Source organism: Amaranthus tricolor, chromosome 15, assembly GCF_026212465.1.
Source record: "Amaranthus tricolor cultivar Red isolate AtriRed21 chromosome 15, ASM2621246v1, whole genome shotgun sequence".
In the NCBI taxonomy this organism is placed as follows: domain Eukaryota; kingdom Viridiplantae; phylum Streptophyta; class Magnoliopsida; order Caryophyllales; family Amaranthaceae; genus Amaranthus; species Amaranthus tricolor.
In genome coordinates, this window is record NC_080061.1 from 6,415,649 (window position 1) to 6,471,257 (window position 55,609).

At 31.1% G+C, this 55,609-nt stretch overlaps 4 protein-coding genes across 4 annotated transcripts; 1 reads left to right on the forward strand and 3 right to left on the reverse strand.

The window, feature by feature from the left end:
* Positions 1-8,538: 8,538 nt before the first annotated feature.
* Positions 8,539-14,883, reverse strand: LOC130801481 (G-type lectin S-receptor-like serine/threonine-protein kinase SD1-13). Its single transcript, XM_057665342.1, has 9 exons — positions 14,742-14,883; positions 14,551-14,652; positions 12,493-13,846; positions 11,843-11,953; positions 11,095-11,270; positions 10,568-10,778; positions 10,242-10,479; positions 9,908-10,058; positions 8,539-9,661 (listed from the first exon to the last, which is right to left on the reverse strand). Exons 3-9 carry the CDS (start codon positions 13,283-13,285, stop codon positions 9,353-9,355), a joined length of 1,989 nt encoding a protein of 662 aa, XP_057521325.1. The 5' UTR covers positions 13,286-13,846; positions 14,551-14,652; positions 14,742-14,883; the 3' UTR covers positions 8,539-9,352.
* Positions 14,884-19,485: 4,602 nt separating this feature from the next.
* On the forward strand, positions 19,486-21,281 carry LOC130801330 (protein RGF1 INDUCIBLE TRANSCRIPTION FACTOR 1-like). Its single transcript, XM_057665159.1, has 5 exons — positions 19,486-19,666; positions 19,766-19,957; positions 20,028-20,102; positions 20,259-20,399; positions 20,529-21,281. Exons 1-5 carry the CDS (start codon positions 19,664-19,666, stop codon positions 20,874-20,876), a joined length of 759 nt encoding a protein of 252 aa, XP_057521142.1. The 5' UTR covers positions 19,486-19,663; the 3' UTR covers positions 20,877-21,281.
* Positions 21,282-29,008: 7,727 nt separating this feature from the next.
* On the reverse strand, positions 29,009-34,091 carry LOC130801447 (ABC transporter F family member 4-like). The gene is made up of 2 exons (XM_057665307.1): positions 33,719-34,091; positions 29,009-31,415 (listed from the first exon to the last, which is right to left on the reverse strand). The coding sequence occupies exon 2, from the start codon at positions 31,401-31,403 to the stop codon at positions 29,259-29,261; it is 2,145 nt and encodes a 714-aa protein (XP_057521290.1). The 5' UTR covers positions 31,404-31,415; positions 33,719-34,091; the 3' UTR covers positions 29,009-29,258.
* An 865-nt stretch (positions 34,092-34,956) lies between these two features.
* On the reverse strand, positions 34,957-39,273 carry LOC130801531 (flavin-containing monooxygenase FMO GS-OX-like 5). The gene is made up of 8 exons (XM_057665404.1): positions 38,874-39,273; positions 37,618-37,881; positions 37,459-37,529; positions 37,069-37,221; positions 36,884-36,966; positions 36,652-36,787; positions 36,364-36,537; positions 34,957-35,458 (listed from the first exon to the last, which is right to left on the reverse strand). The coding sequence occupies exons 1-8, from the start codon at positions 39,220-39,222 to the stop codon at positions 35,240-35,242; spliced, it is 1,449 nt and encodes a 482-aa protein (XP_057521387.1). The 5' UTR covers positions 39,223-39,273; the 3' UTR covers positions 34,957-35,239.
* Between the last annotated feature and the right edge of the window lie 16,336 nt (positions 39,274-55,609).

Genomic DNA, 55,609 nt, shown 5'->3' on the forward strand with positions numbered 1-55,609 from the left:
TCAAATTTTTTTTTTGTCATCGTGTCAGTGGCTCCACAATCGAAAATCCAGCTGTCCGAATTAGAAGGATGAGAATGAGAAGAGTAGGTGGACAAGGCACTTAAAATAATTTGGTTTTGGGATTTGTGGGGTCATGGATGGTGGGCTTTCCAAAACAATTTTATTGAAATAAACCCCCTTTTTGGTTAGTAGTGTCCTTACCCTTTCGTTACAAGCCCTTGTCCAATTCTTGAAGATTCGATCTCCGATGAAGGGTTTTATGATGATTGCATTATGTCTCGACGTGCAATCTGTTCACACAAATTTATCTCAATGAGTGAGTTATCGCAAGTGCACGATGTTGTAGCACATACGGGTCGAACACAAGGAGCAAAGGTATGCAATTTTTTTTGCGCATTAGTCGGATAAAAAGAGGTTGTTGAATACAATAACAAAAAGATATGCAAAATAAATAAGGGTTGACAATCAATGAAAAGAGGGGGTAGGGTTAACTCATTCATGATGACTTTTTGATGGCGATACACTAGCTTCTTAAGGGTCATTAAAGGGTAGCGAATCGCACTAAGAAGAGCAATTTGATACTTGATTGGGCTTGGGATTGCCTCCAAGCTCTTCACTGTCCTCACTCTCGTGAGTGAAGATGAAGGGCTTAGGCTATAAATCGTCCTCTACTTGCTCATTTTTCCTACTCTCGTAGGTGAAGGATAAAGCCCTTAGATGAGAGGGTGGATGCAAGGTTCAATCCTCATTGATCCCTTGCACCCGATTCCATCCATTGATCAAACATTAGATTATTCAAAATCCAACTCTCGTTGGTATATTGAAAGCAATCATGACAATCCTTAGCCATTGGGTAGAATAACCCCTCATCTAAGCCTTTAATCAACCCAAAATCAACTAAAGTTTCATCATCATCAAGTCATCACAAGGGTTGAGTTAACCCTAACCCTAGAAAATTACTCACTACTCATTCTATTGCTTAAGAACATCATAATGAATAATATAATAAGATATTGAATAATCACCAAACACAAAAATCCAAATAATAAAGCTATCGAGCAACAATGGTGAAAACCACAAATAAGCATAGACTATCAATAATAACAAAGAAGAAGTATTAGAAGATACCTACAAAAGAAGAGAACAATTGGAGAACAAAGACAAACAAAAACCCACAAAAATATTGAAGCTTAAACCTTCAACAATGGAGGTTGATGAAGAAGAGAAGCCTCAACTTGCAATAAACCAATAGATTGAACAACTATATAACTAAATTAAACTTTGATTGAAATATTTTTGTGATTTTCAATGTTAATTGTAGAAGATAAAACTTAGGGTTTAAGAACAAAGATGAAGAAAGAAACTAAAAAGCATAAGATGATTCTTGAAACTAGGCTAGAACAAGTAATGTAAGGTAGTGTAAAAGATAATGTGTTCTCATGTTACAAAACCTCTCCCTTATGTAGTAGTGCTCAAAGATGAAGTGACCTAGGTCTTCCAAACAGAGAATAATCCTTCAAAATGATGTATAAGGGTTGTTAAGAGAGCAACTAAGCCAAAAATCCCATCTTCGAAGAGGGAACGATCGGTCGTTCCCATGGGAACGATCATGGTCGTTCAACTTTCTGATCTCTTCTCTTCAAGTTGTTGGTTAAAGTTTAGGGAACGAGTGGTCGTTCTCTTGGGAAAGACCATGGTCGTTCAACTTTTTGATCTCCACTCTTCAAGTTGTTGTTCAAGGTTGAGGGAATGGGTGGTCGTTTCACTTTCTGATCTTGCACAATAGAGAACATGTGGTCGTTCTACTGAGAATGGGTGGTCGTTCTCTTGCTGAAATCTTTTTTTCTTGCTTGTCTTGGCTTAGATTCTATCTTTTTATACTCGGCTCAATCTCATTCCTCCATCTAGACCTTCGGGGTTTAGGAATCACCATCCATAGCATGCTTTTGGCTTGGAAACACCAAACCTGCAAAGACATGGGCAAATAGATGCTACTCTCAAAGAGGGTGTAAATCCAACAAAAAGACATATATATGAATGAAAATGGAGTGCAAACAAGCCATAATAAGCTACAAGGCAGGGGTAAATTAAGGGTTTATCACAATCTCTCGTCGAATTGCTGCATACGCCATTTCAACAGTGGGAAGGGGATCTTGATTGAGTAAGTCTCTACGATCTTTGTCCAACGTCTCGTGAAGACCGGCAAGAAATTGATATAATCGATTTTGTTGTATAATTTGATTATATATGGTTATATATGGATATATAATTTGATTATATATCGAAATTGGGCATATGTCTATCAATCTCCTTCCAGATTGATAGTAACTTGCTGTAATAGTGCTCAATTGGCTCTTGACATTGCTGGATTTTATTAGCTTTGACCGTTAGGTCAAAGATTTGCAGCCTATCTCTTCCACTACTATACATTGACTCGATGCCCTTCCATAAATCCCTAGCTTTCGGATAATCCAAGTATTGATTTACCAATTCAGCATCAATATTTTCGACAATTCAAGATATTTACTATGGAGTCGTTTTGGGCCCATTTTCTAAAGGACGAATCCTTAGTGGCTGGTGGATCTGTAGTAATGTGTTTGAGCTTTCCCCTTCCACTAATGGCCAAATGCATAAGCCTTGACCACTTTGTACAATTCTTGTGGTTTAATTTTTCAGTGATGGTCACTGTGGAAGAAGTGTTTGAGTTTTCTATGGGTCGGATATTTAATTGTTAAAACAACTCCAGTAATTAGCCCATGGTAACTGATTGTTTGGTGGTGGTTGAGATTTGTTGGTCTAAGTCTGCCATTGTAGGTAAGTATTGGGTAAATGATGATACCCCTTTTTGTCTTTTCCTGTCATCGAAATCTTTAACAGGGCTCTGATACCAAGATAAAAATAACAGTTACAACTTAACAAATATTGTATTATATTAAAAACAGTTACAGCTTAACAAATATTTATACTAAATAACACAGTTGGAATTTCCTTAATCATAGGACTACACTAACCCACTAACAGCCACTATTATACTAAAAATATTTCAATTCTATGTTGAGTTCCCAAATTTACTTTATTTAGCAATGATGGGTAGTTCTTCTACAACTTCGAAGTTTCTCAGTTATAAAATTGCTGGAATGGAAGATGTTTATTTGATTTGGTGAGTAATATTGTGATTTTGATTATATTATGAAGTATATTAATTTGTTGGTAAAAATTTCTAGCTTTCCCCTTTTTCTTACTAGTTGGAGATTAATTTAGATCAAAATGATTAATCTTAATTGATTTGAACATGTATAAATTAAGACTTAAATTGCGTACGTCGTATAGTATATCCAAGTATAGCTAATAATAATCAATCCAATATCCTTAGGGTGACTTGGTATGGATATTTTAACTTCAGATAACGGCATGGGCAAGCTACCTTATGGCCGGGGGAGGTCGGCCCTCTTACCGAAAATGCGATTTTTTGTATTTTTAGCTTTAGTCCCCTTACCAATATATGATGTAAAATATAAAGAGTGCAAAATATGACAAAAATTACTATAGCTCAATGGTTGGAATTACACATTTGTTTATAAACTAATAACATGTCATTACATTTTATCGTTTATAATTTTACATTTATTCTTTTTAGTGTGTATTTATATTTTTTCTATCTTAATTTTATAGTATTTTATATTTTTTTGGAGATTTACTAGAGTAATAGAGTGTAAAATACTAGATTTTTTTTGCAAATGGGATAATTATAGGAAGCTTTATTTTTATTTGTTGAATATAATTTTTGTTATGATTCAAGTTTTTTTTCAATCTATATGATTTAAAAAAATTTATAATCGAACTGGTTTTTTATATAGTAAACAATTTACTAGTATATCGACTATTTGACCCCTCTAATTTAAAATCCTGGCTATACGCCTAGATAACGGATACAATTAAGTCAAACCATTACTTTTTGTTTGGTATATGTTTGGATTAATAGAATCTGTTTGTGAGGGAAACAAATGTTGTTAGTTTGTTTTCACCCATGTCTAACCAGAAACAAATTCCCTTGGGTTGTGTTTGGAAATATAGAATTTATTTGACAATGGGAAATTTAAATTTGGTATTCAAAATTTAAGAATTGTAACTGACACTTATATATATGGAATTTGTAAATTTTGATATTGGACCCATTTTACATTATTGTTGGAATTCTATAAAAGTAACTCAATTTTACATTTCTATATTTTCAAATTTGCCAAACATAGTATTTGAGTCAATTTAACAATTAAAAATAAATTTTAAGTTGTCAAACATACCATTATTGTTTTTTTTAGTTCATTTTCTCCTTAGTAAAGTTATAAACTTCATCTTCCTATGAATTCAACATTATCATTACACTTATTAACAAGGTTTGCAACCTTCTTGTCATCTTGATGTCCTCAAAGTCCATCAATTGTTTTGAGTTAATAAAAGAAAACAATATTTTGGATTCAATACATAATATTAATCGTTTCCCTATGTTCCAAAAGAGAGTCAACTAACATGCCAAGTGTTATGGGGTCAAATAAATAAACCCGTATTTATTTAGTCAAACCCTAACCACCCAACTCGGTTCAATAACTTCTTAAAATAACTACCCACTACTCATCATAACCTACCACTCACCCATCATACCCATGATTCCCACATTAATTCACCATCCAACCTCCATTCTACCATTATACATGTCGCGTACATCATTTGCACCGAACTAAGCTTTGATATATTCCTACCATTACTCCACAAAAATATTCGCCCTCCTACATACAATATATACTGAACCAAATATTCCTTCAATAGATCTTAACTCATCCTACAATCCGTTAATCTTGTATTCATTCATTATCATATATTCATTACTTTATGTCTCCCGATCTGACTTGAGCGTCGAAGGGGTTTTTCGGAAGATCACCCCCCGGACAAGGCTAACGTTGTATTGCAGGATTTGAGGTCTCATCAGCGGAAGGATCATAAATACTTTCAGGATATTGATAGTTGTACCCAATTACACCTATCTCCAGGTATTTTAAGTGTCAGGGGAAGAATCCAACGCAAAAAAATAATTATTCAAAAAAAATCTACTCTTATCCCCAAAGCCATTTGCCTAATTATTATTTCCTAACTATAATAAAATCCTGCTACTTGCTGACAACTGCTCACTGTTTATTCCTTCGAATCCGATCCGCATGTGAACAAAAACTGATGTTCAGTTTCTAAAATAGGAGGATTAAGTTAGGCGTAAATCATTGAAGTTAGTGGGCGGTTATCTATTAGCCATTTTCTATTACTTTCCATTAGATGATTTAGTGGAGGTTAATAGATTTTATCTATTACTAATTTGACAAATCCTAGTGATTCATTATTTCTCTGTCGTGGTTGACTAAGTTGTACTTGCTCACGTCCGGTTGAATCCTAATACATTCCTTCACCATCAATGAACATGAATCATCAAATGTTGAAGTTCGGGCTGATGCACCTTCTAAAGGCTTATTAGATCCGTAGAATGTTTCCGAACCAACTTCAACTGACTAAAAAGTTCAGTGCCAATGTTGAAGTTCGGTTCGATGCACATTCTAAAGGATTAGATGACCCGTATAACGTCTCTAAACTAGCTTCAACTAAGTGGTTTCGGTCTAAAAAAAAAAAATCATACCCGGATCCAGGTCTTCCGTTAGATGGTAGTTTCAGATACCCTTCTTTACTGTGCCGTATGTGAATACTTCCTGAATTTTTCTCGGCACCCATTATTTTTGAGGATTCGGAAATTATTTGTTAATAATGAAGATTTGATTTGAAGATCATTTTGCTATGAGGAAAAGAAGGTTCCCACTCGTGTGTGACCATCCAGCTCTTCAATTTCACCATTTTTATCAACTTCAGCTATGTGACCGTCTAATTAATAAGCTATATATCATCAGCTTTATCAAAATGCCACTTTTTTCCTGCTTGAAAATTTGTAGTTCTCAATTACTACAAAATGAGAATAGAGATTGTATTGCTGGGAAATGAGACACAGTATAAAAATTAGAATAAAGTGATGAATTATTATCTTATATATTGGGATAAATTGAAAGCTGAATTATTCTTGGGCCAACACACTTAACGAGAATTATTATATTGAGAATTTTTGGGTCAAATTATTCCAAATGTTTTTTTCTATTCGTGAATGTAAAAGTCCGATCTTATTGCTTTTATTCATCTAATATTAAAGGTCGGCTTGATGCAACTTTAAAAGGGTTTAATGACTCGTAGAATATTTTCAAACCAGCTTCAACAAGGAAAATGGCCAAGTATTAAAAAGTTGGACCCTCAAATTGTACTAGCCAAATTAAACCCGAAAAATGGTCGAGTTATCTTTTGGTTAACTGTGACATCGAGGATTCCGATGCGATGAGTCGTTTCGTACCATTGTATAGCCTGATTCTCTTGTCTAAGGTTATTATACAAGTTTTGTCTTTTGTCGTATCATCAATTTGTCCGAAATATCAAAAAACGGACCCCCCCAAGGGCCTCCAGTAATTTCGCAAAATTGTATAAGTATTGAGAGTAGCTGAGTTATGCTATGACCGAATCATCGAAGACCCAGTTGAGTAATTGTCATGATGTATTATTATAAAGTCGGACCCAAGTTCGGTTTGATTCAACTTCTAATGGGTTATTAGATCCGTAGAACAAATCAAAACCAACTTCAAATGACTAAAAAATTTAGTCCTAATGTTGAAGTTCGGTTTGATGCACTATCTAGAGGATTAAATGATCCGTAGAACATTTCCAAACTAGCTGCAACCAAGTGCTTTCTGTCGAAAAAATTACTCCAAATATTGCCCAATTCAATGTATTGGTTGGATTCAGGTACGATCTGACAGTGGTTCAAACTATCTATATCGGATCCCCGGAAAACTACCTACATTAACTGTATTGGTTGGATACGAGTACGATCTGACAATAGTTCAAACTATGATCTATAAATCAGATCCCCGGAAAACTACCTATATTGATTGTAATGGATGGATCCGGGTATGATCTGACATTGGTTCGAATCATCCACCCGTGAGAGAACAATCTCAGGTAACTTGATACATAAAGCAAAATCATCACCATGGCCTTCTAATGAAATGCTACATAAAGGATGCAAATCTTTGACTAGTATTGCCAAGTGAAGAATATATTGTATTAATCTAATGATGATCATATGGTTATTCTTACTTTTATTCATCAACGTATATTGGGTGTTTCGTATTTGTTCTATTCATGGGTCGATGTGGAAAGTGATCAAGTATGATATTGACACATATTAAAAGAATTATTTATTATTTATGCGTGGAAATTCAATACTTCACCATTATTATTCTTAATATATTGGGTCTTACTTATATGTGGTTTTCAATGATGAATGTATAAAGTCATCTGAGCTTTCACCTAGTTTGAAAGTCATATTATTATTGAAGTTCCAACACGTGGGCGTTATTTGTCACATTATGGAATCATCTGAGCTTTCAACTAGTTTGAAGTCATATTATTATTAAAGTCCCAACATGTGGGCGTTATTAGTCATATTATAAAATCATTTAAACTTTCAACTAGTTTGAAAGTATATTATTATTAAAGTCCCAAAATTATTGATTTTAGGCGATATTTGTCTAAGCCTTTATCTTAGTTTTCTAACTTTTCACCTAGTTTGAAAGTGGGATCCATGCAAGTATCACCTAGCTTGATAACTCGAACTCTTATTAAGCCCCAAAACGAGTGATTTTGGGCGTTATTTGTCAATATATTCATAGCGAGTATCACCTAGCTTGATAACTCGATCACTTATTAAGTGGACCTATGTCCGATCAGTATACTCATCAATGTTTTCGAAGAATTCATCTAGTTTGATTCCTTATCTAAGTCCCGGATGATTGACGGTTGAGCAAAGTGGACCTATGTCCGATCAGAATATTCATCAATTCTTTCGAAGGATTCACCTATTATGATTCCTTATCTAAGTCCCGGGTGATTGACGGCTGGGCAATGCGGACCTATGCCCGATCCAAATATTCCTTAAATGCAGAGTTATGTCTGATCCGAATATTCATCAATGCTTTCAAAGGATTCATCTAGTATGATTCCTTATCTAAGTCACAGGTGTTTGACTGCCAGGCCATATCGTCATATCAAGCTCAAATGTCGAATCATCATATCAGGCTCAAATGCCGAATCATCATATCAGACTCTAAAGTCGAATCATCAAAAGTGGCCCAAAGGCCAAATATTTATAATTCATGGGGCTTCCACCATCATGGGCCCATCGAAGCAAGAATTCGAAGTTTACCTTATTCGGACCTTATTGCATGGTTTCTTCCGAATATTTATTTGATCTGCATCACAGGTATGATTTTTTCCGCATAAAGACTGATACCCTCGCTACATTAAATTCTCTCATCTATCGCTCTTCATGCGTGGGGCTAATGTTATGGGGTCAAATAAATAAACCCGTAATTTATTTAGTCAAACCCTAACCACCCAACTCGGTTCAATAACTTCTTAAAATAACTACCCACTACTCATCATAACCTACCACTCACCCATCATACCCATGATTCCCACATTAACTCACCATCCAACCTCCATTCTACCATTATAAATACATGTCGCGTACATCATTTGCACCGAACTAAGCTTTGATATATTCCTACCATTACTCCACAAAAATATTCGCCCTCCTACATACAATATATACTGAACCAAATATTCCTTCAATTGATCTGAACTCATCCTACAATCCGTTAATCTTGTATTCATTCATTATCATATATTCATTATTTTCTGTCTCCCGATCTGACTTGAGCGTCGGAGGGGTTTTTCGGGAGATCACCCCCGGACAAGGCTAACGTTGTAGTGCAGGATTTGAGGTGTCATCAGCAGAAGGATCATAAACACTTTCAGCATATTGATAGTTGTACCCGATTACACCTATCTCCAGATATTTTAAGTGTCTTTTGCACTTCCTCGTTCCTTCACCGAAACACCAAGTAAGCTTCCTTTGTTCCAAGCAATTATGGGCTAAAATAGAATACGTCCTATATGGTCTTAATGCACAATATTATTATTTTACGGTCTACACCACTCTTACATTGGCTCTTTATGGACTTAAACTCTTCACTCACCACTCTTTAAGCAAAAAATTGCTTCATGCTGTTAAAAATTCTAACTCTTTGACTTCCAAAAACTACCAGGGAGATATTTATCTCCGTTTAATCCTTAAAAATAAAAATCTCATAAATAAGAAATGCACAAATTGAAAGAGCATAAAAACAACATTCGAGAAACTTATGCTCGTTCTTAATTATCGAGCAATTACACCAGTAAATGACATTTGATTCATTGAAGATGAGCTCTGTAGCATTTGGATAGAATCAGAATCAGAAGCTGTCAACCGCTGTGTGAAACCAGGCTTTTTAGGGATAGGAAGATCTGCATTGTCACTTCCAAGCATTGTAACAACAGTCGACATGGTCGGCCTGTCTCGAACAAATTCTTGAACACACAATAAACCAATTTGGATGCACTTTTCAATCTCAGTTCTGAAAATCGGATGAGAAATTACAGGATCAAGCACCGGACCTACATTGCCATCTACCCAGAAATTCCACACCTAACAAAAACATCAGTTAAAAGGATTAGCCATCGTATAATCTGTTAAGTTTAGCTGGACTTATAGTCAATACCAGTATATTACGAGATGCACACACTTTATAAGTCAGGTAGATTGCATCTCAAAACAAGGAAGAGTTCCAATGACTTATAAAGTGTATCCCAACATATTCAAAGGGCATAACATTACACCTTTTTATCAGGGAAAAACTGGTATGTGTGACTTATTCATAGTATCAGGACTTACGTATCCAAGGAGGGTTAACGATTGATCTTCACACCAAAAGGCGTTGTTCCTTTTTCCTGTTACGATCTCTAACATTAGGACACCGAAACTGTAGACATCAGACTTTTCGGAGAAGTTACCTTCTAATGTATACTCGGGCGCCATATAACCGCTGCATCATCATCAATAAAACAAAATAATTCTTTAGGTCTTGATGAACTTTACGCAAAAATACAAAATACCAATTTCTATCAAATGACCCGGGTCATAGCCTAGGCAGACATGAGCCTAGATTCCGTCCTTCCCGTTCCCCTTACTTCACAAGCAAAACAATGAATTTGTTGAAAGAACTTACAATGTGCCAACTATCCTCCTAGTTTCCTCTTGATCTTGGTAACGCCCAAAGATCCTAGCCATGCCAAAGTCAGAGATCTTTGCATTGAGGTCTTTGTCGAGCAAAATGTTGCTTGCTTTCAAATCCCTATGAATAATTCGTACCCTGGAATCTCTATGGAGGTAAACTAGGCCTCGACATATCCCTTCAATGATGTTGAAGCGTTTATCCCAATTGAGAACTTCTTGCTTGGTAGGATCTGAATAGTTGAAAGAACCAAGTTACTATAATCTAAGATAAGACTAGAGTACAATTTTTTTGGATGAAATAAAGAGCAAGTTACATACCAAAAAGAAATGCATCCAAGCTTCTATTAGCCATGTACTCATACACCAAAATTTTTTCTTCTCCTTGAGTACAAAAACCAAGAAGTCGGACTAGATTCATGTGCTGAAGTCCGGATATAACAACCACCTCATTTACGAACTCTTCTGAGCCTTGACCATGAGCTGTTGAAAGTCTTTTTACAGCGATTTCTTGGCCATCTTCCATTTTTCCCTAAGAAAAACAAAAGTATTTCATGTATGCTTACAACTAGCTAGCTTCCTACAAATCAAGGATGGATCTATGTTCAGTCAATGTTGTCAACTGACAATATTCAACTTATGTATAGAACCATATACATAGAGATACTAATATATGTGATGGTTAAATTGGTATGAGCTTTGATATGTGACAATATTAATCCAGGTTCAACCCTTATTAAGCACTTCTTTTATATTATCGACATTATTTGACTTTGTTCAAGATTCGCCACTGCTGCAAATGCCGATAATTCATTGATAAGATTAGATTTGGACAATGGTATATTTACCTTATACACTTGCCCAAAACCACCATGTCCGAGCTTATTCTTTTCATGGAAGTTGTTTGTAGCAACCAACAGGTCTTGAAATTCATAATATGGTAGCTCTTTTAGCTCAAGCTCAACAGGTCCACTCCTATTTTCTCTCATTCTTTGCTTCTCCAACATCTTCTTGTTGGCTTTATCTGTTCCAAAAGAAATGTTTATCAAAATCTGAAATTACATGAATATTACTTATTAATCAGTCTATGACTGTAGAAACATGTTGATCTTTGGTGACTTGAACTATGTCGCGTTTAAGTCTGAAACATAGGATGGATCAAGTTAAGTGGTTGAGATAAGTTTGTGTCAAGTGGTTGCTAAGTCACGACCGAGACTGCACTTAATTTTGATCCAAACTTAAAGCATTGGACGACATGAATCTTTGGGTCTTGGAGTCTTGTGCGGGACTAAGTTAATCTTGGTCGAGATTATATAGTCTCAGAGCGCGAAACTATCTTAGTCGAAACTAATTTTTGGGGGAAGCAGTAGCTTTTGTGGTATTGAGTCTCGAGCAAGACTCATATCAATCTCGGGCAAATTTCTTGAGTCTTGGTCGAGACTGTGAGCGGCTGCACGATTCTGCACGGTTTATCTCGACAATTCAAGAATAGACAGGGAATGATTATACAATTCTTAGAAGCTTATTTAAGAAATACAATAAATATACAGAGTATTACTCAAAGATTTCAAGAATGGAAAGGGAATTAGAGGCTACCTTTACGACATTTCAGATACTTTCTAAGGAAGAATATGAATAAGGCAATGAAGGCTGCATTAGAAATTATAGCTGCAGCAATAATTCCTTTGATTTTAGTCCTGTTACCAACTATTAAGAGAAAAGAAAATCATCAGTTGTTTCTTATGCTACAATAAGCAAGGGCAAATCTAACACTTCAATAAAGGATGGATCGAACACTCATGTTTAATTAACACGACTATCATATTTCTTTGTTATAAATTACACAATTCAATATTAACAGGATTTTTAGTCAAATGACCTAGGTGATGGTCTAGTCAGCCCTGGGCCTAGATACCCCTTTGTTAGCAAATAAATGCCATGGAATCATCTAACCAAAAACTGATTCTTATGGATGTAGGTGTAACCCTGAAATATGTCATATACTCTATCATGCCCCTTCGCACGAGAGCTCTATGAGATAGAAGTTTGAATTGAACGCATTTTCACCTGATACATGGGTGCTTAATAATCCACATGAAATGAGGTTGGATGAAATTCCAAACCATGACGCTTAGATCATGTTGCTTTTGATAGTATGTTTAGAAATCAACTCAACTAAAAATTTAAACTGACTCTATCAGTAAAATCGAAAAAAACAGAGAATAGAAGTTTTATGCATGATTTACCTAGATCGAAATGTGATAGACGTAGGTAAAGACTAACTCCACTCATTTTCAATTCTTGAATATCAATCAGATCAGTATTCCAGTACAAACAACCTGCACCATTATCATAAGTATACCCTAAACAAGAACAATTCTCCAAGCATTGTTTTCTACAATCAGATGGATTTACTCCCTTCAACCATATAGCAAAATCAGGCAACTTAACAGTACTTAGCATTAAAAATCCATCTTTACCTGCCTCATCTCCACATAATAAAGGGTTATTTCTAACACACCCTCTAGACCAATTTCCATTACTCCATTCCTCCGAATTCAAAGGAGAAAATCCCTTCAAACATCGACAAATCGGAGACTTTTTCGGGTTGCAACTTCCAAACACACCACATGTACCATAAACATCACATTCAACATCAGGTGCTCGATATACCGTCTTCCATCCCTTCCCAAACTTATCCCAATAATTCTCATTTATCTTTCCGTTATAATCAAACACATAGTGTGAAAATTCAAGGGTTTTTATCCCAGTATATACAAAATGAGCTTCTTCTGGACTTAAATTCTGAATTGATGCATCAGCATAATTATTAGATGGATCAGCATAAACCAACCCTAAGAAAAGATTACCATTCCATGGCCCACTTCTCCAGTATTTTTTATCCCCATCCCAAATAATTACTTGGGGATGAATTAAAGAATCTGTACCTATTGAAAATCTCCCAATAGAAGGATCTGAAGGGCTTTTCCAAGATTGTAAAGCATTTTTCATGTTAGAATTGGTAAATATTAAGGTCATATTTGGCAATATGTTGGGTGATCAAAACTCTGCCATATAATAGTCCCATCAGGGTCTTGAAGAACAAGATTTCCGGAATCTTCTAACTTGACATCTCTAGAAGTTTTATTATCGGATTGTGGTGATGAAATGTTTGATGACCAAAGGATATTTACTTCCCCACTTAAGACTTGAAGATTCCCATCTTTTGATATTCTTAGTACACCAGAGCTATCTACAATGGGGTGATTTCTGTTGGCTACCCATATATAGTTTGTAACTGAAAGATTATTGTACCATATACCAAGATATCGATTTTTCGTGTTCGAAGGGTTAAAGAATCCAAGCATAAAATTACCATTTTTAGAAAGGATGGTTGCAGGATCTTGAAGTACTGTTTGAGTAGTTGTGAGATTGTTTACAGCTATTACAATATATAGATTGAAGTATAAGTAAACTAGTAGGATATGAACATATACAAACAGTTTGTTTACTCCAATTAGTCCAATAGAAAGAACCATAATTAATTGATCAAGTTTGTGCTGCCATGTAAAGTTCTTATGCCATACCCCAGAAAAATTCCTGCAATGAAGAACAGAAATGAGTGGTAATACCCACCTTTATGGCATACAATTCAAGAACGGGATTAAAGGATTTAAATGGACTTATTTGCTGAATAACCACTAATTAGAGATTGATATTAGTTTATCATTGCTTAATAAATATTGATAAATTGGTTTATTTATCCATGTACTATCTCTTGCTCAATGTGTGTGTCTAAATGATGAATTGCAGTTATAAAAATAAGGCTCCTATTTTCAGGGTGTGTACGGTCAGAAGGAGTAGCCCATGAAGCTTATGTTCATTAAAAATTATCGGCTCTGAAACCATGAAAAGCCTCCTATTTTCAGGGTGTGTGCGATAGGAGGAGTAGCAGCCCATGAAGCTTATGTTGATGGGAAAATGTCGGCTCTAATACCATAAAAGGCCTTCTATTTTCAAGGTGTATGCGGTCGGAGGAGGAGTAGCCATGAAGCTTATGTTGATTAGAAACTGTCGGCTCTAATACTATGAAAGATCCGTATGAAAGGTAATTAACCCCACACAAACCCGATAAGGTACTATCCTAAAACCAATCGGTAACAGGAGTAATCAAGCCTTAATATTAGTCAATCATTTTTTTATTTTTTTCAATGTGGGATCGTGGATTATTCATCGAGTAAGTTATATAGCAAAATAAGAACAAAATCAGAAAATGAAAGGGAATAAATTTTTAAAATTCATACCTAATAAAGGGTAAACTCTATTATCCACACTGATAATTGCAAAAGCTGGTGCATTCAAAGTATATTCCAGTTTTTCTTCTGTATTGTGAAGTTATAAAATTCCTGCAATGAAGAACAGAAATGCTAATGCTATTAAAAACAAGAAAGAATTCAAGCAGGAGAGTAAGGAAATAAATTACTGTAATTCAAACCTGATAAAGTTTAGTGGACAAAGGAAAATGCTTAAAACTTTACTATCAATTATTGGATTTGAGCAGCCTACGTTGACTTCTAACAACCAATGAAAGACTTTTCATATATGGAGGTAGTACTATTTTAAGCCGTAGGAATCATGGTTTCACTAGAAGAAAGACTTTTCATATATGGAGGTAGTACTATTTAAGCCGTAGGAATCATGGTTTCACTAGAAATAATTGCAAGAAAAATTAGAGGAATCCTGAATAATTTTTTTTGTCTGACAACATCCTTTTTATATTTTAACCGGCTATTATAACTAACTACATTACACTCACTTATTCTTTTTTTTATACTTCTTCGTTGATCCAAACCTACACCTTTTTTGTGGTTCTTACTTATAATAGCAAGTTAAAATGTGGCAAAAGGCACTATCAGCAAAAAATATAAAAAGGTAAGATTATGTTGAAATAATTAATAGTTGAAATTATTCACAATAAATAAATAATAGGTAAAATTATTGTAGATAATTTTTTCATTGTTTTAAACTAGTTTTTTGATTTTATTACAGAATAGCTACATATAGCTTAAGAAGCTAGGTGTACAAAAAATGGGCCCACTAAATATTAGTATAATATTATTCGGGAAAAAAATTCTCGTTTAATTCTTTCATATGACCTATGGGATTTAGGATGACATGTACTAATATACTTCATAATGGAAAAGTTTGCATAAGCTGATGTGAATCGTGCTTGTCATAGGATGAAGGTGCTGACGTCACTCATGTGCTTCTTAATTTGTAGTTTTAAATATAAATAAAGATATGAGTAGTAACTAGCTCAAAACATAAAATGAGGCGTTTGTATGTTAGTTGTTGATAGTTAATTATTGATTATTTGTTGTTTGTGAATTGTGTTGGTTTATTAGATCAATCAGTAACATTGAACAAATGATATAAATTAAAATTAAATTAGATGTCAAATGTTTTCTCTCATTGAACAAATGCTATAAATCAAATAGAAAATCATAATATGTAATTTTTATTTTGAGGTTGAATTATTAAGAAACGATCTTTCCTAAGAGTAACTGAAGTTTTTAAGGTTTAGGGTCACCATAAGTTGATTGCTATTATTTATTTTGGTATTTTTCTAATGAGTGTCATTTTATTATTTGATATGCTATTTTTTTTTCTTTTCATTGCTAGCATGTTACATTAAGAACAAGGTTGTAAGGATCTGAATTCTACCTATGGATCGTTGAGGACGTAGAATCGAGTAGAATCAGATTGCAGGATCGTGTGATCTTACAAATATGTATTAGTGTCTATGGATAACTAATTATCAATTATATTTTTTCTTTTTGAGTTTTAAGATGTAAATAAAAACTTATTTGACTTCATCTATTAAGTTTTTAAATAGAATATTTGTAACAATTATATTTAAACTGTAAATTAGGAAAAAAGTGAATTTTATTGTGATATTAATACAGTTATTATATATATATATATATATATATATATATAAATATATATATATATATATATAAAAGTGAAATCTGAATTTTATGAAATTTTTTAACAATTAAAGCTACCTTTATAGTCCCTCGTAGGATTGAATTGTTAGATCGTAGAATCATGTTATGATCTTACCATCTAAATTCATGAGCTAAGTAGGATCGTACGATTCTACCAACATTAAGATCCTACCTAGCTACGATCTGGATCAATGATATATTTTGGATCGTACGATCATAAAATCATAGATCAGAATCAAAAATCTAATAAATATGATAAGACCGCTTTATACAATAGTTTGTTTTTTTTTTTAATTACTTCCATTTTTATGTTCCACCCCACCCTAGAAGTGATCATAATCATGTTCACATAAAATTAAAATATGAAAATCAACCAAGAAAGTCCATGGGCCAGCCCAAAGCATGGCCTAAACATATTTTAACAAAAAAAAAAAACAGCCAAAAACATTTGGGTATGATAATTTTGTAGTCAAGCGTTCAATCAAAATGTTCTAAAATATCTTATGTTTGCATCAATGCATGAATGTAGATGATAAGAAACGCACTACAAAAGAAAAGTAGAAATGCTCACTATATTAGAGTTATTTTATATATTGCGGCTAATGTGTAAGAAAAAATATTATTAAGTGGGACTTGTTCAAATCGTCTAATCACATACTTTTATAATATTAAATTTTTATAAATTTTTAGTTAAACATAAATTAAGATGTAGATTATCAAATTACGCATTAGATTACGTAAAAATTGAAATGTAGCAAGTATAATAGAACGGAAGAAGTATGAATAGAACAAATGAGTGAGATTCAAAATTATTGAAGGATCTCTCTTACAACTCGCAGGATTATGAGTTTTGCGGTGACTCTCATGCTTGTCAAAATGGTCAATCGAATTTGTTTTAAATGAGTTTGATTCAACAATTAAATATTTATATTATTTTGTTTTATACTGAAAAAATGTAAATTGTTTATTGTTAAAATTTTAAAATTAGTTTTTTTTTAATAGTGGACTTAAATGAGTTTTTTGAGTGTTAATTGTAAAATAATAGAGTTATATCCATGCTAGTTAATAGTCATCAGACAAATATTCTTGCACAAAGTCAGATTTCAGAGGAAAAGATAGTGAAAAAATCATACTCTGATCCCTTCATAGAGAGGATAAAGAAGAATGCACACAGTCAATTAAAACCCCAAATAAAAAGACCCTACGAAGGGAGAAATAAGTAACAGCGAGACTGCATGAGAAAAACTTCCTGCAAATCACAATACAAGTTGAACTAGGATTGTGCTATTAAAATAGAAATTAAATAAATAAGTAAGAGAAATAAAGTAAATAATTTAAAACCATAACTAGAAATGAAAGAGGTATGTGAAAGGAAATAATTAAAAGCCTAAGATATGGATTCAGGGCCTCCAACTAATCATATCCCTCGACTGGTCCTTAGAGAGGTGCAACTCACACGAGTCGAATTTTATTTGCTCCTCTCACATTCTCTTGGTCTATCTTCACTTATAAATCATACCCTCAACTATGAAGCGTTGCACCATCTTTCTTTTCACGTGTTCAAATTATAAGGTCGTGACAATTCGTCACATAAATCAATTAAATCCGAATTTAGATCTGTCAATCTTTGGTGGATTCAAACCCGGACCCTTAGGGTCCTAAATTTTTGGACTAAACCCAGATCTGTTTAGTTTGATGAATCTAGATCTTAAATAGGTTCATAATAAATCCTTAACGAGTCTTAGTTTGATTGTTTTTTCTTTACAGTTTTATATTTTGAATGTTTTAAGTAATAGTAAAATGGGTCTATAATTGTATATAAGTTTAAATTAAATCTAAATAAATACTACTATAATATATGATTAGATAGAGTTTGAAATAGCTTGTAAAATGTAGGGTATATAATGAAACTGGATCTTAAACATTTTTAGGGAGCGAGTTTGGACGACTCTAGACCTAAATTCATCTTCCTTTTTTTTGAATCGAACTCAAATCTAGACTAGTCGGTCTCAAACAATTAAACTTAGATTTTAAATTTTGTAAACCTTAAATTTTTAAAACTTTTGAGACTTGGTTAATTTATAAATTAAAGACGGCCTATTATTGTGTTTAAAACTTAAATTCTTAAAAATAAATAGTCAAATTAGAGCACTTAATAGTAGTATAAATTGAATTTGAAGGTTGTTATTTTTAAAATCTAATACAAAAGAACATCTTATAATAGAGTTAGGATCCTCTCAATTACTTAAAATGTAATGAAAGGTCTATTACTCAAATCTAATGGTTAAAATTGATTGATAAAGAAACATAGAAGAATTTTGAGATTTTATTTTTTATTCTAAAATAAATGTCAAAATCTTAAAATAAATAATTAAAAAAAGTAATGAAGAAGAACCTAATACCTTACAATATCTTTATATCTCGCATACTCGAAATCATAATGGATAGCTATATACCCAAACCCACACTGCAATAAAAGTTGATAGCTAAACTATTTAAAAGATGAAAACTTGAAAAATGAAATTATTGAAATTATGAACTTAATTAATTCTATATTTAAAGAAGTATAAAAAAAAACAGCAGAAAAGTACTCAATAAATTATGAGTCATAATTCAAAAAAAGGATGGAACTTGGAAGGGTAGCCAATATGGCAAAAGAAGAGTAGGCAAAAAATGTGTCTGCGCCCTGCGCTCTGGCCTGTCCTACTCATCCCCGTCTGCAACACTTCCACACACTACACTACAACCCCAAACATACACATACCAAATTAACCATTTTTAAACAATTCATCTTAATCCAAACAATTACCTTTTGTACCATTTTATTTTATAAAATAAATTTTATTTACAGTTAAAATTATCATGACTAAAAATTATAAAAAGTTAATATTAATAAAATTACTTTCGCAATAAGTTAAATCAAACAAGATTATAATGTAAAAAACAAATCATCATCACATCGTATCCCACTCATAAGAATTATGATCAGAGTCTAAAGAAGAAAGGAAGACGATAGCTCATACGTATAAAGAAGAGAAATATATATTTTGGATTATCAGGTAGATTAACGTAAGAAATTCGCTAGACGAGATTCGATTTCAAGATCACTATGAGAAAGATAATACTTATTCTAACCAAAATAAGATTAAATTGGGAGAGTCATGGAAAAAAAAAATCAGAAAATCCCCATAATACGACAATTACTTTTCCCTACTGTGTTCTGTTCATTCACAACACTCCACTCCCATACACTCCCTTCACTATTTTCTCTCTTCACCGCCTCCTGGCTCCTTCCCCCCATAAATGACACCCAATCACCCTCTTTTTTTTCTCTCTCTGTCTCTTTTCTTACTCCAAAAATCTCTCCTTTTTACTACATTGTAAATAATTCTTCAACAAAATACAAATGGTGGGTCTTAATTACTATTCAATTCAATTCTTTTTCTTTAATTTCCTTCTATATTGATTGAATTTCTACTTTTAATTTGAATTTCATGGGAAATTTCAGGTGGGTCTTCATTCAATTCCGCCATGGTTAAATGCTCTGTTAAATGAGAATTTCTTTGAGCCTTGTTTGGTTCACTCTGATTCTTCCGATCCTTCTGAAAAGAAACCCGAGAAAAATCATTTCTGTTTTGACTGTTGTTCTAGTGTTTGTTCTAAGTGCATCTTACGACATTCCAATCACGTTCGTCTTCAGGTAATTTATTAATTCTTCAAAAAATTAATTTTTCATTTTTTTCTTCCAAAATTCAAAATTCTTTTGACAGGCTAGAAGATATATGTACAATGACGTTCTTAAACTCACCGATGCTGAATCAATTCTCGATTGCTCAGGTGTTCAGGTAAATTATATTCCAAAAAAAAATCTCAATTTAAGTCATGGGTAAAAACTAAAAATACATAATTTTTCAATTTACCCAGAAAAATTTAATTCAATTATAATTGTGGGTATAATTTAATTTTATTTTTCTTGCTGATTATAATTGGGGAAAAAAAAGGCATACATCACAAACAGTGCGCAAGTTGTATTTTTAAGACAGAGACCAAAAACACGTCAATTCAGAGGTTCTGGAAATGGCTGCTTCACTTGCAATCGCAATTTACAAGAACCTTTTCTTTATTGCTGTCTTTCTTGCAAGGTTTCTACTCCTAATTTTCTTTTAATTTAATTTTTATTAATAAATTAATTCTCAAATTTACTAATTATTATTTTCTAAATTCTTAAGTTTTCAATTTTTTTTTTATTTTTATTTATTGATGGGTTTAAGGTGGAGCATAAAATTACAACAAATGAAGGATTAAAACTCAACGTTTCAGACTACAAACTACTGGGTTTCTCAGAATTAGACGAGTTTCATGTTGTTACACCTGACTCAGTGATTGACTCAGCCGGTTCAATTCCTACCTCGTCCGGTTCAACTTCAAGTAATGATCTCCGAACCGCTCTGATTTCCACTGCAACTACAGAGATTGTAAGGAAGAAGCGTAGTAATCTTAATATTTCTGTTAAACCGGATTCGAACCGCTCTTTTGTGTGTCCAGAAATTCAAGCAGCTGATCAAAATTATCTGAACCGGAGGAAAAAAGGTGTCCCCAACCGGTCTCCTCTCTGCTAAGAAAGTGACCTTTCTGAACTTTCTCCCCACCCAAAAAGAAAAAGAAAAAGAAAAAAAAAGTAGGAATGATATTAAATGGTTGGTTTTTAGTGAAGGGTTTTGCTATTTTTAGGTGGAAGGGAAGTAATTTTTTTTTGTTACTTTCCAAATTTTGTAGATGGTGGATTTTGTTAAATCTTTTTTTTGGAAGAAAATTTCTAATATTTTCCATCTTGATTAACGACTAATTTTGATTAGGTTTTTTTGGGCTGGTAAATCTATTTTTAGATATTGTGAAAAATGAAAATTCATAGAAAAATAGATTTGCAATTTGAATTATCACTCATGTTCTCTATCTTTGGATAATTCTTGGAGAATATTAGTAGAAATAGTTATGATAGTTCCAATTAAAAATATAAATTAAATTATGGAAAATGATAAGAAATTGTATTTTCAAAAATGTAATTCAACATTGTATTGTCTTAGAAATATAAATTTTTTATTTTTTTTATTTTTTTATAATAAGCTAAAAGAATTAGAGATTCTCATTCTCTTGAAGAGTTATAATAATTGATAATTAAGAGAGTTTCTTAATTTTTATAGTTGGAAATATCATTATCCTAAAATTAGTGTATGATATGATAATGAATTTCCATCTAAATATTATTTTGAAGATGATATAATCACAGGGAACTTATGTCAAGAATGTTCATTTTTTAAATTATTACCATCATATTCCGAATTCTTCAATTCATATTATTTTAGTGGATCATATCATTTTTTGAAGATGATATAAATATTATACTATCCTTTTTTTTATTTTAGTGGATCATATGCTATCACTCGATATTATTTGATATTGCTGTATTAAACCTAACAATTAAGAGTATCATCATCATATTTAGTGTATTCCGCTTAAAGAAAATTATAATTCGGGTTTGTGAAGGAAAAAAGACGGCAGCTCATACCAATAAAGAAGAGTACGGTCAAAGAGTCCCTCAGCTCGAAAAAGATCTTCAATTAAGAGTGTAAATATAAATATTATTGAAAAGTTTATTTTAAATAATTTAATTTTTCCTCTTTCGTTATGAATAATTTTATATAATGAGAGTAAATACATTATAAAGGTTGAATTATTAGATAATAGTCAAGGGTAAAATTATTTTCAACAAATAAGTAAAAAGTTGAACAATTTTCACAAATTTTTTAATATTATTTCTCATAATTGATACTAATACTAGTATTTAGATATATCGTTAAGTTAAAGAATACGTACTACTAATTTTTTATAAAAAATACTAATCGACTGACTTTACTAGAATGATAGTGGTTGAGCTGCAACCTTTAATCTTGCAGTCAATTAATGCTTGAATCTAAAAGCTCTGTTATGTTTTTTCTTTTCCAATATTTATTAATATGTAATTATTGCATTTGTACATAAATTAAATTCTAGTAATATAACGATTTAAAGAGTAATTCGTTTTAAGGCGTGGTTCAACATGTTTGTTGCACATTTTTAATTTAACATTTTAGAAAATCAAACTTATACGAATTACGTTGTCATTAAAATATATAAAAATAAAATAAAATATAAAAAAACGTGTGACGTGTATTGTTATTAACAAGATATTCAAATATTAAGGTATTCAATCTAGTAACTGAATTAATTTTAAAGATAGAATTTTGTGGTTATGATGTTTTTATATAGTTATAAATCCAATTTTAAAGTCGTGTTAAAATCAAATTTAATTATGACATGTAGTAAAATTCAGATCTTCAAATTTATTTTAAACATAATTATTCAAATTGTTGGATATTAGGAGTATATAGTGCAATTACATTTGATTATTGTCATACCACAATTATTGCTGGTTGTTACACCGAAATTTTATACACCCACAAAGGTGCTTATGAAAATTATTAAATGACACAATACATTTTAAATGCTGAAAATATTATTAGAAATTAATGAAGTTAAATATTTAAGTGGTGGCAGATATTTTTTGAAGAGAATATTAATGTTAGGAGAAGCAATAAGAAAATTTTAGTAAAGAATTAACATTGAATCATGTGAGTATTAATTAAGAGTAGAGACAACGCTTAGAAACAAAAATCTAGAAATTTCTAGAATATTAGTTGGAGTATCAAGTAAAAGATATTACTAGAAATTTATACAAATAGTACTCCTATAAATAGATAAGTGCTCTATTTAATAAAAATTGCAGTTTGCCGCAATTTATGCAACACTCAAAATTAGAATTAGAAAAAGAAAAAAATGAATATTTTATATTGTAAGATTGTAATTACAAAATTTATAATGGTTGGAGTAATTAATTACTATAAATTAAAGTAATGGACTTAGAAGCCAAACATAAAAGTAAGATATTTTTGGTATGTGGGAGTATTCAAGATAACAACTTAGCTAAGAGCTCTCATCAAAACATAAATGTGAAATATTAGTATAAGAGTAGTATAAAAGTTGTATGATGTAGATTGTGGAACAAAGTATTTCTAAAGTATATATTGATGTACATTTTGTGAGCTCTTATTTTGTTTAGATATTTGACTTTTTCATTAGTTACTATCTTTAAAATTTTTATGTGTTACTAAATTATATAACTATTATTAATCATCAATATATTCAGTATATTTTACTTATAAAAATAATGATTAGGGTCTGAAAAGAGAGGTACATGATGATAAATCATGCCCATAAAAAATAATGTGATTAAAGAGTTCCTCCACTTAAAATACTCAAAAAAATAAACAAATCTAGACAAAAAAAAAGACAATGCAATGTAATATAAATATTAAGCATATAACATGACTAAAGAAATAAATGCATAAAGGTTAGAATAATAAATGAGACATAGGTGACATATATATAGGTGTAAGTGACTATTCAATGTTTAAGCCTACCATGACTTTTCTTTTTGTCAACCGTGACACTTATCAACTTCTCATATGCACACAACTAGTTTGAATTTTTCTTTTAATCTAGTCGTTAAACTCCTATCACATTACACTCTAGTGATTAGGGGTGTCAAATAGATTGGGTTGGATCATTTTCAGGTTCGGGTTATATATAAATGGGTCAATAGACCCTTAACTTGAACCTGACCTGTTTAATTAAATAGGTCAGAAATTGAAACCCTAACCTGATTTGTAGCAAGTCGGGTTAACCTGCTAAATACCCATTTAACTTGCATTTTTTGTTTGATTTTATTCGGTTTTTTCAAGTCATTGAACCTATATATTTCAAGTCATTTGACCCATATACTTCAGGTCATGTGACCCATTTTTTCAAAATTTAAAAATTAAACACATAAACATTCACATTTCATAATAAACATGCTTCAAAGTTCAACTATCATCATTTATCATATTCATAACAAGATAATACTATCTTGCTAGATGGTTGCATACTTCCTAGTTAAAAGTCTTCAAAAGTCAACAAACAAGCAAAATATCACAACAAATTGTTAAGTTGACAAGCCAAAACCAAAAGCATCATAATTAGTTTCTACAAATCATCATAATCTAAAAATATGCTGGGTGAGGAAGATGCTTTTGAGCCGAATTCATATTGATCGAAACTTGGACTTGGACTAGGGCAAGATATGTCTTCTTCTACTTCAACTTTAATCTTCATTACTATCCCACAGAACTCATCTAATTGTGATTCCATTTTTGCTTCATTAACAAACAAAAATATAAGTTATCAAACAAACAAAAATATTAACACCAATAAAAGCAACTAACCAAAACCATTAACTTAGACATATTAGTATATAGAAAATTACCTCCTTCAAATGTCCAATCCTTTAGACAAACAATAGCTTGGACAATATTTGGCTTCAAGGCACTTGGATAGCAATCAAATACCCGACCACCAATGCTAAAGGCAGATTCGGAAGCCACGGTAGATATAAAAATGGCAAGAATATCTCTAGCCATTAAAGAAAGTACTGGATAACGAGATGCATTTGTCTCCCAATGCGCAAGAATATCAAAATTAACTGAACGAGGCACTAGTTACTCCTTAAAATACATCTTCAAATCAGATTTCATATTCACATTTACTATGCTCATCGATAGCATCTTCAACATTTCCAACATGTAAACTTTCATATTTTTGTCTTGGAGAAGTTGCAGATAGTTTAAGAGCATAGATATTATAAATTTCTTGTATTTTCTCCCTAACCTAGCCACTTCTTTCTCATATTCAACACCATCTCCATAAACTTTTTTGAAGCTTCATTGGACAAATTGAAGCTTAAACCTAGGATCTAACATAACAACAACTGGCATAATAATGCAAAAATCATTCTAATATTTCCCAAATTTTTCATACATCTTACAAGTCATTTTCTTCATAAAACTATCCGTACTCTCCATCTCACTTTTTAAAAAGCCATCTCACCCTCGCTCAACACATTAGGAAAGCATAAGTTAGCAGTAGGATATTTAGTCACAGAAAAAGCAAGAGTAGCTTCATAAAAAACTTTTAAAAATTTGAAATTTTTTTCAATTTTAGCCCATTTTTTCGCTGTAGGACAATGAATATAGCTAAGCATCAACTTTCTGAAAATGAATTAAAGCTTTCTTGTAATACAATGCACTTTCAAGCATTAAATATGTGGAACTCCATCGTGTTATGACATCTTGTTTTAAACCTTTAGAGCTTTAAAGGCTTACATGCTCAATACAACTTAAGAAACGTTGTTTTCTAGCTTGTGATCCCTAACAAAATTTCACAGTTTCTCTCATCTTAATCACAGCATCATCAATTTCTTTCAATCCATCTTGAACTACTAAGTTCAATTCTCCTGCACATAATAATTCAAGTCCACCCTTAAGACAATCTGCAACCACATCATTTGAAGCCGCATTATCAAGAGTAATGCTAAAATCTTTTGCAAGGTACCCCATTCTTTGAACAAGGAACACACATGATCGCTTAAATGAACCCCCGTATGAGGGGGAGGCATAAAACAAAAATTCAACAACTTCTTTTTTAAGACCCAATTATCATCAACATAATGTGCAGTTAAAGTGATATATTTATTTGAGGTTATTGAACTCCAACAATTAGAAGTAAGGCAAATTCTACTACTAATTGAACCTAACAAAAATTTCAAATTCTCCTTCTCCCTTTCATACATCTTAACAACATCAAACTTAGATGTATTACATGAAATTGTTTTAGACGTAGGATTTAAATAACTAAATAACCTTCTAATCCCTTCATATTCAAAAAATTGGAAAGGGAGATCATGTGTTACTATTGTAAGAGCTAATAGTTCACGAAAAACAGCAACATCAAATGCAGGCAATCTATTTTCTAAATCACCAGTGGAATTCTCCAATATTATTTGACCAACATCACGAAATGTCCTCATTTTGCAATTTTTTACATGACGAATTAAATTTTCTTTCCCCATTTTACTATTTGCCTTAAACGTTTTTTCACATTTTTTACATTTACATAATAGATTTTCCTCTTCATCCGTTTCATCCACAAATTCAAAGTTCACCCAAACACCAGATGTAAGTCTACATTGTCGTTTAAAATTCTTACCAGTTATATGAATTATTTTGTTAACTTTTTTTTAAGATCCTTCTTATTCATTGTGTCACTACTCTTAACCTCCACCAGATCTTCTTCTGAGTCAACTTGAATATGTTTAGGTTCAGTGGTATCCATTACCTAAGAAGAAATACAAAAAATAGTTTAAACTTCTAAACAACATAGTATAAAACAGTATATAAAAAATTCAAAACAAAGACAAGTAAAAACACAGTATAAAACAGTATATGAAAAATTAAAAACATAATCGAACACAAACAAAATCATTATGAAAATGGAAAAAAAATTCAAATGGAAGACGACAGAAAATTAGAAAACAAAATCATTAAAAAAAATGGAACACAAACAAAATCACTAAAAACAAAATGGCAGACGGCAGTGCTAACGGACCAAAAATCATTGTGAAAATGGAACACAAACAAAATCGAAAAAATCAAACATAAAAAAAGACAAACACGAACCAAAAATCATTATGAAGAATTAAAGATGGCAGTAAAAACAATGAAAATAGCAGTAAGAGCAATGAACAGTAAAATCTAACACAAAAAAAATCGAAAAAATCGAACACAAAAAAAATCGAACTACAAAAATAAAAGAATAAGAAAAAGAAATAATTCTTACCTTGGCTTTTCAGGAGGAAGATGGTAGTAAGAAGTTAAGAACTAAGAAGAGAGAAGAAGGCAAAGAGAAGAAGGCGTCGTTGTTTAGTTTTTAGGGTTTATTAAAATGGAATGAGTAAAGTGTAAACATATATATATATATATATATATATATATATATATATATATATATATATATATATATATATATATATATATATATATATATATATATATATATATATATATATATATATATTAAATGAATTCGGTTAGGGTTTTTTAATTTGGGGCTTGGGCCTTTACGTGTTGGCAATTGATGGCCTATTTAGCTTTTTTTTTATATATATTTTTTATGTCAAAGTTATATGAAGTTTTAGGTTAAATATTAATGGGTTAATATCAGATAATATGGGTCGACCTGACCTGACTGACCCATTTAATAAATAGGTTAAACAAGTTTTTTTCGGGTTTAAATATGAATCTAACCCATTTAATAAACAGATCAGGTCGGGTTAACCATTTAATTAATTGGGTTAAAAATCTAAATCTAAACCCGCTAATTTTGTGGTCGGTTTCAGATCAGGTTAGCAGGTCGTGTCAGCTTTTGCCAACCCTAATAGTGATTATCCTCCATATATGTCATTCAACATTGAAAAGAAACACTTGCAATGTATTTTATGTGTGAGAGAGCAAGTGAGAAAACTTCAGATGATAATTGATAAAAATATTACAAAAACGATAATCATTCTCGGATGGATTTTTTCAAAAAACCACACTAATATTTTGAATTGGGTTGATTTTAATTCAAAAGCATACCTATCTTAACAATATGATTTGATTTTTATAAGTTGATTTTAATTGTATGAATTTTGGAGGGATTTACATCTAAGTATATAGGTCCTCTTTATAACAAAAGATAAAATGAGATAGGTGTAATTAGTGAAGGGCCCACAAACTTAGTAATCCCAACTCACACGAAATAAGTAGAAGTAATAAAAAAAAGAAAATCCTAAGAAAAGAAGTGCGTGTGATTGGTCAATTATCTGTAGCAGAATAGCTGGTTGGGGGCAAGTAGGGACTCGGGCCCACAGGTTGGGGGCCCGTTGGGTCATAGTATCTGCATTGTGGGGTCTTCATAAATCAATACTACTTAATAAAGCCGCCTACCTGATCTGGAATTAGATTAATGTTGTTTGCGAATTTTGGTTTGCTTTCGTATCTTCATTTACTTCCACTTTTCCTAAGCCCAAAGGAATTAAAACTTTCCATATAAAGTAATCTTGTACGATTTCATATAAGATGTTTAAATTAGTTATTATATTAACTCTATTTTAAAGATTTTTTACATTTAGTTTTTCATACTATCAAATACGCAAATTTAAATAGTCGAACTCAATTGTTAATATCTTTAATTGAGATAAAGTAAATAAAATTTAACTTATTATATTTTAACTTATAGAAAAAATTAAAATACAAATTAAGATTAGTTGTGAACACTGCCATCAAGCAACTATTGTAAAATGTTGAATACAATGAGGGTAACTTATATGAAGTCTCTTAAAGGAAAATCAACTTATAAATTAAAATGACGCTTTTTTATATAATTAATTATCTATTTTGATAATTTTTTCTTGTTGATATATTATATATCTTTTGTTTTATGTTAATAGTTTCTTTAAAATAAAATTAATTTTTATTAGACTAATTTCTTTTGTTAGATTTTAGTGACTTAAAACCATGCTTGATTGGGCTTCCCAGAAGGAGACCGACTCTTGGGTTGGTGCTCCTGAAAGGTTTATATTTATAATTTTTTAAAGACTTGTCTGTTTGCATGAGATAATTATTACAGAAAAAATCCTCAATCATAATTTAAGAAAATCATGTTTAGAAAAATAATTAGGTAATTATTTTAAATTCAATAAATATAATAATATTTTATTTAAAACATATTCTAAATAAAATTTCAAATGACAATCAAACCCATGCAATTGGTGCATAAGGTTGAAAAACTGTATTAATAATAATAGAGTACTTGTTTGATACGTCTGCCATCTTATACATCATACTACATTAACTCAAAAATTGCAAGAAAAAAAATAATGAGTGGAAATAAAAAATCCAAAACTACATAGCTTCGGTCTTGAGTTAGAACCAAAGCTAAAATGAGAAATAATCGGGTTCAGAATCATAGTGTTAGTATTACAGGGCCATTCAGGCATCCACTTCAGCTTTGATCTCCTTCTGAAGATCCTCCTTGTACTCCTCGAACGATCCCGGAAATGTTCTCACAGTTCCGTCTTCCACAATCCATAACTGACTCCTCTCTTCATCCTCACAAACGCGTGAAATCAGTCGCGAGTCATGACTTACCAACACGACGCCCCCAGTAAACTCATCTAGTGCATCTGCAAGAGCATCAATACTTTGCATATCCAAGTGATTGGTAGGTTCATCTAAGAGCAGAATATGGGGTTTGGACATCGATATGGAAGTGAAAACAACCCTAGCTTTTTGACCTCCGGATAATTTTGCAATTGGGGTAAGGTGGTTATGACTAGGTAGCCCAAATTTACCGAGCTTAGCTCGAACAGCTTCTTGTTTGCTCATCCCTTCTTGCTGCGGGTGTAAACGAAGGAGATATTGGACGGGAGTTTCATCCATCATCAAAAGATCCACAAAGTGTTGTGAATATCTTCCTATCCTCAACGCCTGACTCCTCCTTGCCTCACCTTCAGTAGGATACAAATCACCTGCCAAAAGGTTGAGCAGGGTTGATTTTCCTGCACCATTAGGTCCCACGATAGCAACACGGGTACCCATATCAATACCCACGTCAACATTCGAAAGTTTGAAGTCAGGTCGATTTGGATAGCTAAAACTGACTTCAATGAGTTGGAGGAGTGGAGGAGTAAGCTCAGTGGGTTCTGGGAAGTGAAACTCCACGGTATAATCTCTCCATTTGCTTGGGGCTTCTTGCACTAGTTCATCTTCATCAACTTTTCCTTTATTCTTTTTCTTGGATGCTTCCTTTGATGCTGTAAATTTTGCTCTCTCCTTCACCTTCTGCTGCTGAGCCTGATTTCCTGACCTTTTTGCAGCCTTCAATTGTTTTTCATACACTTCGTACTTTTTATTGACTTCTTTTCGACGTTGTTCATATCCACTCTCAAAATCATCGAAATTACCTCTGTATAAATGAAGCTTCATGTCATGAAGATGTATAATTTCACTACATACAGTGTTGAGAAAATCACGATCATGAGAGACAACTATTAGAGTTTTCTTCCACCGACATAAATACTCTTCTAACCAAAGGACCGCTCTAAGATCTAGATGGTTTGTGGGTTCATCAAGCAACAAAAGAGTAGGCTGCATAAACAGTGCTCTAGCTAGTGAGATTCTCATTCTCCATCCTCCACTGAATGACTTGGTAGCTCGTGCTTGCATTTCTTTCGTGAACCCTAAACCAGCCAGAATTTTAGATGCCTGGGCCTCTGCAGCATCTGCATCCAAGACATTTAGCTGCTCGTATAATTCAGCAAGTCTCTCTCCTGCATCATCCCCATCAGCATCTGCTGAATCATCAGCAGATGCAGCATTCTGCAATGATGCAGCCTCTTTCCTGAGTCTCACCAATTCTTCATTAGCAGAAACAACTGCTTCAAGTGCTGTTTTATCATCACCAACTATTTCTTGTTCTACCAGTAAAACATCAATATTTTTAGGTACGGGGACTTTCCTCCACGCTAAAAGCTTCAAAAGGGTAGATTTCCCCTTCCCATTTGGTCCAACCAAACCATACCTCTTTCCATGAGAGATTTTCAATGATGCATTCTTTAAGAGTTCTTTTCCACGAGCAGAAACAGAAAAGTTCTCGAGAGTAATATCTTTGACATTAGCATCAGCATCATCACCACCCTCAAGTGTCGAAGCACGACTTCCAATGACAACAGTAAATGCATCCTGATCATCCTTTAAGGCCTCCTTTTTAGCCAACGCAGCAGCCTGGGTGGCCAACATGTCTTTCTTCTCCCGTTTCTTCAACTCTTTATCAGTCACTGAAGTGTCGAGTATCTTGGACTCTGCCTTTCGGCTATGATTGTTTTCCTGTTGTAGCTCTCCTTCTGAGCCATAGTAATCATCATCATCATCTGATGGTGGAAGATCTATATCATCTGTATAAGATGAAACTGCTTTTGCCTTAGGTTTGCTAGATGCAGCAGCCTTTTTTGGTTTATCTGTCTTTTGATCCATATTAGCAAGCATGGCTGAAACAGACAGCTTCTCTTTCTTCCCCTCCTTAGAAGAATGACCTTTTGTTGAGGTTCCAGTATCATCAGATTTTTTCTTTCCCATTTGAAAAGATAACTGCATAAAGAAAATAAGTTCAGCATACGCAATGTTAAGTTATGCATAAACAAGCGAATTCAAATTGAGCACTGCATTATCCACCATCTGCCACATTAAATTAATGTAAAAATAGTCATCGTAACGAATGTTGGAATTTTAAGTATTGCTTATAACTCCATACAAGATAGTCATAGATTGACCAAATATATTGCAAAAGCGTAGGGGTTCAACAAAAGTAATGTCAAGCCAACAGTGCAAAAGTTGAAAAGTACTGGTATTGAGGAGGTTGGCATAAATTTCAAAACTGACACAGTAGGCTTAACGAGTTGTTGGGGGGTTTTTGAGAGGTCGCCAAGAAACCAGGAAACTTTGCAAGATGTAACACAATAGTTGACAAGTCATCAACAGGTTTTGACGACTCATCAATCGGCATTGCCAGACCTTGTCCACGTCATTTTGTGCAAAACATATCTAGCTTCATATCTCTTAATCAGGCATGTGAGGGAATGAAAAAGGCAAAAAGCCACTTAAGAAGTCCACCCTGTTTAAACTAAGTCCATTCAAACTCAATATATAGAATTGTGCAATCATTTGCAAAGGTTACACAGCAGCAACCATGATCAAACATCTGAGATAGAACAATACCAGAGCATTAATCCAAAAAGATTGGGGTCTAAAACACAATTTAAATTCTTACACTAAAGTTTTACCACAAACCTCTCCTTCTAACATCCTAAGTGTCATGTTAGATAGTGAAATACATTATATCTCTCAAGTGTAAATTAGGCATTTCAATATACTTGAAATAAATTATGAGTTAAGAACAAAATTTTTGCTTTAGATGTGTATACGATTCTAGAACATTTAGTCCATAATATGCCTTAAAAGTTTTTATTGGTCGTGGTTAAGTATCATCACCATAAGTTTGTGGTAGAAGTGGTAAGTAACAAGTTCGTGGTTTTTGCATTGAACACCTTCATTCTTGTCATTTGCAGACTAATATTTGCGTAAATAATAATTGTGCAAATCTTTCCTAATACATCTAACAAAGAACCATTAAAAATCATACTCAGCCATGCAGTAGTAAACCTTCACTTCACAAACTTGCAATTTGCAATGAGATTGATGGCCAATACTGATAACATGAAATTGAAAGAAATAAACCAACAATAAGTCCTTAGTATAATGCTGAAAATCTATACTTCTATACATCATTATTGTTTCCTAGTACTCACAAGTCATCATTCTCAAGGAGGAAAAGAAGCCAACTCTTTTCATATATCCAACCCCTAGGGAGAAAGGACTAAAATAACCCTAGAAAATTCCTCAAAAAAACATGCACTTCAAATACAATTTTTACGAACAAGATATAATAATGACCATTCTCAATAGAATAATAGAAGTATAAGACCCATTACCACCACTTTTCATTGCAAAAAGCTACTTACTTAAACTCTAATAGACAATTACTAACAAATTACATCACAATGAAGAATATTCTATAATCTAAATCATAGCGTAAAAATGTGATAGTGGTCACGATCGCAAAAACGAAACAGTGATGCGGTAACTAGAGTCATTTACCTCACAAGAACATATGAGCATAGGAAACTGTTTTCCTTATTGCAACACAGAAACCAATCATTCACCAAACTACTTCTATTTTATATTTTGATAGGCATAATTTATCAACGGAAACAACAAAGCTAATGTCTTTTTTACCAACAATCATCAACATTTATTCACAATTTAAAAAACCCAAAAAAAAATCATACAATACACCAATTAGATGACAAAGTAGCGGAAATTGGCACTTAGATATAGACTAGCAAGAACAAATTAAGTATTATTTAAAGGCAACAACTCATAATGGAACAAGAAATTTACAATGATTATTAACCAAAGTCGAACGAGAAATTGTTTTAATTTGGTGTCAACAACAATCGTTGTTAAAGCTAATGCTTTTTACCAACAATTTCATCAATCACTCACAATTTTGGTCTTGATTCTAAATTTCACTTAATTCAATAAAAAGCAAACAATACACCAATTAGAAACAGATTAACAGAGATTGACACTCATTAATACACAAGTAAGAGCAAATCAAGTACATAATTTTAAGAAAAAACACATCGATTGAAAAAATTTCAGTCAAAAATGAAAGGCAATTGACCAATTTTGTTTTAGCAGCGGGTTAACATCAACTTGATTAGAAATCCAAATCAAACTCTTACAAAATAAACCAAAATAAATTAAACTCTCAGATAAGAAAGAACCCAAACGAAAATACAGAAAATAAATCAAATTCTATGAATTGATACCAGAAACTGAAGGAGAAACGGCGGTGAAGGGTGAAGAAAGGGCTGCTGCCGATGGTGATTGACAAGCAGACGACGGCAGAGGGTGACTGTCTGACTAAGGTGAGGAAGATGCGATGCCGGTGAATCGTGAAGAATGACCGACGGACGGAAGATGGTAGAGAGCGACGGCAGTTAGGGTTTTTTGGAGTGAGGTTTTTTTACGATTGAGGAACACCAGTACAGCAGCGTTTTTATTAATTTTACAGGGTACACCGAGGCGGTGGAGGTTGGGTTAGAAATCGGATTCGGATCGGGGTTATTGAAATTGAAGATTTTTTATTTAAAATTTTTATTTAAATTTCAAAATAGAGAACTCTAAAAATAAACACAAACCCTTCAGTGTTGCTACAGTTAAGACTTTAAAATTTATTCATAAACATAAAGATGATTATGTGTATTTTATTAATTTTAATTGTTGTTAACGTTTGTAATGTAAATTGAAGGTTTGTGGGTATAGTTGCACGATTCCTCTTTTAGGGATTTTTCTTGAATGTAGATTGCAGTTTTTTTTCCCTTTTTATATCTCAATGAACGAGATATATTAAATATAATAATTTATAATGATAGTAACTTGTAATAACCTACTGAACAGTTACATTATGATGATGCGTGATATGATCTCATTCGATTTTTTTTTTGGGTTAAGACTATTTTTTTAATTAAAACCTAGTTTTTTAAAAATAAACCACTAAAATAATATTTTCATAATTTAGAGAAATATGAGAAGAAGTTTTGCAATAAATAATAAATTTTTTGAAAATAAATTATAAACTTAAAAAAATATATATTCTAAAAAAATACCAAAACAAACTTAAAAATATAAAAAGTAATAAACAATTTTATTTTAAAATAATAACTTTGATAGCCTTTATATCTAATGCATCTATGAGAAAGACCGCCTCTCACAATAATTTGTGTAAAACAATAACCAAAATTAAAATTTAAATAGCAAATCTTAAATAACTTTTAAAATAATTATAAATCATTGGAAATATTTTGATAATGTTTGGTTAATTACAAACCGAGGGACTTTTTTTTGTTATTTTCCTTTCCTTCCCTCTTCCTTTTTTTTTTTTTTACCGTATAACAATTATGTGTAAGAAAAAATATAGACAAGTGGGATCTTGTTTGAATCGTCTAATCACATATCTTCATAATATTAAGTTTTTGTAAATTTTAGATGTGTATAGTTTAATATATAATAATCAAAATAACAAACTGAATTGCGTAAAAAGTCAAATGTAACAAGTACAAGAGAAAATATAATAATAGCAAGCGAACTTCATGAACATGTCTGCAGTATACATTGTATTTGGTAGTATATATTTCCCTTGTCATGTCAAATCGGTATACAAATATAACCTTATACGGCTACATACCATACCATCATACCAGTAAAATCTGGCTTATAAAGGCAGGGCACGGCTACATGATAATGCTTAACGAGCCCAGACTTGTATAACAAATGAAATGAAGTTAAAATCAAAGTGCAGAAGAGGAAACGACAGCGCTGTGTACAACAGGCAAGTATTGCTTAAAATCTTGATATGCTGGCATGATCCAGTCTTCGTCATCAAATTCATCACGATATGTCTCCGGTTGAGATCTCTTTCGGAGGCTAGTTGCACGATACATGCCCTTTCTCCATTCCTCAATGAGACGGCTTCCTGTTTCCTCAGCAAGCCAATCATCATATTCAAACTGCCAGTGCCAGATGATTGAAGCAAATTGGGTCAGATACGGTATCTATGAATAAATAGAGCAGCTAGTAATCTATGAATAAATTAGGATATGGACATCCAGATGAGAAAGAAATAAGCACATATGGACACGATTTATCAACCAAGAACTTACAAAGAATGCCATTCTATAGCTTATTACGGCATAGCAGAACTATGAAACGATCTACAAATGACACTATACAACCAGTTTCTTGCAAACCCAAGTAGATTTCTACACAGGGCCGGCTCATACCAGGAGCTCTATGAGCCATAGCTCAGGGCCCCGGTATTTTAGGGGCCCAATTTATTTAAAATAATCTATATAATGTGAATAGTTAATGTTATTTTATGTAATGATTGCAATTCAATTTAGGAATTGGGAGGTATTGACTATTAAGTGACTTTTCATCATTTTTATCAGCTCAAAAGTAGGTTGTATTGCTTCAATTTTGGATTTTAATTAATATTTTGTTGTTTTGGATGATTAATTATGTCTCCTAAAAGAAAATATTTATCAGGATTTGAAAAAAGTAAAAAGAAAAAAGATTTATATCCTTTTAAATGATTGTAAACACGTTTGTTTTCAAAGGGCCTCTGAAATATCTAGGATGGCGCTGTCTGCACTTATATTATGTAGGAAATGTTGCCTCAAAGAAGCTCAACTTTTTCTGCCCTTCCAGGTCAATTAGGCTAAACTTCCCAATGGCTGGTCATGAATCATGATGAAAAGTTAAGCATAATGGCAACTCGTCAGTTTGTCCCATGGTTGATTCAATTGTGCAGACAAATCATCATGAAGCTCTCTAAGATGCCGAATTTCAGTCAGTTGTTTTTTTTCCTCCCTATGAGTACAAGTCAATCATAAAAGTTGCTCAAATTTAGTACCTGATGATCACCGATGTTATGAGTATACCGCTTTGGAATTCCTGCAGCACCCAATTTTGCATAGAAAACTTCAATATCATCCATCATTTTCTCTTCTGATGGAAGTGATATCCGGCCCGATAAAGTCCCTGCTATCCACCTACTTTGAAGTTCACAAAGGATGAAAGGTACAACCTGGCACCATTTTTGAAAAAGAAAAAAAAACATGGTTCAGTAGTTGGTCTAATGATCCGATGATAGTAACTAGAATCAGCCAAGAATGACAGAACATATACAAAAATCTCTTACCTTCCACGGGAGACCAACAAAGGAGATCCCTGGGGCTAATGTAGGTGGAAATACATGCTTGTAAAGTGGCCCCACACGATTATCATCAACTTTTACGGCACCAATATTACGAAGAAAAGGAAAATGATACTTGTAGCTGAAACAATGTCGCAAATAAATTACTACGTTTGATATTCTGCAGCTTATTAGTTGACGTAAAAATGTACTGGAAACCGAAAAAGCATGAAAATACCCTGTGCAGTGAAGAATGATTCCTGCAAGAACCACACTACCATCTTTGAATGTAACTCTACCGTCTTCATGAGCTCTTTCAATCTGCATTGCTTTTCAAGTTAGAAAAATGGGTGATCTACATCTACTCATCCCCAGTAACAGGGACAAAGAATGATATTTCTTACCCTAGGTGAGTGCTTTTACCATTGGATGAAGCCACAGGTTATTGTAACCTGTTTGCTTCCCGTAATTTCCATCTGGTTTTGATCTCAATGCAACATGAACTTCTTTGGCAAATGCAGCAAGATCTCGGCAGATATCAACAGCACTAGCGGAGCTTCCTATCAATACTACAACCTATTCAAGCAAGATGGCATTGTCAAAACCAAAAATACCATTCATTTCTTATTAGAGTATATAACATATCTTGGGGCCGCAACCACCAGTTTAAGCTTTTGGTTGAATTGGTTTCTTGACATTTCTAGACACATCTTAATCAATACACAACAAATGCTTTCAGATGCATAGACACTATCTGTACTGCATTTTAGCATCAAAGTTAACAAGATAACATAAAGCACTATCTGCACATACTTGATCCTTGTAAGGCTCTGGAATACGATAATTGTGGCTATGAATTTGCCTTCCAGGCCAATGCTCAATGCCTGAAATATACAAGCCATATAAATAGTAACTATTAAAAAGGTAATCAGGATCATCAACAAAGAAGAACCGGCTATAGAAAATTACTACCGGGAATTTCAGCAATGCGCGGTTCAGCATAATGTCCATTACAGACAACCACAGCATCATAAGTTTCATCGAATTCACTATCATCATCTCCAACATAGCTTCTAGATTTCACCTTCCACTTTCCTTTTGTCTCCAATCCAACATGGCACACCTCAGTCTGATAACGAATCAACTCTTGAAGCCTAAACTCGTTGGCAAAATCTTCTAAGTATCTCAACACCTCTTCATGACCTGGAAACCTTCGTGAATCTCTGTTCGCCTTTCCTGCAAGACAATAATCTCACACCATCAACAATAATTCCCAAACCTTATCAAAATTGATACATCTTCTCTTTGTCGCGGATTAATAGTAGTATTGTCCATGGATCAACCAAAATTCCTCATCATCAAGGAGGGGTGTTTGAAAATAGCAACATAAGTAACTTCTACAAATATGTGACAACATTTTCGCAACATCCGAATTAGCATAGGTAACTATTAAGTACAGGTTGAGAGGGTATCTCAAAACAAGTTTCTTCCATCCTGTAATACAATATTCTCCCATTTTCCTTTCAACATTGAAGTCAGTGCAAAGTATCATACAACCATCTCCCAACAAGAATTCTTTTCATTTTCTATAAAGGTTTAATTCAATCAAAATCTGATAAGGCATAGAAGTATAGAACATATATTGGAGCTTCAACCATTTGCTTAAGTTTGATTCTAATACTAAGACACCAACCCAACTTTTGGTTGATTTAATGGTTGAAGTCGCAAGATAGGTTCTGTACTCTATCAAATACAAAGATCCCACTTGCATGGGGATGTCGGCCCAGTCATAGCCCGGACTTGTTATATTGATATTGAACTGTGTAACAAAAGATACAAAAGAAGCAAGTTGTTCCAGCATACACAAAAAAATGAGTGGTCGGTCATCCTATATTAGTATTTTGATTTGCTGCAGCCCATCTGAAATTCTGAACAATAGAACTAAATACAGCTGCCAATCAAGTGCATATGATTATGAACTTGTCCTAATTAAAACGAAGAAAATCAACTTCTTGCTCCATCAAAATTACTACCCAAAAACATTATTAGATAATTATTGTAAATCATTGACTAAATAAGCATATAACACTAGAAAATCAGACCAAAATAATTTATTAGCTAAATCAACACAAACACCAAAAAAACATTCATCAAACAATGCAATCCAAATTCCAATCACCATTACATCAATCATACAACACAAATATGTAATTGAAAAGAGAAATTACCAGAAGCAACAAAGGGGAAATCACTGAAGCCCATAACTTCTCTAGGAAGATTAGTTCTGAGAGAGCTGTAGAGGCTAGAATGAACGATTTTCCGAGTTGGGTCGAGTCCAAGCGGGTCAGACTCTACCTCGGACGAGTAAACCCAGGTCCCACCTAACTGGGCCCCACGCTCGAATACCACAACTTTGTGGCCTTCCTTTTTAAGCTCGCGCGCCGCCACTAAGCCTGCAGCACCGCCGCCAACGACGGCCACGTTTTTGGGTGTTAATTGAAGAAGTGTCATTGCGATTGGAGACCCCTGGTGGTGTGAAGCAATGCTCATCATACTTGTATTTAGTTTCATCATCATATATTTTTATTTTTGTGGTTGTCAAATTAATAAATCATCACTCTCATTCACTAGTCGCTAGAGTCTAATTCTCTTATTTAACGTCAATAAATATATTTTGTCACTGTCTATAATTAAAAAATTCTTAAAAAACAATTTTAATTAGGACGTTTTTTTATCAAAATAATATCTAATAATAGCTAATTTAGTATCACAAAAACTTAGACGAGAAGACCGTCAATCTGGGCCGACCCAATTCGCGCGTATAACAATACTTTAATTTTTGAGGCATTTATCAATTTTGACATTAAATGTATCAATTTTCAAAATTGATATTGTAACAGACTTAAAATTCTTAATCTTAATTTTTCGGTTAATCATTCCGAATTTTAAATTCAAATTTCTAATCCATCTTTAATTCCTAAAAATTTTTCGATTTTGTAATTTCCTTCAAATATTAAACTTTAAAATATTATTTTGTCATAAGCAATAAAATATTATTTTATTATTTTATAGTACGAAAAGTAAAATTTTATTATTATATTCACGGTTTTGTAAAACGTTAAGTTTAACTTTCTTTCTTAAACTAACATTATTACTTATTATTTTAACCTTATAACTTTGATTCAATTAATTTATACATAAAAATGAGTAGTGTTTTTATAATTAACTTTAAGTATAGTTTAAGCAAAATTTTCTAAGTAAACTACATATTTTCATGATCAAATTTACTCATTATTTTAAAGTATATTCACTTGTACATACTAGAACAAAAATTCGATGAATCAAAATCCTTTTTATGGTGACCCATTATATTCATCACTTACACAAGCTATCACCATTTCCTCACACAAGTGAGTCTTCTTCTACACTCCAAACTCTTACACATTCACTTACACACTCCAACTCTTACACATTCACTTACATACTCCAACTCTTACCATTCACTTATATACTCTAAATCACTTACACAAGTTATCCTTCTTCTATATTACTAACATTCTTTTTCATACAATTTAATGAACTACAAAGTTGCCCAAACCCATTATAAATACCCCCTTAGCCATGAGATCACTTACACCACCATCATCAAATCTTTCTAACATTCTTTCTTATATTTTCACTTCATTAAAATCTTACTATCTTAATACTTTTATTATTAGTTGAAGAAATTCAAGAAGATGGAGCTTAGAACAGTCTTTATTTAGCTTAAATCAGCTTCATTTTAGAGCATTATTGGGTTATTACTTTGGGTACTTAATGTATCATTATTTTTGGAGTTTGAATTTAATTATTTTGGGTGCTTAGAAGATCATCATTATTTTGGGAGTTTAGATTAATTATCTTTGTAGCATTATTATCTATCTTGGAAGGTCTTATTTCTTATTATTTTACTAATCATTGGTGTTAGTATGGTATAACTTCTTACGCTACTCTTTTTGTGGAATTTTACATTATATTTACTTTATAATATGCAAAGTATGAAATATGCTAATATGTTTTAGTAGGAAGTTAGTTTAATGAAATTATGATCAAGATGATATTAAGTACTCCCTCCGTTCTTTTAAGTTTGTCCACCTTACTATAACAGGTAGTTTCAAACATTTGTCCATTTTAGAATACTTTTCATTTTTTGAAAATTTTTTTCCCTAATATACCCTCATTTCTCTCTCACTCCCTTATTTCTCTGGTATATTTACTCTCTCACTCATTTTTTTGTTCTTTAAATTTTGTTTTTTTAAAATTTTGTTCTGGTATAAACTAGTGCTAGTATGTTTATGAGTTATGTGTTACATTAGGAATGTTATTATATTTAAGAACTTTTATGTTAACACTTTATTAATATGTTTATGTTAGCCTTTAAATTAGTTTATAAGGTAGTAAGTTATTTTATGAACTTATTATTTTTTTATTAAATATGGTTATATTAAGAATATTGTTATTATACTTTATTTTGAGATTTAAGTTTATCCTTAAAGTTATAGTATATTTCTAAGTTATTGCGTAAAATTTTTATTTTTTTAAAGTGGTTATGTTAATTATTTAAATCTAGGATTGAGTAGGATAAATTAAATTAAGTCATTCTTTTTACGTGAAAAGGACCTAAAACACTCATAGACCATTCGACCACTATCATATATAAAAAAAAGAGAGTTTGATTTACTATTTTAAAATTATTACAACTATTTTTGTGATAATAATAAAATAACAATTTAAAAAGATATTTTTGAGAAATTTTATAAGTTATTAAATATTGAAGTATTTTTCTTGAGTATATGAGATTTCATAATAAAAGTAACTTTTAATCACTATTTAGTAAAAAAATAATTTATTTGCTAACTATTTGACCAAAACTTATGTAAAATGATGTAAAAGTATTTTTAGTATACTTGCTGCTCAAACTATGTGTGAAATATTGATTTTGTGAGATTACAAATTTTACTCGTTTTATAATTAGAAATATTGACTTTTGTGAAAATAATAAGTTTGACTTGTTTTAAAACTAGAAATATTGATTTTTGTGAAATTATAAGTTTTATTTGTTTTATAACTAGAATGTTGATTTTTTCAAACCTAATAAGTTTACTTATTTTTCTAAACTTGAAATATTGATTTTTGATAAACTTGTAGAATTTTGGAAACTTATTAAATAATGCAATTTGAACTTGAATTTTAATTAGAGTATTTGATTTTTTTTAAGAGAATAAAATTTTATTTATTGTAAAGTCGGAAATGTTGATTTTGGAAACTTATTTAAAGACAAATAGATTTTAGTAGCTACTTGTGGAAAATATTAATTTGGAGATTATTAATAGAATATTAAGTTATTAGTGTGAATTTAGCGAACTATTAAAAATAAAGTTATAAATAAAATTTAATGTGTAAAAATTTAATAATGAGTGTATAAAGTCATAAAGGTTAATTTTACGTGATGATTAAGAATTTTATTAAATAAAAGAGGTTATCACCTAAGTAGATCATAGTCAAATTATAATAATAAAAATGTGATGTACTTGTTTGAATGAATATTGATTGAATGACCCTGATAGTAAGGTAATGTTGAACCATGGACTGGTATGTAAAATCCCGGTGCCCGTGTTGGCCGGCACGTAAAATGCAGTGTAAGACAGGGGGTTAGCTACCTGTCCTGTAAAGCTTGAGCATAAAATGTATTGGAGGGGTGACAACACCCACCACAATTAGGGTTTAGGACTATGGTCCTCACCTAAGCAGACCCTTACATATATTAGGTGTCATATTGATGTGCTTGTTGATCAGTGATAAACTTAATTAGTGTTGATGCTATGATGCATAGTATGGTTATGAGTATTAACTAAATGAAATTACTTAAGTGTTAAGATTATCGAATTGTATAAGTGACAATAATGTACTTCTGTCAAGATTGAGAATGATATCTTAATGACTTAAAAATATATAACAAAAAAAGAATATGATAAAAGTATATGGTGGTGTCAATTAATTATAAGTTCGTACTTAAATTATTATTTTGTACATGTAGCGTATAATTTCCGTATTTTGAGCTGGATAGGAAGTTATGCTTGGCGTTAAGCGCTGACCGATTCAATCGGTTGTCATTTGTATCATTGATGGCAGCATTTTGCAGAATTTAGTTCAGTTTCCAATCCAGGTCGCAGTAATTACTATTTATCAAAAACTTAGCTGCTTTTTGTATCTTTATTGATGACTTGATAATGACGTATTTTTTTCATTTTGAGCAAATAATATTTCTTATCAGATGTAATATTTTACTTTTGTGTTAAACAGTTTCAGTTTTTATGTTTTAAAGTTTTTAACAGTTTGACATTTTAAGATTTCCGCAATATATTTGTATTAAACATTATTATTAAATGTTAATTATGTATCGAGATTTTCGCTCCTGTTACAGATACCTTTAAGGTCAAAATTGATACCTTTAAAATCAAATTTGAAAAATGTCCAGAAAAATAAAAAAAATACCCAAGTTGTTACACGTGCAAATTGTGCCGGTCCAAATTGACGGTTTCATTATGAGGCCGTCTCGTCCAAGACCAGCTAATTTAATATATTCAGTTGAAACAAATATCATATTCCGTATAATAATTTATTGATCCCCTCTATTCACCATCTTTCGTAACAAAAAAAATTATATGATTAGAGTGATTTTCTCGTTAAAATAAATTTTACAAAAAATTTAGAACGTTATTCCAATATCATGGAATATTTAATGTTAATTAAAAATTGAATTATTTTAAGCGAATGAATAATAGGTGTAATTATTTTTAACAATTTTTTCATTTTGATAAGAAAATTTTTTAATGATACTCAAAATTCTTTTTAGCAATTCTTGTATACGACTATTTTATGAGAATAAAATAGATCCATGCAATAAAAGAGAAACATATAAGGAGCCAGAAATAAAAAAAGGAAAAATAAAAAAATGAGTGTTTTTATATCTAAATTTTAAATTATAGATTTCTATATTTAAAATGATCCGTTAAACACTTAAACAACTAAAAGTCTAAAATGATTATTTTGAAGTATGAAAATGAATAATTTAAGACACGTGTTCTTTAACATGTGATGGGCCTGATGGCCTGTTTTATAGAATTTAAAGTGGGTTACCCTCAACGGACTTGGGCTTCTCTACCTTTCTGTACCCTTCTTTCTCTACAACCTAGTTCTAATAGAAAATTTGAATAAAATAAGATTAATTAATAACTTAATTTCAAAAATAAGCTTCGTGAAAAATTATTTCCCAAAATAAGTGTTCGTACATCCAAGTTTAGCCTCGGGAACATTCGCTGTTACTAACAGCGAAACATTGAAAAAAAAATAAATAAAAGGGATTAGTCGCTGTTGCTAACAGCGACTTTAAGGTTAACTGGTAACTCCTTCATCTCGTCGGCTGGAATAAGAAAGTAAATGAGTACTGAAAACTTAAAACGCATTAAGTCGCTGTTACTAACAGCGACTTAAAAAAAAATTAATTTTTATTTAAATTTTTTTAAGTCGCTGTTAGTAACAGCGAATGATCCCGAGGCTAGGCTTAGATGTACGGAGGCTTATTTTGGAAATTAAATTTTTACGGAGCTTATTTTTGGAAAAAGGTTGTTCAATTGTCTTATTTTTTTCAAATTCTCGTTCCAATATAATCACACGGCAAGCATAATAGGCCCAATTCCTCACGGCTCTACAATGATTCAACAAATTTACAAATATAGATTAATGTCAGTCTGTCATAGTTGATTCACAAATTCTTATATGAGATAGTCTAACTGTGAGATACGCATCATATATGGGTTAAACAGCTTAATAATATAAAGTATTAATTTATAAACTACTTATTTTAAGGTCGTCTCACCGAGAAACGGTCACTCACAAGAATAATTCTTGTTGATTTGATCCGCTTAATTTGTCTTGTATAAGCTATGATTTTCACAAACTAAGATTGACTAATTTCGTTCCCCTTTTACCTGTATGAAATTATTCTTACTTTAAATTAAAAAAAAATTATTTTCATGAAATGGGCCCTCTTTTCTGCCAGATTAGTCAATAACAAAATTTGTGCATCAAGTTAACAATGATAACTGCAATGGACCAGCTAAGGACCGTGTCGGGTTCTAATTAGAACAGATCGGGCCTTACAAACTAAGAAACGGGCTTTAAGTGGATTGGCCCATCAAACCCGGCCCGACCAGCCGGTTTATATTATTTTTGGACTGTGATGCAATAAAATAGTGTATAATTTCTTAAAATCAAAACAAAATATTAGTTTTTTTTAGATTATATAAAATGAAATACCAGCAGAAAATCAAGTTTTAAAATATAGTACATTATAAGACTATCAAATTAAAGTGGGACCTTTAATTTAAGTGTTTTTTGCCTCTTTTTTTGTTTACTTTTTGGAGTCAAATTTTGCAAATATATGACCACTCAATTCTTATAAAACTGTAAAGCTAATTTATAAATAAAGTATACATGATTAATTTGTTTTACAAATAGTTAAAGTATTGTCTTCAAGATCTTTGGAGAGTACTTACTATGCTATATACAAAATGGGTTTAAATTGGTCAGAAGGGGAATAAAAATTGACAAAATTTTAAAGGTCATGCATAATTTCAAAAGTTATGATATTTCTTAACAATATTGTATTTTTAAATACATAACATATATTACGTAATTTAAAATTAAAGCCTTTGATTTTTTAGAAAACATATTGAATATGCTTAGAAGTCCCCTGAAATTGATCTGACCATTTGGCCTGATCATATCCCTTTTCAAAAAGCTTTGAATTACAATGATTTGAAGTAGGATCCCGTGCTCCCATGCATATAAAAGGTTCATTGTTAAAAGTGATTATTATGTGAGTTGTTCTACATCAGAAAAAGAGTAAATCTTACTATATAAACTTGATGAGTAACTCTTATTGTAACTAATTGATTTTAGTAGTGAATTCCCTTTGAATTTATATGTAAGTTATCTCTTCTCCTTATTTGAGTTGTTCAACCTTATCTTTTCTAAATTCTAACAGTCATCTATCTGCCTTAGCTTACAGATATTTATACTTTAAATATATGTTGATTTGGTGCTCAACATCTTTATTATCTCTAAAATACTAAGACATAAAACACCATGAATTATTAGTGAAGAACTAGTGTTTTCCATTTCTTTTCTCATTTTTTTCTTCCTCTTTAAAATTTAATTATCTTTAATTAAAAAATAGCAAGATTTTGATAATTGTTAACAATAGTTGTGGACGTTTTTGAAAAAAGTATGTTGAGATTTGAGTCATAAGGGCTATGGGATTACCCAAGAAATGCATGAGCCCACATGAGTTGTAGATAATGTCCATACGGATCAAGTTGGGCAAATTTAATGAGAAGTATACTCCTAGTCCTAGACCCTAGTGGAGTATCTAAGCCACCAAATTACTATTGTAATTTTGTCACACTTTTCGTTTTAGACTGTATAATATTATTTATTTTACAAATTTTTAAATAAAACGGTTTCATGGTAAGATCATTTCTATTAGGCTGACTTTATACTTTTTTTGTCTTAAAATAATCACTTATGACGTTAAAATGATCACTTATAATTTTAAAATAAAAACTTTTTATAGTTTTAGAGTAATTACTTTTAACCTTAAAACGATTACTTATGATCTTAAAGTAATCAATTAAAGAGATGGGATATTATGTGGATCCGTATCATGGTGAGGCAGTCTCATACAAGACGAGCTGTATTTAGTTTGCTATATTTTTTTCAAAATATCTTCATCATTTGTTTTATTTTCTTCCACATAGTTTAATTATCTTCAAATATTATCCACACAATTTAAATTGTTTTACTATTATTTTTTTTAATTTTGTGCAAAGTCTATATTTATAGCTAAATTATAGAAGTACTAAGATCACTATTTGAATAATATTCGACGTGCTAATTGAACATTGGATTCTATTTGAATACTTTTCGTGTAGCATAATAATCTGTTTGACTATCTACTTTATTTGCTAAGTTATTTAATTGAAATAGTAAACAACTACATGTCTACATTGTCAATGTGACAAATGTAATACCTTTTTTTTTTCCTATATTTATATAAATTATTATACTTCTATAAAAAATTTTAGTTGGAGTTAGTGGTTGTCTCACTATTACTATATATATATATATATATATATATATATATACATATAGAGAGAAGTTCAAGTGAAAACCATCCTTATATGAGAATTGTGAGAACCATAAAAAGGTGTTACTTTTAATATAAAAAGGTGTTACTTTTTCAGAAAAACGTGTTACTTTGCATTTATATTTTTTTCCTGACAGTTACACTTTTTTGATAAAAAGTATCAGATTTTTTTAAAAACAAAAGTAACACAGTTTTAGTTTTTGTGCAAAAGTAGCACCTTTTCTGTAAAAAGGTAACACATTTTTTGGTTCTCACGGTTCCCATATACCTGTGGTTTGCACTAAACACTACCCTATATATAATTGTACATACTCTTAGATTAATAATTATTGTTGTTGTTATGAGCTACTTTACAACAAAAGAAATTCTCAAAGATTTCATAAAACGAAAATATTCTAGTTCTAGTAGATTACGTACTGACAAATCATTTTAATCAAGAAAAAAGGTACTTGGAAAAGCACATAGTCATAGACCATAATTTTGATATACTTGATTTAGGGAGTGACAACGACATTATCTACTCTCATTAAACGCTGCGTATGTCTTACTAGAAATATATACTTTCCATTACCAATTATTCTTTCTTTGATTTATTCTTTGTGCGCTTGGTATATTGCAATTTGCAAATGTGACTTCCATTTAAGAATAATGGATCCTCAAACTAAACCTAAGCTATCCATTCAAATCAAAACAAATCTCAACCTCGGATAGATGTTAGACTGATTCTTATGAGTGATATTCTTGTGGTATAAGACGGTACTTTTTTTGTCTATTTATTTTAATTTAATTATAAATATTGTGTAAATTAAGAAAAAAAATATTTGAATGAGATAAAAATAGATTTAAATTGAATCTAAGGTAAATGTAAATTGAAACTGGATATGAAAATATTAGAGTCAAATTCAGACCCACTTATTTTGATTCGAAACTCAAGCTCATCCCATACCATTAAATCTCAAATAAAGAGACTTGAGTACTTAAATAAAGGTCAAATTTAAAGCGATTATAGATCCTTAGTTTCATCCAACTCAATTTAGCATATTAGATAGGTTCAAGTATTGCTCATAAAAAAAAAGTTGCTAGAACTTACTTTTTATGTTTTTTGTTTATAGATAATCAAAATATATTTATTTGCAATATGCTACATTTTGTATTTTTTTGATAGTTGACCAGGTTTTCTAGCATTTGACCAACAAATATTGAACAAAAAAATTATGTAATTTTACATCACTTTGAAACTTTTAAAGGTAATTACCACAAAAAAGTCATATATATATATATATATATATATATGAAAAGCAAGTAAAATGAACAAATTCTTCAATACTTTTTTCTAAAGTGTCAATATCTAACTTGGGGTAATACAATTGTTTAACAAATACTCCTATAGAACAATGATTTATGACTAAGGATACCTAAAATTAGGGTGATCTAGTATATTTTTGGGTCTCAAAGGAAAAGATAAAACAAACTTTTAAAAGTTTAATGCATAATAAATAATATAAGATTCTTCTTTTATAGTTGATATTTTAATTATATTGTAACAAAAACATTAATAATTCATATTATTTAACAAAAAATATAAATTATATGTAAATTAAATTTAAATTAGTATCAACTTGATATAAAAATGAATTTTTTAAAACTCTAAAAAATTTTCGGCTCACCGCCATGTCTAAAAGAATCCTTACGAAGCCAAAATGGTGGCCTTCTTTCTTCCACAAAGTACAACTATTAAATGACTATGTATGTTATTTAGCAGGGGACCAATATATATTAATGGATTTGTGGTGCAAAGTCAGCTAACTTAGTTTCTTTATTTTTATGATTGATATATATTTAGCAGTGGACCAATATATATAATTAATCCTGATTCCAGCTGATTTAATATAATTGCTAGTTTATTTAGACATTATCTAACAATAATCCACGCATTTGCTACATAGTTGGATAACAATCTTTTGTTGACTATCCAAGTATTTACCCATTTACCACACTCACCGATTAACAAATTCCTCTTTTTTAGGAATGTTTAATTGAAAAATGAAAGCCTAAAAGAGGTTCAACAATGAAAAAACAAATGAAAAATATAATGCAAAAGATGAATACAGGTGTTTATGAGGTATCTTGGATACCTCCCCCTCAAATGTAGTTTATTATAATGAATTCAACAAATTACAAGTATAATAAACCCCTCTTATCTTGAGAACAATCTCTCAAGATCACAAATACTAAAGTAAAGTAAGAACACTCTCAAGTTTCTAATAATGCAATAACCCTTTCAACAATATGGGTGTTTTTGGTTGTTGTTACTATGAGTGATGAATCTTATTTATAGGCAAGGTATTCATCACTCTTAGTATTCCCTCATAAATCACCATAAACTCACATGTAACATCCCAATTAACATCCTAATTAACTATGACAATAAACATTACAATAAACAATAGAGTAATGCACCACGTTATTGCATAGTCACTACCTTGCTCGGTCGAGCGAGCTTCCAGTGAAGCTACTGACTTGTTCTGGACATCCTGTTCGATCGAGCCAACACCGCTCAACTAGTCGAGCTAGGCTTTGCTCGATCGAGTGGCTGGTCGAGCCACTCACAGTCTGCTTCTTTCTTTGTTGCTTTGATCAAGCAACTCTCATCAACCATTCCAAACCTTAATCCACCCATATCCGACACATCTTTATCGACCCTCTCCAAAATACAAGACAAAGCATGTTCGATTATATGTTTAAAGTTAACGTCATCATTAAGATTATTGACACTTACTTTAACATTAATAATTTCCATTAGTAAATGGAGAAATATGAATGTGTAATTTTTATAAGAAAAGTCCCAAGTCTATAATTAATCTTCAAATTTGATGATGATTTGTTCTCGTCTTTTTTGCTAGTTTTGTACTTGTGTGCATGATTAGAAATATCTAGTGTCAATGAACTACTATAGGATTCGGATTATGAGAAATGTTTTGATCACCTATTATAATAATAACACAAATTCTTGTATGACACGTTTCATTGTGAGACATGTCTTATATTACTTGATTTAAATAACCTAATAATAGAAAATTTTAACTTATAAACTTCTTGTTTTGAGATCATCTCACCATGAGATCGTCTCATACTGGTATATCCGTGCGCAAGCAAATGAGATATTTATATTGGTGTGTAGGGAGTATACTAGTATATGTATTGAAAACCTAGTCAAAAAAACTGCCATGTAATGGAAACTCAGTCAATGATATCATTCCATCTAGGCGAGCTATATGAAGGTGTGTCATTTAAAATTTTCTAATATCTTTATTAAATTACATGATATTATTTTAAAAAGTAAATTAAGAAACACAATAAAGAAATACAATATTTTTGGTCATGAAGTACTCATAAGGAAATAAAAATGAAATTGTGAAACATCAATTACACCTATTGACGCACATATTGATAATAATCAAATTTTAATAAAAATTTAGGTGGTATAATTAATAGACATATGAAAGATTGACGTATAATTTAGCGATAAATTGCAAATTTAATATCATTTTATGATGTATGATTAATGATCAAATATCTTCAATTTTAAAGTGTTTTCAAATAATCTATTTGAAAATGATTTTTATTCTGCTTTCGAGGGAGCTAGAGTTTGTTATTGAGATCTTTTTTATTGTTAAAGAACAGTAAAAGAAAAAAAAATGCCCCTCCTGTAACTATTAATTAGGTAAAATAGAAATTCGAATACTTTATCAATTATCATTATACAAGCATACATCACTTTCTAAAAGCTTTAGTGGGTCAATTTTACAAATTATATTAATTAATTACTTGCGTGTTCCCAAGTGCATTTCACTTAATTTTTACACTAATTTAGTAAATAAACTAATACTTCCTCCGAACCAATTTAAGTGTCTCATTTGCTTGGGCACAGTTATTAAGAATGGTGTGGGGTGCATTAAAAAGGGTAAGTAGTAAAGGATAAGTAGTGAAGGGTAGTTGAGTATGTAAGGTATATGGGGGTATATTCGTAATTACTTATGTGAACTAAGGATATTTAGATAAAAAAAGATTGACAAAAATAGAAATGGGACAACTAAAAAAACTTTGCCAAATAAGGAAATGGGACAACTAAATTGTGGATGTTTAATTGGAAATTTATATATCATTCATAATTCAAGAGCTAAAGTTGAAAAGACAAGTTCCTAAAAGTTGAGCAAAATGAATTAAAAACTACCTAGCAATAATAGTAATAGACTGATGGTGAATTTGTGATTTAATCACAAGATTAAGGTTTTTATTATGCTTTCAAATATAATACTTTAATATTAATATTTTTAATTACGTACATTTAAAAATATAAATATTTTATATTTGAAAATTATATTTTCGACAAACTAACCATTTAAATTTCACTTGACTAAATAATTGCATATAAATTAGTGAGAAAATTTTAAAAAATATCCTATAAATAATGTACAAAGTACAAGCATTGCATTTAATTATTTCCACCATTTGATAGTAACAAGTCTATTCATAACCTTAGAATTACGATAAACTTTATTACTTTTAATTTTAATAATTTTCTAAAAAATCGTTTCTCAATGAAAGGACCTCCGAACAAAGACTTTATATTCTCATAATTTATATTAGTTGAGCTATGATTAAGCTTATATTCGAGGCAAATCTCTAAAAAGATTCCTTCAATATAACAATTTGTTAATAGTAAAAAGTTAATTCGATAATTTATAGTGAGATGGAGGAATTAAATATTTGGAAACTTAATTCACATATTGTAACGTAACGAATGCTAAATCCTTATCAAGATATATTAAAGGGGCCATGTCTAATTGAACATGATTTTGATGTTGTGGGTACCTCGCACCGTCGCACGTCTTTATTCATGTATGATTTAGCGATCTACCTTGTATGTACAATGGAGAAAGACAGAGGAGATGATGGAAGTTGTCACTATCTCAACTTCAACTAGTAATCCATCATAATGTATTATTATATATTAATTCATACAAATAACTACTCCATTAATTATCTAAAATTTTTTAATGAATAAGTTTGTATTTAATTAGTAAATGTATACTCCAAAAAAGTCATTAACATGGATATGCATGCATAGCTACTTTATCAAAAAAAAAAAAAAACAAAAACAAAACAAGTCTTTTGTATGATAGATGACCAAACTTGAATCCCTTAGGAATTGAGAACTTTTTAGGTTTAACACAAATTTATTATTTTTTTATGTTTTTTTTTATAAATAGAGTATAGTCTTTATTAACATAAATTTTTAAATGAAATGGTCACATGATGAAATTATTTTTATTGGGTTGACCTAGTGTACATTTATCGTTTTAAAGTTATTACTTATTACCTATTTACCTCAATATGATCACTGATAATTTTAAAGATTTTAAAGTGGTCACTTTTTTTAATCTTATAGTGATTGCTTGTTATTACCTTGAATCGATCGCTTATAATCTTAAAATGATCAATTAGAATGTGTAATTATATGAGTAAGTCTCATAGTGAGATGAACTCATTGAAAACGAGCTAATCTTGTCTCAGTTAAACAAATATTACCTTTTTCAAATAAAATCTTAAAATTAAATCTCATTTAAATCTCACTTTCCACAAACCTACCTTTTACTTCAAATAAAATCAATCTAGGACATACATATCACTCATTCACTCTCTTACTTTCCTTTTTCCCTAAAATCTTCTACACTATACCCTAAAGTCATTAATCTAGGACACACATATCACTCTTTCATTTCCTTTTTCTATCTAAAGCTATTAGATTAACTATTACACTTAATATTTTTATCAAATCATTCTATTTTGGGTCACTTTTCTTAATCTATCAATTAATTCTAAACGTCAACTATGTTATTTAGAATTGAGTCCTACAATAAATGTTTTGATCGTTAAATTTCCTCCTAGTCTTCTATTTACCTCATTCTACTTTGTAATAAAAAATCAACTATGTTAGTTATCATATTCTTAAGATTTTATGCAAATTATTTTTTTAAAATAATATTTCTTAATATTTATTATTCATGTTATTGAAATAAATTATATTATATTGATTTATAACACTATTTATAATGACAGTTTGTCATCGTATTAGAGCTTGATTTTTGGGGCCCTTATAAACTCTAAAAAAATAAGGGTTGACATGTGATGAAGATCGTTGAGAATTTGTCTGTAACATGTAATCTTATATTGTTGATTTAGTAAATTGTTGATTAGTATATAAGTTTGTTTAATTGCTCCTCATTCAAATATGTTTTAAATATTACATTAACTAGTTGTGTTTAGTTAACTTTTGTGAAATTGTACACACGAGCCCATAAATAATCGTGTGCATATATGATTTATTTATTTATTTTTATTTTTTTTTCAAATTTGAATCTCTAGCCCGTATGACTAGAATAGAAAATCCTTTTTTTTGGGAAAAACAATCTACTCTTACGTAGCGGGTAGTTACTTGTAATGTTTACATAGGTTCTAAAATTTTCTTCGTGGATGTAGTATTTAGAATATATGGTCCTTTTATCCATAAAAATATTGTACACGTTACTATGTGAATTCTTATCACCTTCCAATTACACATTATTAATTGTTTCAATATTTGAACTGAATTTGATTTCCCTATATATAAATAAATTTTTGTTATAACATAATTTTCAAAATAAAGGTATACTATTAGACATACAATATATTTTCTTTTTAAGTAATTAGACATAATAGGGTGTTTGACAAACCGACTGATAGTTGGTAGCTGATAGCTGATTATAGTGATTGATTTGGCTAACTAATATTATTAACTGGTTTGGCCAGCTGATTTTGAACCTGCTGCCTTGAGTAGCTTATTCAGTGAACATCTTATTCATATCGATAAGTTGTTTCAACCAACTCGTTTACCAAACATTTACATTGGATGATTTGACTACTCAACTCTCTATTTGTATTAAAATAAGATAAAATTGCTAAAGAAACTATTTTGCCAAACATTTTAATATCATTATTATATAGTAGATCATGATAAATTATTTATTTATTAATTGAAGTAGTTTGAAATTGACTAGGTCATCACATGCCACAGCTAGAAAAACATCGAGGAGTAGAAACTTGACCTAATTTTGTAGACCAATCTCACTATAGCACACGCTTGTTTGGTCAAGACTCAAGACTATTACTTATTGTTGCAAGCTAAGCTATCATGGTCTTTGGTCACAACCTTTTACTAAAGTCTAAAACTCTCGAGTGTCCAGATAATCCAAGAACAATATTAAATATACACTACAAAAAAATGGCACAATTTCGACTAAACGTTTCTGACTAATTGAAACAGTTGGAAATTTCCGATTGATTTTCCGACTGACAGGCGTTAGTTGGAATTTCCGAAAAAATTGCTACTAAATTACTTTTTAGTCGTAATTTTAAATAAAAAAATTACCATTATTTTTTCTCAAATGAAATTTAGTCGGTAAATTACCGACTATTTTCCAACTAAATTTCGGTCGGAATTTAGTCCAAGTGACAACACAGGTTGACTAATCTGAACTAATTAAATACATAAACTAATCCTACCATAATATCTATACTACATTTATAATACGAGAATAATTCCAGTAAAAGAAAATCGAGAATAATAAACTAATACAACTAATGATAATAATACGATTAATTACATACTAAATAACTAATAAAATACTAAAAATGCACTAATACGAATAATTAATAATATACTTATACAACTATACTTCCTTCATTCAACTATACTTGCTATATTTCATACACTAAAACGACTAATAATAATAATAATAATAATGCACTAATATGAGTAATAATATACGAACACGGCAAATAATATATTAACAACTAATAATATACTAATGATGCACTAATATGAATAATATTACACTACGACTAATAATATACTAATACTACACTAATATGACTAATTATACATTAATACGAATAATACACTAATACAACTAATACGACTAATTACATACTAATACTACACTAAGACGATTAATCATACTAATACTATTAATAATACACTAATACGACTAATTATATACTAATAGTACACTAATTCGACTAATTATATACTAATACAACTAATTAATATTATACTAATGATATATTAATATGACTAATAAGCACCAATACTAAAATAATAATAATAATAATAATAATAATAATAATAATAATAATAATATATTAATACAACTAATATTAATACAACTAATAATATACTAACACTAGTGGAAAAAAACGTATTTACTGCTAATCATTTGCTGCGGTTTTTTATATACGCAGCAATAAATAGGAAAAAGAATTAGGAAAAAAAAAGTCAACAAATGTTGCGGTTTTTAACGTGCCCCAGCATATAACCATCAAATGCTGCGGTTTTTGCTTTGCCCGCAGCATATAACCCTCTTCAAAAACGTGCCTTTTAACGTTACAATGCAAAACCTTCATTCTTCATTCTGTTTCATTAAACCTATACGTACTGTTTCATTCTTCAAAAATCCTCTTCAAAAAACGCACGACTGTTTCTTACTCTTCAATCCCTCTTCTTCATCATCTTAGCTCTTGCTCTTCTTCATCATCTACTGCTTCAAACGCACGATTGTACATTGTTGTTGCTCTTCTTAAACCCACGAAATTTGGGCTTAGTTCTTGCTCTTC

Coding starts and splice junctions, on each gene's coding strand:
- LOC130801481 (XM_057665342.1), bottom strand. CDS start 13,285: ATGACCTTAATATTTACCAATTCTAACATGAAAAATGCTTTACAATCT. Junction 10,779..11,094: donor GTTTTGGGCAAGTGTATAAG/GTAAATATACCA, acceptor TGTTTTTCTTAG/GGAAAAATGGAAGATGGCCA. Junction 10,059..10,241: donor AGGAGGATAGTTGGCACATT/GTAAGTTCTTTC, acceptor ATGATGATGCAG/CGGTTATATGGCGCCCGAGT.
- LOC130801330 (XM_057665159.1), top strand. Junction 19,958..20,027: donor CCAATCACGTTCGTCTTCAG/GTAATTTATTAA, acceptor TTCTTTTGACAG/GCTAGAAGATATATGTACAA. Junction 20,103..20,258: donor TCGATTGCTCAGGTGTTCAG/GTAAATTATATT, acceptor GGGAAAAAAAAG/GCATACATCACAAACAGTGC.
- LOC130801447 (XM_057665307.1), bottom strand. CDS start 31,403: ATGGGAAAGAAAAAATCTGATGATACTGGAACCTCAACAAAAGGTCAT.
- LOC130801531 (XM_057665404.1), bottom strand. CDS start 39,222: ATGATGATGAAACTAAATACAAGTATGATGAGCATTGCTTCACACCAC. Junction 37,530..37,617: donor GCGCATTGCTGAAATTCCCG/GTAGTAATTTTC, acceptor TGTATATTTCAG/GCATTGAGCATTGGCCTGGA. Junction 36,967..37,068: donor ACCTGTGGCTTCATCCAATG/GTAAAAGCACTC, acceptor AAAGCAATGCAG/ATTGAAAGAGCTCATGAAGA.